The 61,579-nt window shown below is 35.6% G+C and overlaps 1 protein-coding gene and 1 long non-coding RNA gene across 6 annotated transcripts; one reads left to right on the top strand and one right to left on the bottom strand.

Annotated features, from left to right (window-relative positions):
• Positions 1–5,212: 5,212 nt before the first annotated feature.
• LOC113699178 (putative F-box/FBD/LRR-repeat protein At5g22670) lies at positions 5,213–50,819 on the bottom strand. Of its 5 annotated transcripts, none has more exons than XM_072051417.1 (4): positions 50,619–50,636; positions 6,256–7,302; positions 6,006–6,152; positions 5,213–5,882 (listed from the first exon to the last, which is right to left on the bottom strand). In XM_072051417.1, exons 2-4 carry the CDS (start codon positions 7,267–7,269, stop codon positions 5,520–5,522), a joined length of 1,524 nt encoding a protein of 507 aa, XP_071907518.1. In that variant the 5' UTR covers positions 7,270–7,302; positions 50,619–50,636; the 3' UTR covers positions 5,213–5,519. The 5 variants fall into 5 exon arrangements, with proteins under 5 accessions (XP_071907518.1, XP_027075143.1, XP_071907511.1 ...); XM_027219342.2 differs by lacking the exon at positions 50,619–50,636 and adding an exon at positions 7,804–8,453 and having other exon boundaries at positions 6,256–7,298; XM_072051410.1 differs by lacking the exon at positions 50,619–50,636 and adding an exon at positions 7,800–8,449 and having other exon boundaries at positions 6,256–7,298.
• On the top strand, positions 32,199–32,794 carry LOC140021083 (uncharacterized). The gene is made up of 2 exons (XR_011825059.1): positions 32,199–32,397; positions 32,482–32,794. It is a non-coding gene; the product is annotated as an uncharacterized lncRNA (long non-coding RNA).
• Positions 50,820–61,579: the final 10,760 nt, after the last annotated feature.

Below are 61,579 nucleotides of genomic sequence, written 5' to 3'. Positions count from 1 at the left end.
TTGTGCTTGTGCGCCGCCGCCACCGCCGCCTGCGCAGGCGACGCAGCGCGCGACGCCCGCGCGCGCGCCCGCAGCCAGCCCTCATCACCAGGCGCGCGCGACAGCCACCGCCCACCTGCGCGCAACCCTCCACCGCACGCCAGGCGCACCAGCGCGCGCCAGACCCCAACGCGCGCAGACTTCTAACCGCGCGCCCCAGCTAGACCGGATCTGCGCGCGGCCTTTTTCCCCTCGCAGCTCAGCAGCAGCGTGTGACCAGCCCGCTGCGCATCCACAGCCGGTCGCATCCCAGCGTCCGCGCGCACCCACTCCGCCACTTTCTTCTTCAGCCGGGACAAAGGACAGAGTGGTACCCCTACTTTTCTTGTTGAGCTGGTGACTTCGATTGGGAGTTTTAATTGCCAATTTTTGCCTCCTTTTGGGTTGCTATATTTGTTGGTATTGTCGGGGGACCAGTGGTTTGATTATCTGAAGAGAAACACCTTATATCTGCTTCCCTGTGAATATATACTTGAGATATCTGTGGGCTTTAGTGAATTTGTTATTTGGAACACGTGGTTGGTAGCCCTCTGAGTGCTGCTTTTTATTGACTAATATCTTGATTTGAGGGGAGTTGGCTCGGTCTTCTTAATTGTTGTCGGTTAATTGCCAGCAGTGGGGAATTGGTTGGTGTATGTTGTCTAGTTGTCGGTTGGTGGGGTAACTGTGTCCCTTGTTATGGTTGAGCTGCTGAGTATTTAATAATTTCGTTGACTGGTCCCATATCTGTTTTTGGTGGTTGGTTTGCTGTTTCTGATCTGATATACTTTGTCGGTGGCCCCTAAATGCCTCCAAAGAAGGCGACAACTGCTGGGTCGTCTGGGTCCCAACCTCGCAAGAGGCGAGCCCCGGTTCAACCCACCTTTCGGTCTCGTCTGGGCCTGAATAAAAGCACTATGTCTCCTGGAGGAGGGGGGGAAACGGTCACTAATCTTACACAGGCACAAGTGGAGCGGTTTAATAACTTGGCGAACCGTCCTTTTACTCCCTGTAGGTGCTTTCATGCCCCGACATTGGACCATTTGCGAATTGCACGGGAGGTTGAACAGCTATTCTCAGCCATAGGTTGGCAACAATATCTACTCATTAACTATCCTACGTTTGAGGAGCTGTGTTGTGAATTCTTTTCCACATTCGAGTTCAACAGAAATGAATTTATCACTTTGGATGAGCCGGAGGTCATTAATTTCAGATTGGGAGGTACTCAGTTTGGTATGTCAATTAATGAGTTTAACCTGACTTTGGGGTTTGCTAGTGAGGACACCATTGCCTCTGGGGCATATATAAACAGTGCGTGTGACTTCACCCGACCGTTCTCAGTTGACTACATTGACATTTGGAGGGAGTGGTCCACGGATCGTCAAGTCTACAATCCGAGTCAGTCGAAGGCTTCCCATCTGAAGGACCCGGTCTTGAAGGTTGTCCATAGGTTCTTAGCTCACAATTTCTCGGGGCGAAAGGATACCTCCGGCACGCTTACCAAAGTGGAATTCTATTTTCTTTGGTGCATGCGCAACAAGGTTCGGGTTAACTTTGGATGTTGGGTGGCCACCCAGATGGAAACGGTCATGCAAAAGCGTAATAAGCCGGTGATACTGGGATCACTCATTACTCATTTGGCCATTCGAGTGGGAGTGCTTGATCTAGACAAGGAGTACAACTACACTCTAGCTCGAGAAAATGAACCCCTGGATTTGCGCAGCTTGGAGCGAATGGGGGTTATTTTCAAAGTGAGCGATGTTTATCAGTTTACGCCTCCCGGTGAGGGCGGGCCGCGGCCCCGGGTGCCTACCACTGCACCCTCCACTGACTCGCCACCCCATCCGGACCAGGCGGGTCCGTCCTCCTCTCATCCTCCTCCTGCTGGGGATCCCCGCTACCCGGACCTCCAAATGGGTCTTCATGACCTCAACACCCAACTGGCAAGGATAGATGGCCGGCTTATGGCGCTCCAGGTTTTCGCCCGCATTCAGGCGGAGAATCAAGCAGCTTACTATGCTCATATTGGCTTCCAGCCGCCGCATCCGCCGCCTCTTTAGGCTCCGGGCGCACCTTTTCATTAGTCAGGGAAGTTTTCACTCCCTCTGCCCTTGCAATTTATTTTTCTAGGTTACATTGAGGACAATGTAGGTTTTAGGTGTGGGGGGAATGGTTTCCATTACTTTCTTTTTCATTAGTTCTTTCTTTTTGTTTTAAAAAAAAAAAAAAAAGACAGAAGAAATGGAAAAAATGAAAAAATATTGTAGTTAGTCGTCTTTTTGGTTATTTTTATGCTTGTTAGTGTTGGGGCATATTGCTGTGATGAATGACATAATCAAAGTGAGTGGGTATGTGGTCATATATGCTAGCCGTGCATTTTGTTTCCCTTGGCAATGTCATCGAATGTTGAGTATACTGGAATTCACCCGTTTTTGTAACTCTTGGGGAGCTTTTGAGCCTTACTTTAGCATATTATTCTTGTTTGCTCTATTTTGTTTGATTGAGTGGGTATCGCACATGATATGAACATTCTAGAACTTGCTATTTTGTACATGTCAAGACCACATTTTGATGAACTTGGTGCATTTGAAATGATAAGGGCATTTAGGATTCAACCCTCTCCAGCTATCTAAAAAAAAAAAAAAAAGAATCAAGCCCTCATTTTATATCCCAATAGTGAACCAACTTGAGTTTCTGTCCTTCGTTTCTGGTTGATATCCGTGTTTGTTAACCCAAGACCCCTTTAAACTTTCTCGTTGATCCCTGTGTTGTCAAGGGATGTCTGAAATCCATCATTTGTGCAAAGCAACGATTTTGGGGTTGAAAGTGCTGATAGATTAGGAGCTATATGATGCTATCTTTGTGTAAAGGAGGGGAAATTGAAAAAAAAAGGGGCCACTGACCAGAGAACTTTGGTTTACAAGGCGTGCCCGCGCCTTACAGGACTGCTTCAAAAAAAAAAAAAAGAGAAAAAAAAAAAAAAAAAACCATGAGGAGACCTTGTGACCAGAAGACTATGGGCTACAAGGCGTGCCCACGCCTTGCGAGCCGACCAAAAAAAAAAAATAAAAAATAAAATTTTGGGGCACTTGTACAGGGTGTACACCTGGAAATGGCCCTATTGTGAAACTCCTCCGGTAAAACACTGTGGTTAATGGTGGGGTTCGGACATTCTCTTGACACTTTACCCCCTATCTATACCTTCTTAACCCGCCTTTCACCTGAGCCCCATTACAACCCTATTAAAGTCCCTTTGATTTATGTGTTTGATTCACTTTTAAGTGGTGGAGATGTGATAAATGTGCAAGCCTATGGTAATGGCATTCCGTGATGTTGAATTGAGCGTTCCTAGTCTTCATCTATATTCATTGAATTACAACATGTCCGGTGTGTTCTGCCTTTGGTGATATTGTCAAGGACCCTAGATGCCTGTGTTAGTATAGACTACTACATGACCTCTGCTCTCTTTGTTGTACTTCTGAGCTTTGAAATGCTTGAATGCTTGAGGGCAAGCATTGTCTAGGTGTGGGGGGATTTGATAGAGCAGTTATTTGGTACATTTTGCTGTGTTATTTTGGTCTAATTTCGACTATTTACTGTGCTAAGTACTGAGGTTTAACTCATATCTCACGTTCGTATGAATTATAGGTGATCAGCATTAAAAATGATCTCGCGGGGTAAATTTCCAGAAGACTTGTCGTCCCAGGACGTGGCCACGCCTTGAAAGGTGGACGAAACCGAAAGACGGACCGTGGTCCATGTGGACCAGGCGCATCGGATCAAAGCTCCAAAAGGAAAATAGCTTTTACGTTGCTTTGAAGAGAGAATTTTCCGGCGGCGGCTATAAGAGAGAAAGAAAAGCAAGATTCAAAAAAAACTACTTTTTAGCCTAGGCTCTCTTTTTCTACTTTCGGGAAAAAGACTTGTCAGACACTTTGGTTTTCTCTTTTGTTTTCTTCGGCGGCTCTGGGTCAGACGTTGGAGACTTTCTCCGTTGCTGTAGCTTTTGCTTTTGGCTTCTGTACAATTTTTCCTATTCGACTTTTGCTTCTACTTTCGCTCCAGGGGTACGAACACGAAACCCAACAAAGGGAAGTGAAGTTTTTTCAACAGTTCCTACGTTAATTCATCTTTTTCAATTCTTCGGCAATTAATTGAATGAATTCAATTAAGTCACGCGGGATTGATACGATGAGAAGCGGCTAATTTTCCCCTCTACCCAAAGGTTGACGCGAAGGCGCGGTCCATAATATCTGTGAGATCTAACCGAATCTTCATTATTTCCTCCAATTAATTGCTATTCGTGCGTTTCCTGAATTAATTGTTCATGGGTATTTGATTAATTGAATATCAACGGCCGGGTATTTGATTTAATTTAATAGCCTACTGCCACGTTAATTAAATAGAATCCGTAATTGTTCATTTAGTTAGCGCCCCGTGGTAACCACCATAATTGGTTTTATGTTGGGGAAACGCAAGATCTAATTTAAATAAACCCTCTTAGCGTGTTTATTGGTTAGGGTTGGGTTCTTCTAGTTTTATTGCAATTGGGTAATTAAATTCCTACGGTCGTACCTAGGGTTGTTATCTGGTTAGAGAAGCAGTCAATGGTCGTACCTTGACTGTCGAAAAAGTAAGGAAGAGCTGGTTGTCAGAGCTTATTGATGGCTATAACCAACCTAGTGATAAATGGATGAAATATCTTTGCATCGATGAGCATTTAATTGGACCGTGCCTGAGCAGTTGATCCTTTGGGTAGAACTTTTGTTAATTGCTATTTTCAGTGAATTGTGCTTTGTGAGTTAGTTTTGAATTTTGTTTGTTTTATTTTATTTTATTTGCGCGCCTCCCATTGAAAATCCCCCAATTCTGTTCTACTGATTTGGAAAGAAATAATTTCCTACCTGCTCCCTGTGGATTCGACTCTACTCACCGCTATATACAAAATTTGTAATTTTCTTGAGTAGGTATTTATTATTGCACAGGTTCGGCACCTGTCAATTTTGCTGAATATGTATAAAATCTTCTAGTTTCTATAGTTTCTTCAAACAGACCATGTGGTAGTTCTTAGAATTTCACCTAAAATAGTCGAGGGGGAGATTTATGTATTAATTTGTATTAACAGAAGACAATACTAATTTGCGAAAATCAACGACTGTTATATAGAGAAACACTAAATCAGAAGAGGGTAAAGTGACCCAAAAATAAGAGTTCATCTATAGAAAAGTACTTAAAATCACGACATGTTTATCGCGATGGATACAAATATAAGAATTCTTAAAATTAAGAAAGTAAGCCATTATTTAGTTTGTACCCATCGTGCGTGTCATATGTCATGAAGGATTTTCTTAAAAGTAACTCATGCGAATGACACTGAAAAAATTCGAGTACTGTAAGTAAGTACATATTTACGTGCAGATTCTTCACTTTCTTCCTAATGCACAAGAAACAAGCCCGGATGTGTACAATACAATACCAACATTCTGTTGCAAGTTCAGAGCTCAGAGCTGTAGTTCAGGCATTTGTATGTCAAGTTGACAAGCAGCAGATCCCCTAGTGCAGTTCATCAATTTGTCAGTGAAAGATAAACGATCCTGCACCCGACGAGCAGTTGGATAATTAGTAGTATCCATCGGTCCACCGGAAACATAATATTCTTCGTACCAAATCGTCATCTTCTCTAGAACCATTGCATTTCCCAGAAGATATATCAACAGCTCCACCTCTTCCTCAACTCTCCCAGTAATTCGCAAAATTTCCACATTTTTCAGGCTAAATAGCAGGCATTCAGGTACGTCTTGCGGAGGCTTAACTTGATTCTCCTCAGGGTTAAACCACCCGATTACATTTGGACTGGTAATCCCCTGAAATCCAAGAAATAGGGAAAAAAAATTACAAACAAATCAACTTTTGGTCAAAAGAATACAGGAGTGCTCAACGCTCACCATATTTCTCTCAAAATTGTGCAAGTCTCTTATCTAATGTACCTGAGGCAAGATAAGGCTTTCCAGTTTAGGAAAGATTTTGAGCAAATTTGGCAGCAGTATAGCGCCGTTCGCTACATAAAAACTGATCTCCAGGTGGACCAAGTTCTGAAACACTGGCAGTCTGCTATCAAGAGATTCACCCAAAGACTGCAAATGTATGAAGACAGCTATAAGTTGTGACCAAGAAAGCAATTGATGGTATAACAATTAGAAAGCAATAAGCAGGATTGGAATTTGAGTCATGGCTTACATTCATGGTAAAATCGCCTATTGTTAGGTGCTTGACATTTGGGATGCTTCGAAATATTTCACGCACATTGCTTTCATAATTACTTGTTTGTTCCGCTGTCCGATGATGACATGTTAAGATTTTGTAAACAGAAAGGCGTGATTCAGTTACTCTGGTCATGGAACTGACCTGAATTGAATCTGACATATAATCAATCAGGTTTAGATACTCCAAATTTGGTGCAGTAATTATCAGTTTGTACTCAACACCATCTTCGTAATCATCGTCATCATATAAGTCCATCTCATGTGTACTGAAGTCCAAAGTCAACCTTTTCAATGAAGGGACTGCAATCACAAAATTCCTAACGTTATCCTGCTCCCTCCTAGATATCTGCAAATCCTCAAGCACTGGGCAAGAAGAAAGTAACTTTTCAACTGATGCGCCGCCCACATATGTGACTGAATGAAGATGAAGAACCTTAAGAAGTGGAAAAGAAACAAAAGATGGGATGTTGAGCAAAACATTGCAACTCAGTTTCAAGATTTCCAGCGAGTTATTTGTGAAGGGACTCCAAGGGAACTCCCCGAGCTCCCACATATCGAGGTCAAGTTCTTGAACATTATGCAAAGCAGACAACCAATTATTGAGGCATCTAGAGTCAACCTGATGATCACACACCAATCTGAACTTTTTAATACCTGAAGTGTCACGAATTGCGAAAAGTCGATCCAGAAAATTTGTAAAACTCTCAATTTTAGGCTTTGCAAAGCTATCAAAGACACTCCATTCACCCACATAATTTGCCCGTAGATTGATCTGAAATTCAAGAGCAGGTATTGAAAGCCAAACTTTCTTCCATCGTTTAGACAAAATACCAGTTTGTGCTGCTAATTTAGTCGGAAGAAGGGAGAGGATGTGACACAGAATTGCATCAGGTAATTGGCTTATTCGGTCTTGTGCTTCGTTAGTGGTCTCTTCTCTTACAAACATTTTTTTCGTCTCTGAAGATGTCCCCGGAGAATTCAAGCCCATGACAGTATATTACAGTCGTACGCTAGAAACTACCTAGTGAAATTGTGAATAAAACAAAAGAATCAGTCAACAAAAACCACAATTGTAGCCACAATCATCTCATACAATCTGCATACAGACAAGCATTTCTATCTGTCGTACAACAAATATACGTTCTCCAAGTGTAAAAATCCAACTAATTAACCTTTTAATCCTAGCTCTGCATCCCATCCCAGCATCAAGCTATCAATTTTAACGGATACCACCTCACAAGAACTGGATATTCTGCAGTTATGGGAAGTTCATGGCCTTTTCTGCTTGTCATAAATCGTCTCTAACCATTTTTAGTAGACAATAGAATAAGAATCAAGTATTTTTTACATCTACTCAGAAACTTGCGAAGTGCACAGTGTTGTATGCCCAAAAATTAAAACTTAAGTTAGAGGTAATTGAAATTCAAAATCAGCTCAAATTTAAAAGACATAGAAAGCGACCGGAAGAGATCGGGAAGAAATTAAAACCATGCAACTCTGTTAAATTCGTAAGACGACTTGCCTGATTAAGTTGCAGAAGACCAACTTGGTAAAACTCAGTAGCCACCATTCTTCGCCAGTCTTGATTTATACTATGCATCCTCTAATCACATGGTAGTCTTGATCAGTAGCAGGGAGGAATAGCATAATTATTAACTCTTTAAATCCGTCAACGGGAGAAGATTTCTTAAATATTCCGAGAAATCTCGGGTAGCTGTTTCATTTTTGAAAAAATTTAATGAAGTGGACTTTGTCTCCTTGAATTTGAGGACCCAATAATTATTCATCTTGAGCGTGATCTGAAAGAAATGAACATTTGACTCATATTTACCAGTACCTGATTTTCTCAACTTGGCCAATAATTAATGGCCAACCAACATTTTCTTTTTCTTTTCTTTTTGAACGTAGTCAACATCTTGCAGCTCCCGAACAAGACTGCAAGTGCAAGACTAGTTTGCAAGGACCCATTCAAAAAATATAAACTACACAAAGTGCTTACCTGTATGATACAGTATTGACTGACTATAGGCTTTGTGCTGATATCACTTTAAAAATGAAAAGCAAAAGAGACCTCTTTCTTGATTTTACTGATCAAGTTAAGAGGGTCCCATTCTTCTAATATTGATGGCCAAAACATATCAGTACAAGTTGACAGAGTACTCCCTGAAGAGTGCTAAAGTTCTTCAAAGACTGGAAATTGGATTTAAGGCATCCTGGAAGTAGCAGAAGAATTATTTGGAAAATTATGTGGGCTGCCCATTCCTTCAAGATGTACCAAATTGTCTGGCAAATTAAATAAGGTCGCTGGGAGAGGATAACAACATAAAAAATTAGCAGGTGGTGGAGAGACTAAGAGGGACTGTTGAATATATTCACACATAATAAACTAGGATTTAGACTCAGGTATGCCACATTTGCAAAAGAAGCCCAAAAAGAATTCTCATATATACAGTATCATGGCTATATCTAAGCAATTTATACAGTTTATAAGTCTCAAAGAAAATAGCAAAGTGAATTTAGGATAAAAAGCCACTAAAATCAGTGGTTACGTATATTGTCCAAGACTAATGATTTCATTGTTGATCTCTACACATAAATGCCTGGGCTCCTCATGTGCATTAAGTTCAACAACTGCATTCGTTCTAGATTCCGGAATGGAAATTATATATCAACTGAATTTTATCAAGTCATACCTTTGTACTAAAAAAGCTATAGAGAGACAGTATGAAATTAGTATTATCGGTGATCCATTTGGATGGGTTCCTAAACAAAAATTTTTATTCCGACACATGCATGACTAATTTTACTATAATAGCATTAAATTCATGAGGGTTTGTTTTGGTGTGATTATGAAAAAAAATTCAGTAGGTCTGAATGTTAGAACCAACTCATTTGCATGCCTAGAATCCATGTTAACTTCAAAATAACAAGGAGATATGTAAATCATCTCAAACTTCCCAAGCAATTGCATGCAATCCAAAATTTAAAGGGTATTTCTTTTGGGTGTTCTGTGGCCTGCATAAATCATACAAAGTAACATATTGACTTATTGTTTGAGTGCATTCCGCCGACTAAGTGTAAAATCTTCTGATTTCTATAGTTTCTTCAAACAGCATGTGGCAATTATTGTTAGGCTTTCACCCAAAATAGTCGAGGAGATTTATGTATTAATTTGTTTTAACTGAAGAACACTAAATCACAACAGGATAAAATGAACTAAAAATAATAATTCACCAACAGAAATATAATCAAAATCATGACATGTTTAAGTGAGGGATACAAACATGAGAATTTCTAAAATTAAGGAAGTAAACCATTATTTAGTTTGTGTTTATCATATAAGTTGTATGTCGTTTGATATAGGATCTTCTTAAAAGTAAATCATTCTAATGGTGCTGATAAAATTGGAGTACCATAAGTAATATACTGCTTTACGTGCAGATTCACCACTTTCTTTGTGATACACAAGAAACAAGCATAGTCGTGTACAATACAATACCAACATTCTATTGGAAGTTCAGAGTGGTACTTCAGGCATTTGTATGTCAAGCTGTGTACAATTTAATACCAACATTCTGTTGCAAGTTCAGAGTTCAGAGTGGTAGTTCACGCATTTGTATGTCAAGTTGAGAAGTAGCAGATCCCCTAGTGCAGTTCATCAATTTGTCTGTGAAGGAAAAACGATCCTCAAGCGACATGTGCAACTTTGGATGTATGGCACATGATAAGTGTGTATTTTACATGTTTTTAGTGTGTTTTATTAGTTAGTTTTGATGTGTTTTAATTATTTTTATAACTAATGAACTAAGTTTTCAGTGAAAATATGCATTTTGTAATTTAAGTATTAAAAATTGTATTTTTATGAATTTTAATAGTGAAAACTTCATGTTTTTGTAGGTTTAAAAATTCAATCATCAAATAGAGCGGGTTGAAAAGATAATTGGATGATTGATGATTGTTTGAAGTGATAAAAAGAGAATATGAAGTGCAAGAGATGAAATGCAACTTAGTATACAAGAAAGAAGTTTCACAGCTTTGATACCCTGTGGTATTTTGCCTATATCTTGAGCTATAAGTATCATATTGAGGTGATTCTTGTACCATTTTGAAACTAAGAGATAAATTTCCATTTGCTATGAGACATAGAAGTCCAGTTTAGTCATTTTCCTAGTCAAAATATTGAAATATAGAGGTACATTTTCATGGCCGAAAGCTAAAACAGAGCTCTGACCAGTCGAGGGTATTTTGGTCATTTCTCGGTCCACAGAGTTCCAAATTGGATGATTCTTGAGGCATTGAAAAGCTAACTCACTTTCATGTTTTGAAAAGAGCTAGTTCAGCCTCCATCATTGAGAAAATAATATTTAGGCTCTTGTCAGTGACAAACAATACACAGAATAATTGACGAAAAGCATAAATCCAATCATTATTTTACTAAGTGTGCACAATGACAAAAAATGTACACATAATCCAAATAATAAATTGCAACACTTAATGGCCACGATTCAACACAATTCACAACCAAACGAAATGTCTAATAAGGGACCAGTTCACACATAAACCAGCATGGAATAGTGCTTAAAATTGCTTCTTAAAACAAAGTATCTGTTAAGAGAAAAGAGTTTTCGGGGAAATATTTTCTCTATTTCATACAAATGATACGATGGTGTTAGACCTATATATAGGCTTATAATATAATAGGCTAAGATTCAATAAATCTGGATAAATATGTAAAATGGTGATTACCTATTTAATCCATATCTAACACCTGGTTGATATATAATTTAAATTCAAAAAATTAGATAATTATAATTAGCTCACTCCAACAGTACCCCTCAAGTTGGTGCATAGATATCCCTCATGTCCATCTTGCCGGATGAGTTGCAGAAATTCTTAATCCGCACAGTTTTGATAAGTATATTAGCCAGTTGATTTTTAGATTTTACAAACGATTAAAAGGGATTATGATTTATAGTAAAAACAAGTTTGTAAATATCACTTATTCTCAGCAACAAAAGCTAAATATATTATATAATTAGAAAGTTAAACAAGTTAAGACTCTTATATTGTTGAGATAGTCAAGTATATCATCTCAAATATATAAATATTTGATGAAAGATGATTATATATTCCTCTATTATTTTTAGTTTTAATGGACAAAATTATAAGTATATCCTTGCATATGAATTGGGTCGGGTATCTGCGATTTTCAAAGTTTTTGAATTGCGACAGGACGTCTTTCTTTGTTAATTTGATTTGCTGCTACCCGAACTACACATATTAAAACCGATTCGAATATCCTAAATTTGCGGTTCAGATCGAATCAATATTTACGATTTTTTGGGTTGGACGCATGATACATGTACGCATAAGTAGAATTTGAAAATTGAGTAAACACTGTGTAAATTTTTTTTTACCTAAATGTGTAAAGAAGATTAATCTATAAGTTTCTAGGCATCGTCTAACTGTGCTTAATTAGTACCAGTTTAAGAGGAATTCAAAGTAGTATCTTGAACAAGTGAAGTTAAACAATGGCACTCTGTCTTTTGTTTCTTTTTCAGCAAAGAGAAGAGCACTGACTTAAGTGCACATGGTGTCAACAATATATCATATATGTGCACTGTATGCCAAATATATCATATATGTGCATTGAACAGCCGCGCCAAACTGCTTTGCTTTTATTCTAATAATATAAAATAAAACACATTCCCCTAATTCATGTAGGATTTTTACGTTGGTTTCTAAACTTTAAAGTGAGACATTTTAGTCCTTAAAATAAAAATTTTGTCCCACTTAGGTAAAATTAATACCGAAAGTGACATAGATTTTATATTTAAGTGGGACAAATATTGTTCGTTAGGGATTAAAGTGGAATAAATTTTATAATTTAAAAATTAAAATAGGATAGATTTTGTACATTAATTAAAAGACCAGAGTGAGACAAATATTATACTTTGCTGTTACAATTGTAGAATATATGAATGAGCTGTTCCTTTAGTTCTCATGACATCAAGATGAACCACAGTCAAAGACATCCATTTCTTCAACCCCCATCACCAGGTTAACCTTCTTCCCGAGCTGCTTCAGGACACCATCACCCAATTCAGCTATTATCTTTGGAACAAACAATTCGGCCGTTGCAACGATAGAATACTACTAATATGATTTGGAATGGATATTTGGCTGCAAATAGAAGGTTGATACAAAGGCGGACAACCAGATTGGTTACTTAGGACCACTCCTACTACATTATATACTAGTACTACTTTTCTAGCTACAGCTGGTCTTGACGACTTACTTGGTCTTCCCAGTCAACTTTTATTTAAGGGATAATTGCAGAAACCTCCCTTGAGGTTTCTAGTAGTTGCACTCACCTTTACTGAGGTTTTAAAAATAGCACTAACTTCCCTTGAACTTAAAGTTTTAATAGCAGATTCAGCCTATGTCAAAGAAAATGTCATTAAAAAAAAAATCTTTTGACAAGTGAGATAATAATGTTATTCCATTTATACCCTTTTTGTTTCTTGTGAGGTTGTATTAGTAAAAGAATGAAAAACATTAAAAGGTGGAACCAGTTAGTGAAACCGAAGAGGATATAAGGGTAAATAAAACAAGTACAGTAGCAACAACTAGAAGAAGCAACGAACATACGTTCAGAAATCTGAGATTCTAAAACGTATAAAAGTGTACATCCAACTCCAAAAACTCTCCTTTACTAAAGAAACTTTTTGTATTAATTTGAAATGATAAAAGATTGCTTACCTATTATTTTTTGATTGCCACAAATTTTTAACAAAAAAATCCTTAGATTTTGCCTTGATTTCTGCTTTCTTTCTCCTTCCATTTCATGAATGCTTAAGATAGAGTGAGGTCAACCAAAACCACTAGAACTTATTCTCTTATGGAGTATTGTCTAGAGGTTTCTTTCTCTTATATTTTTCTTGCTTCTACTTCTCTTCTATACAAATAATATACAATTTGGATTGCCCTTTCAAGTGCTGTCAATCACAAAATAGCGTCACATTGGAGCATCAATTGGTGTCATTTTGTGACTGTATTTTGTAAGGGCACTTAGAGTGTTTAATTAGGTAAGAAATAATCATTAATCCTATTTAATTAGTTATCCTGAACTTATTTATTGCCATTTTTTAATTACGTACCATAACTAGAACAGACAGTAAAACAGATACGAATACCTGTGGGTTATATAAAAAAAACAATAATACACCTTTTTCGAGAGATGGAAATCCATGTGCATGTGGTGGAAGCTGCTCGAATTTTCATGGGAATTCAACTAGCACACAATAATATACTATCATTTTTTGTGAGATGGACATGGGCATGTGGTGGAGTTTGGTAAGACTTTTGTTGTTACAATTGTAGAATATTTTGAAAAAACTGTTGCATTAGTTCTCGTAACATCAGGATGAACCACAGTCAAGTTGCCTGGCATATCTTTTTTTTTTGGCAAGGTTTAAATCTTTCACTTTCCAATGCCATCGAGACTTGAGTGCTTGACAATGAACCCCAGGCCAAAGTGCCAGTGGCGGGTTGCCTGGCATATCACCAAAGGAAGTTTGTAAATATATATGTCATACTTTGTACCTCGAAATTGTGTATGGACATTAAATGTTCTTTATCATTCCCAACAACCAAGATTAATGATGGATACATCCAATACACCCTGAAAACAAAGTGGTTTTTTTAAACTCAGCAGAAATCTCCCAAAGCAAAAAAGGATTCAACTTTTGTCACACAAGCATAAAAATTAGAAAAACACTAAGGAATAACTTAAACAGACAGTACCTGCTGAAATCTATATTTACTTCTACTTCAAAAATTACCAACCAAAATATGATGATAGTTGAGGACATAGTTATCGAAACAACTATATACTACTTTACCATGATTGGACAGTCAGTACTGACAAATCAAAGTTTGTTCAAAATTAAATACCAATATTTAGACGTGTAAACCAAGACCTATGAGCATTTATATCAATGATCTTGACGTCCATATAGCAAATAAAACCCATTCGTCACACACATAAAACCATAGCAATGAATGTACATTCAACCATTTACTCATTTTCTTTGGGACAAGGGGACTGGTTTGTCAGAAACCCACCTGACCATAATAAAAGCGGACGCAGGGCTGGAGCGGTTGTCAGAACAATCGCTCCGGAAAGTGTTACACCATTTGTACATGGTGTAATACCATCCGTACAAGGTGTAATAATAAAACAACAGCAAGTAACATTAGAACGACATTTTTGTGGGTCCTACACGACGTGAAAATCGAATTACAAGATGTGATCTGAGCCACACAAATTTTTGAGGTCTCATCCAGACCGTGAACTGTCTGGGATGGACCGTCCAGGCCCCTCGTTCAATAAAAGCATGGTGCTAACCTGAATTTGTCAATTTTTCATAGAACAGTTCACTTTATGGTCATTAAAACTGACCAGTAAATTTCAATGGCTTGCAAACATTCCCCATATGCATAATTTCACTTTATGAATTAGTTTTGCCTTTTCAAAATTTAAAGAGCCATGGGACTGGTTAACCCGTGTCTACTGGTACTGGGCAGCAGTCAGACAAAGTCGTACTAAACATTTAATAATTGTTTTACCTTTTTAATTTATTTTTGTCCTTTTTTTCCCCCTAAAGAGGATTATAGATTGATTACCCAAGCAACGATTTTGATAAATTTTGATGAGCAAAACACAAACTTAGTCCCTAAACTATTTTGCTAAATTCAAATAGTCCCTAAATTTTATCATGAGATAGTTTAGTCCCTCAACTATTTTAAGAAAGCCGAAATAGTCCTTAAAATTTATTATAAGCCAATTAAGTCCTCACCTATTTTACTTAAACTGGATAGTCCCTCAACTGTATTTATGTGGCCTATTTAGTCCTTATTTAGCTAGTATTAAGTTTGTCACCTCTTGGTGCAAAATTTGGTCTCGTTATTTCTTGATTGTTATGCTAAACATAAGTCCAAATTCACCGAGGACTAGATTTTAACCTCTGCATTAATGTGCAGAAACGCAATATATTCGATAAATATTAAATAATTAGTTGTATTTCCATATTATGTCATTTGCTTCAAAAAATAATTGTCTAAGTTGAACCAGTTATGCAGCTTAGTTGGTTTGGTGGTCACCGTTTAAGTACACCCTTTGCCAAGATCTTGAAATTAAACTCACGACCTTGGCAAGCACATTATATTCTTATCATAAAAAATATTTAACTTATATTTGTTGGATTATCCATTATGAAGAGACGTCCTATAGAAAAGCAGATTTAAAAAAAAATTGAGTTGAACAAAAAGTTTGATGAATATACATTATCCGACCGTATAAATAATTATCACATGCACCAAGATGTCGATTGTAAAATATAATAAGCTTTGTTACTTTATATGGTCCGGAGATGATCCTGGTGAGAGTTTTGTTTAGTTTTTATTTTTTTGTTATTTATTTTCTCAGATCTAAGAATTTCTTCAGATCTATATGTTAGATCTAAAATTTTTTGGATCTTCTCTTCAGATCTCAACATCAGTTTTGAGGTTGAAAGAGCTGGATAGCAGATTTGAGGGAATAGACATACACAAATATCTATGGAGTGATTCGTTCAGTTGGTCAGATTTGATATTTTGTGATTTACAGTGTAATCTTTAATATTTTGTAAATCTATTAAATATTATGATTTTTCAGATCAAACATATCTTTGACATGTTCCATGTATTTTTTGTCATTAGTGTAGATTATTTTTATCAAACAAATCGTGCTGGACGATTTCCAACTAGATTATTAATAATATTGGCTTATGTTTTATCAAAAAAAAAAAATTAAATTCTAACCTCCAATCATATGTATAGGAGGCCTACACATGATCAGGATCGTTTCGTTGCGGATTTAAAGAGTTATTTGGGGGCAAACTCCTTATAAATTTTAGTAGTGGGAGCCTTTCCGTATTGTTCTAATATTCAATTTTGTACATTTGTGATCAATTTAATATCAGATTTTATAGCATATTGGCTGTTGCTCCAAATATATAGTATAAGGATTAGCAGAGCATTATTTATATTTTTCATAAGAAGTAACAATCAAAATTTCCTTTAAAGAACAAAAAAAGCGAAGCAGACTTCCTGTCTCCATATAAAAATACTTTTTTTTTTTTTCAATTTGTTGTAATCAAGTTGCTTACTAACTTGCTATTAGTATCAAATATATTACAAAATAAACAAGAAGTTATACACAACAATCATTGCGCACAAAGGATCGATTATAGCGTAATTCCCAGCAACTTGGGGGGTCTTTTGTTTTGTTAGGTGTAGTCCACTGGGTGCACGCGAACTTCGTGGGAAATTAGTTGGCAAGCTGTCCGGTTTACATAAAAGTTGGGATTTTACCATGGAATATGTTGTCTGTTTCTATTTTCGACCGTACTCAAATAGGGTACCATTTTGACCAAAAAAAAAAAAAGGACAAATTAATAGAGGGGTCCTTTTCCATTTGTACTAGGAGTTTTTTTAGGGATAATTTCAGAAACCTCACCTCAACCTCCACTGAGGTTTCTGACAATTTCATTTGTCACCTTCAAACTTTAAAAAATCTCACTTATCTTCTTTACTTGAAACTTTTTATATCATTTACAATTCATTTTAAATTGTAGTAATATTAAAGAATTCATTTTGGGAGAGTAAATATACTCTCATTCCAAATTTGCTTTATTGCTGTCTTTCCTTTTATTACCAAAACAGTAAGCATATTATTAACAAAAAAAAACAAAAAAAAATGAATGAATGTTTATTTTGATTGGACAAAATATATTGTATTTTTTGAACACCAAAAGTTAATATTTTAAAGTTTATTTGAAACTTTTGCAAGTTATAATGATAATATTTTTTTATTGTGAAGTGTTTTAAGTTAATTTAAGAAGTTTTGAAAATCTTTTACATATTTTTGATTTTTTTAATTTTTTTCCAAGTCAATGGTTTGAAAAGTAAAAGTGTACAACATCATAAAATTATACATAAACTTGTTTGTATTTTTTCTAAGCTGGTGCACAAATGTATTCTCGTAGTTGTAAATTATTACTAGTTGTTTTTAAGAATATTGTAAATCATTTATAAATTTAAGTAATTAGCATTTCTTGTTCGAATCAATGACACAAAAACATTAAAGAGTTTTTCAATCTTACAGTCAACTTTTGTTAAAGAACTATATCGATCAATTTACAAAAATTAAGAGCTAAATTTGATGTGTTATGGTAATTAAGAAATCACATGAAAAGGGTAAATTTGGAACGAAATTGGATTCTCTTTCCCAAAATGAGTTTTTTAATATCAAATGTTACAAAAAGTTTAAAGCATAGAAATTAAGCGAGATTTTTCAAAATTTAAGAACACCAAGTGAAAATGTTAGACGCCTCAGGGGAGGTCTCTGAAATGAGGTCTCTGAAATTATAAGAATACTTTTTTTTATTCAAGACTTCACCATAGGTTTTCACGAGCAATGAGCCAGCATGCATGCAGTAAGTGGGTGGCACATTTTGATTGAAGTAGTACAGAAATTCTGCAGTCGTAGTGCTATTGCGATGTAAAACAGTAAAAGTAATAGTATATTGGTGTGGTTCGGTGGTGATTCAGTTCCTTTCGAATTACTTTAGACCTCTTCAGATCCTCTCCCTCCCCGTATAGAAAGCTATAATATCGACAAAAAAAAAAAAAATACAGTCTCATTTAGTGGTAGACCAACTTTTCCTATACATTTGTTCATATCTTTCTCATCAGTACGTGACATCACATTGAAAACAACTAATGGGTAAAGGCCAACTAAACATTGTCCCTTCCGTTCAGTGAACTGAGTGTGGCAGTCCAAATTCACTAACTCCGGCTTAACACAACAGCAGCAGCAAACCAAGCATCTCCTCTCAAGATAATGTAATAATCACATGGACAATGTTACAAACACATGGTATACCCACGGCGCAACTATGGTGCTTCTAACCAGAGCTGAGCATATAACAATCACAAAACTGTTTGCCAGAGCTAGAGGTGGCAAAATGGGCGGGATGGGCGGGATTTGCTTGGATTTGAGATGGAACCGAGTCATATGGGTTTGGGCCCAACCTTACCCATATGTGTTTTGGGACTAACTTGGGCGGGATCATTTTGGGATGGGTTTAGATTGATCCCGCCCAATACCCAAATCCATTTTCTACATATTTTTTTTCCTTTAATTCATTTTTTATTTTTATATAATTTTATATTTTTGATTTATTAAATTTCTTTTAGTTTTATTAAATAAACATGCAAGTGCTTTATACTCAAGATTCCCACCAAAAATTGGATTAACAAATAAAGGAAAAGATAGATATACAGCCATATTCCAACATATATCAAGATGGCCAAGGTTCTTAGGATGTTGAATATTTATCCTTATCATTGTCCAAGGATGACAGGTCTAAACTAACTGAAATGCTGGAAATTCTTGTGGATAATGACTAGGAAGACTACTAGATTATATTCGCTGGTATGACTATAAAAATTGTTAAAGATAATTTTTGAATCTAAGATTCCGTTTGGATTGACTTTTTTTTCAAAAAATAAGTTTTTCAAATACAATGTTACAGTAATATACAATAACTCAAGAAACATCCCATCTATATTAATATATCAAATATTTCAAAAAAATTTTATAGTAAAAATTTTTCATATACACTGCTACAATAAAATATTTCAAAAACACCTACCAAAAACAGCTAATCCAAACGGAGCCCTTGCCATTTGAGCCCAATGGGTACCCAAGTATTTCCCATCCTTTCCCATTCATTAATGGGTATAGTTGGGATGTGTCCCAACTTAAACCCAATACCAAATTATAATACCCATCCCGCCCAAAGTTCCTTTGGGCATGGGTAGCCCATTGGGACTTGGGACAAATTGCCAGCTCTAGCCAGAGCACACCTACGGTTCCAACCAGTATACTAAGGAAGACAAAAGAATCGGCAAAAAAAAAAAAAACTTAGCTTTGAAGAAGTTACCTACCTAGCACACGGGTCCAACCAGCACACTGGGGAAAGACAAGAAATCAATAATAAAAAGCTGCAGCAAAGAAGATACCTAGCTGTTCATGTGATTTTGTCGCGAAACTCGTTACCAAGAACGTACGTGCTGCATTCATTAACCCAGTCTGCAGGAATGCATGCATGCATGCATCAAAATCAGTCGGCAACAGGGCCCCTCCACTAACTGCATCGGACGACCACCACCTACCGTTTCAACTCTAGCACCTAACGTTCCTAAATGATGATCAGCTGTCAAATTTTGAATTGGAACCAATCCAAGGGTGCACAGATGGCTGGACCAGTCTTCTTGAAGTTCACGCGTAGCTAACAGAACAGAAGACCACCAAGTTGCTGGGAATTATGCTATAACCAGTCCACATTCACTGTTCATAAGGCAACTCACACTTTCAGCATAATGATTTTTTTTTTCAACAGCCTGAATTAGACTTTTTGTTGAATTGTAAGCCTAATCCCAGAACAATACTCAAAAACCGGCAACTCTTGAGCATGTCCCGGGACTTATAACCCAACCAAACCCCAACCCCAACCCCAACCCCGATGTGGGATAAGCTACCTAAGAGGGGAACCTAAGCGAATAGCTATTATTATACTACCACCCAAACTCCCTTTTACTCACGAGGCAACTTGTCTTTTTTCAACAGCCAACTTGTCTTTTTTCAGCATAATGATAGATAGACTGGTTTTGCAGCGCAGACTTCATGCATCAGATAGTTGAGATTCCTTATTTTACTATCGTGTTATGTTTGTGCCTGTTTTTTCCTCACTGCACGGAGAAATAAGACCTTTGAAATCCAACATTGGACTTTCTCTATCTCTGTTTGGACCCAGCCCATATATGATTTTTTTTTTTTTTTTAATCTTTTTGGTTAATCCCAGATGGGGTAGTTTACTATAATGTAGGAGGGGCAAAAACCTGACCTCCAGTCGTATGTATATGAGGCCTACGCATGATTAAGATCATCATTATATTCGTTGTGGATGTAGAGAGTAATTTGGGGCAAACTTATTAGTATAAACTTTAGTAGTGGGAGCCTTTTTGGCATTGTTCTAAAATTCCTATGAATTTTGCACCTTGTGATTAGAGGTGGCAAATTAACCCATTTAATTAAATTTACCCATACCCGCCCATGAATAGATGGGTATGGGTATCTTAAATTTTTGTATATAGGTATAAATGAGTTACCCAATAATACTCATTTATTAAATGGGTATTATTGGGTAACCCATCAAACCCAATTAACCCATTTAAAATTCTCTTCCCCCCAAGTCTTGTTAGGGGTTCAAAATTTTTGGATTAAGTTTTTATATTAATTTTTATAGTGCTTAGTTCAAATTTTTATATTCTTATTATTCAATTATTAAATAATAGGTAATTTTGTGACATAGAGTATAAATGAAAAAAATTGGTAATTAAGTTTATTGAACATTATAAATAAATATTTAAAACTAATGATGGGTACAAAGAGTGGTATAAATTGATAACTTAGTTCGCAAAAATGAATTTAAATGAGTTTACAAAAAGTTAAAATAAATGGGTTATAAATGGGTAATTGGGTTACCCAATTCATTTTTTGACTTATCCATTTATACCCATCTAATTAAATGAGTATAAATGAGTTGACTCACTTATACCCATTACCCATTTTACCCAACCCAAACCCGCTCAAGTCACCCATTTTGACACCTCTACTTGTGATCAATTTAATATCAGATTTTATATCATATTGGCTGTTGCTCCAAAATATATAGTAGGAGGATCAGTAGCGCATTAATATTTTTCATAAGAAGTAACAATCAAAATTCCCTAAAAAAAAAAAAAAAGCGAAGCAGAATGCCTTTCTCCATATAAAAGTACTTTTTTTTAATAAAAAATTGTGGTAATCAAGTTGCTTACTAACTTGCTATTGATATCAAATGTATTACCAAATAAACAAGAAGTTGTAAACAATCATTGTGCACAATGGATCGATTATAGCGTAATTTCCAACAACATGGGAAATTGGTGGCGTTCAATTAGTTAACCTTTGCAAGTTGGCAAGCTGTCCTGTTTACATAAAGGTTGCAAGTTTAGCTGACAATCTCGTTTGTCACCTTCAAACTTTAAAAAATCCCACTCATCTCCTTTATTTTAAGCTTTTTATATCGTTTACAACTCGTTTTAAAATGTAATATTAAGGAATTCATTTTGGCAGAGTAAATATACCCTCATTCCAAATTTGATTTTTTTGTTGTCTTTCTTTTTATTCCCAAAACAGTAAGTATATTATTAACAAATAAAAACAAAAACAAAATGTATGACTGCTTATTTTGATTGGACAAAATATATTGTATTTTTTGAATACCAAAAGTTAATATTTTAAAGTTTATTTGAAATTTTTGCAAGTTATAAAGATAATGTTTTTTTACTGTAAGTGTTTTGAGTTAATTTAAGAAGTTTTGTAAATCTTTTGCATATTTTTTATTTTTCTAATTTTTTTCCAAGTCGATGGTTTGAAAGTAAAAGATACAACACCATAAAAATTATATATAAATTTGTTTGTGCCTTACTTTAAGCTGGTGCAAAAGGTATTCTTATAGTTGTAAATTGTTGCTAGTTATCTCTAAGTGTATTATAAATCATTCATAAATTTAAGTAATTAGTATTTCTTGTTCGAACCAATGAGACAAAAACATTAAAGAGTTTTTCAATCTTACAATCAACTTTTAAATTTTTATTAAAGAACTACATTGATCAATTTACAAAAATTAAGAGATAAAATTGATGTGCTATGATAATTAAAAAATCACATCAAAAGGGTAAATTTGGAACGAAATTGTATTCTCTTTCCCAAAATGAGTTTTTTAATATTATATTTTGAAACGGGTTTCAAATGTTACAAAAAAGTTTAAAGCAGGGAAATCAAGCGAGATTTTTCAAAATTTAAGGGCACCAAGTGAAAATGTTATACACCTCAGGGAAGTTTCTGAAAGTATACCTTTTTTCATTCAAGACTTCGGAATACGCTCTCATGAGCAATGAGCCAGCATGCAGTAAGTGGGTGGCACATTTTGATCGAAGTAGTACAGAAATTCTGCAGTCGTGACAAAAAAAAAATAGTACAGAAATTCTGCAGTCGCAGTGTTATTGGATGTAAAACAGTAAAATTAGTAGCTATACACTCATTTAGTTAGTGTGGCTTTGTTTAAAAAATTCAAATGGATGTACAATACATTTATTTGATCCGATAATGGTTCAGTTCTTTCTAGGTTACCCTTGGATCTCTTCAAGCCCTTCCATTCTTATAGCGTGAGAAGATATCGTATCGAAAAAAAAAAAAATACACTTATTTAGTGGTAGACCAACTTGTCCTGTACATTTGTTCATATCTTTCTCATCAGTACGTGACATCACATTGAAAACAACTAATGGGTAAAGGCCAACTATGCATTGTCCCTTCACCGTTCAGTGAACTGAACGGGGCAGTCCAAATTCACTAACTCCGGCTTAACACAGCAGCAGCAGCAAACCGAACATCTCAAGATAAAATAACAATCACATGGACAATATTACAAACACATGGTACACCCAGGGCGCAACTATGATATAAAGCTAAATCACAAACGAACGGTTCTAACCAGTACATTAAGGAAGACAAGAAATCAGTAGGGAAGAAAAAAAGAAACTTACCTTTGAAGACGATCCCCTCCTAGGAGGACACGGGTCCAACCAGTATACTGAGGAAAACAAGAAATCAATAAAAAGCTATACTCATTACCAAGAACGTACGTGCTGCCTTCATTAACCCAGTCTGAAGGAATGCATGCATGCATCAAAATCAGTCGGCAGCAAGGTCCCCCCACTTTAACTTCTTCGTGATGCATCAAAATCAGTCGGTAGGCAGCAAGGTCCCCCCACTAGAACTTCTTCGTACGACCACCATCCACCGTTTCAACTCTAGCACCTAACGTTCCTAAATGATGATCGATGGTCAAATTTTGAATTGGAAGCAATCCAAGGGTGCACAGATGGCTGGACCAATTTCCAAGAAGTTCACGCGTAGCTAACAGAACAAAGGACCACCAAGTTGCTGGAAATTATGCCATAACCAGTAGGGGTGGCAATCGGGTCGGGTTCGGGTTGGCGGGTCGGGTTGAGGCTTAAGTATAACAAAGAATCTGCTGACCCGAACCCGACCCGCCAATCCGAAACGGGTCAGGGTACCTGACACGAACCCGAAAATTTCGGGTTGGCGGGTCGACCCGAAATGACCCGAAACTTAATTTTAATTTATTAATTTATCACTATAATTTCTAATAAAATCAATTTTTCACAAAATTAATTACATCATCAAGTAATAAAAATTTAAATAAATAATTTCAAACCAAATCTAAAATAAATTAAACACCATAAAAGTGTTTTATCCCAAACCAAATATAAAATAAATTAAAACAGCATAAAAGTAAAAAATAACATAATATATTATTTGTCCAAATATAATAATTTTAACTTCACACAAGTTAAATAAATTCATTTAGGATTAAGTAATTAATGCCTTTGGAAAAAAAGAATCATTTAGTTCAGTTAGATAAAATAATTTTTATGTTTATTAAATTAGTTTTAATTCGTAAACGGGTCACATCGGGTCATATCAGGTCACTACGGGTTGACCCGAAATTGACCTGTTTTCTTTTCGGGTTCATCGGGTTCGACCCGATTCTGACCCGAACTCCCGAAACCTCAACCCAAACCCATTAATTTCATGTTAGGTTCGTGTCGTGTTTTCGGGTCGTGTCAGGAATTGCCACCCCTAATAACCAGTCCACATTCACTGTTCATAAGGCAACTCACTTTCTTTCAGCATAATGATAGATAGACTAGTTTTGCCTGCCCGGACGCCATGCGTCTGGTACCTCGATTCGTTATTTTGCTGCTGTGTTATGTTTGTGTGTGTGTTTTTTCCTCACTGTACGGAGAAACAAGACCTTTGAAATCAGGTTATCTAACATTCTTAATATAGCATTAATTATTGCTTCTTTAAGCCAACGTTGAACTTAGATTGTTAAATAAGATTAAATTCAATTAAAATGATCAATCATACTTTGAACTTTAATGTATCTAATAGGATGTGGTTCTTTATTTAAGGGTAATTTATATTTCTATGATGGGTTGAAATAGGAATCTAAAAAATAATAGGAAAGTTATCTATAAATAGAATTATAATCCTCGAGTCACACGTATTCCTAAATAGGGTTATGTTTAGTGGATTTTTTTTTTTTTTTTTTGCATTAGTAGGTTTGGATGCATGACACATAATTTTTATTCAAAATACAAATTCCTCTTTTGTATACGTAGCATAAAATAGTTTCTATGAAATAGAAAAGATTAAATTTATAAAACTTGAAAAAAAAGTCATAAAAATTGAGATATTTGACGCTCGCTAGGCACTAAAACCAACTTTTGTACCAAGAAAAACCAACCCCAAACGCAAAGCTAAATCACAAACGGAGGCAATAGAATCAAGTCATCAAGATGTGCAAACATGGCTATAGATTTTTTTTTTTTGGGACATGCAAGACCTTCGAGCAATTTTAGCTGTCCCAATCAAACAAATTTTTTTGGACATACAAGACCTTTGAGCATTTCCTTACTTGTGGTTTGGAAAAACACTCATGTTGTTTATATTAATTTCAAAACTTGAGATCGACATCCTAAAGGTGTAAGGGCGAATCTTTTTGCCTTTTATATTCTGGACAAGTTGCAAATATGAAGCAAAAGATTTAGGTGGGAAGAAAAAAAAAGGTATGAAGGAGATGATTATGTAACGATTTGACATTAAAAAAATGCAGGCATCTTCATACTGTGAGAAATGAGTAACTTTAGATTGAAAAGAAAATTAGAAAAAAGATTATGTAGCGATTTTATGTATACACATGCCCACCGCTCCACATGGGCATCACCGATCTCCAAAGAAGCCCAACCCAGGCAACACCAAAAGACTCCAACTGCAACTGTTCATTACTGTTTATATATTCATTCCCACTTTTACATTGGTAAGGTAAGCTTTATAATTTTTTGGCATATATGTGTGTGTGTGTAGAATAAGCTTATCACGGAGGTAGGATTTGAGCATTCAAATCCAACTTAAAATATTTGCTTTGAGCTAACAAGGACGGAGTCTAAATAGTTGGATTTGGCTACTGAGATTCTGGTCTTGGTGTGATATTATGGCATTAGAGCGAATCTCACGTGACCTCTGTACGAAATGAGATTGGGTTAGAGGACGCAAAGCCTAAAAAAGAGGGATAAATGTAATATCCCATCTCACGTCGAATAAGTTAGTGCGATAAACTAATGCAATACACAAATAGAGTGTGAGCATTCGAATCTAATTTAAAATATCCATTTTGGACCGGTGAGAACGAAAACCAAATAGTTGAACTTGTTTGCTGAAATTCAGGTCGCATCTTGGGCCTAAGGGCTTAGGGCGTGACAGGACTCAGGCTGATATTAGCATCAAAGAATGGTTAAGGCCCCTAGCGAATGAAAAACCTCATGACTTAAGTCTGGATATGAAAAACGGTTATCTACAGTACTGCAACCTCTTTTATACCAACTGAAGCACATACGGTTGAAATCTAAACGGCAAGACACTTAATTTGGGCGGAGAAATCATGTCCATGTTGTTGTCCAGGAAAATTGGTCATTTTCTTGAAAAAAGTAGCAATCTGAAGCAAGTTTAGATTACAAGAATCCTCCATTAATAGGAAGTGTAGCGGTAGAGAATAATTTCCCATCAAAAAGCTATGTACATTTTCCCTCGAATATTTTCCCTATAGCTACGGAGCCAGAAAAGCTAGCATTCCATTCCTGGAAAACTAGCTTCGACCCTTCGACGCATTGACAAAGATTACCAAGAAAAGGGAAACAAGGGAAAAGTTCCAAAGGGAAAGAGGAAAAAAACTTTTCATTAATCAGTTAGCTCAACAAAAAACTTCGTAACATGTGCAAGATAATTAAATTACTGAATTAGTTATCGGAATGTTAGAATATAGTCTAGAATTTATTTGCTCAAGATTGAGACTTTTTCGGTCTTAATTCGTTGTTTTCATTCGGGTACGTAGTATCTTCTCCCCTATAATTAACCTTAATTTACCTACATTTTGATAAACTTAAATAATACATCCCCTCTTTCAAAATGTATAATTGGAATCAGTTTACAACACAATGGTTGTGTGACATAGACATTACCCTCTCTACAACCTCCAATATCTAAATTCAAATACAGTGCATGGATATAAGCATATTCAGTATGGTAGACTTATTCTCAAGTTGTCAAAATCCAACGCGAAAATTTAATGAGAACTCAGCAGCTGGATAAATTGAAGTTTTAGATTCCAAAACCAGTAGAATTTTATAACAAGCAAAAACTGTATAGCTCTACAATCCCCGACCTACTATCCTTTCAGCTGTATCAACCTTCCTCTTTCTCAAACTCCCTGTCTTAGTAAGCTAGTCTTACTTTTTAATGAAAGTGACATATTCAGGATTGAAGAGCATCCAAAAGTTGCCAGTTCCAATCTAGGAAGTTGGACACGAATCCTCTTTGAAACCACGAATACTTGAGAACTTAGCAAACAGGCAGTTAACCATGTCATTAATGACTAAACCCCCAAAACTTTCTAAGATTTTCGATTATGCTCTTAAAAGTAGGTGATTCTCTGTTATCCATTAAGTTGATGACCTTAAAGGCTTCCTAGCCCAAAGAGCTTATCAAAGTACTTGAAAACAGAGCGCCAATATAAAATTTTCATTTGCTTCCCAAAACCTTATATTACTAGCAAAACCATACCGAGAAAAAGCAGATCCATACTAAAAGACATCTACCATCAGTCAAAAAAAACCTACACCCTAAAACTAAAGTCTGAAATCAAATGAATATTCACACATGACATGTTTTCACATGTCAACACATTGTGACAATTAGCCAAATCCTGAGAATATTGAATGGCACCATAATCACTCCACAATCTAGGTTTTCATCTTTTAAGTAGCAAATCTATATATCACTCTCACTCAAAATTCCTTTTACAATTCATATGGAAATCTTGCCTATGGAATCAAAATTAAGTCAATCCACAACATAGGCCGACTGCTTCCGAGTATGGATAGAGTTCATTTTAGAATTCAGTAGAATGTAATGTCCAACTTCCCAAAAATCAATAAGAATATCATTCCTAGTGTTAAACTTCCATATTTTTAGGGTCAATCCCAGTTTTGAGCCATCTAATGATAACTAGGTGTTCTATATAAGATGCAATAGATTTAGTAGAATGCAGGCTTGTAAAATATAGATGATTCTTGTTGTATGGTATCCAACTTGAGTTTGTCAAAGAGAAATGACCTAAGGCACTGTTTTGACTTCCATGTGCTTTTCTTTTGAGTTGTGAAGCATTTTTTTGATTATTTTTTTATTTTGGAGATTGTCTTCTTTTGTGTGTAAAGGTGGTGGCTTGCTTCAATGAAATTGTCACAAAGCCACTGTTGGAGGGAGCTTTGGACACTTTCAAAAAGTATTCGGTCAAAGAAGAAGATATCGATGTAAGTGATTTTGAGCTAGTATTTGTTTTCTTGCCTTTTTTCTTGCACCCTCATTACTTGTGACTTCATTATACAGTTTGACTTCTACATTTTGGATCTTGCTTCCCTTGATTGGACTTTTCATGTATCACTTAAATCTACATACTCATTTGGTGCCTATCTTGGTATGTTTTTCTTTAGGGTTAATCGCACTTTATCCCCTTTAAGTATAGGCCGTTTCTCACTTTACCCCCCAACGTTTGTTTTTCCTCAGTCTACCCCAAAAACTAACAGTCAACTCTAATGGACATAAACGAAATATTGAAAAGACAATAATATCCTTATGAAAACATTGAACAACCCAAAATACCCATATACGCTGGTTTATGAAATGCAAGTTTCCAAAATTACCCTGAAATAATGGAGGGAAATTTCCCTCCATCTGGCATGGGACAGAAAAAGAAAAAGAAATTAGGGAACAGAACAGACAAAGGTCCCCTTTTGACTATGTCGGGTCACTTTCTCTTCCTTTTTTTCTTTGTCGGGTTACTTTCTCTTCACTGGTGCCCGAAGCCTTAGCAAAACGTCCACTAACAAAATTGAAAATTCTGGTGCAATCTTGAATGAAAAAATGGGTAATCGATGTGGTTGTTAACAGACGGCAGAATTGAATTTGAAGATTGTGAAAGGAGATTATGAGAGCTTGGGCAGATCTATGAGGTTCGATTTTGCAATTTTTTCTCGATTTTAGAAATTTCTAATTGTTAATCAATTTTATTGCACAGAAACAATGGTATGGGTTTTTTTAATGACTGCATGGGCTTTAATATGTAGACAATTATTTGTTTGAAATCTGTTAGTGTGGTCCCTTAAAGTTCATAACAAGTCATTGTCGGGTTAGGATGGAAAACGATGGGTTTGTCTTTTTTAATTATTAATTTGCTGGATTTTTTGTTTATTTGGATGGTTATATGTTGGCTGTTAGATAGACAAACTAGGATTTTTTATTTTTGTGGGACAATAAAAGATACTTGCTCTGTATTACCTGTTCATGCACTAAAAACAATTACCTTTGTGTGATTACAGAAGAATGGACTTCAAAACCTATGTTTTAGAGGTTCACTACGAAGGCCATTTTGCCTATGTCCCAAATTTACAGTATGTGGGGGGAGAAGTTGCTAATTTTGATGATGTTGACCCTGATTTGATGTCAATTTTTGAGTTAAGAGATGCTTTTAAAGATGCTGGAATATCACATGAAACAGAGGTGTACTATAGGGTTAGGAATCTTGACTTTAAGGTTGGTCTTAAACTGTTAAACAGTGACCAGATTGTTATAGAAATGTTTGAGGTAAATAGAACTCAAAACATCATACAACTTTATGTTGGTGAGATCCCTGAAGAAGATTTGCATGCTGATAGAACTGTTGCAGAGGATAATATTGAGGTTAATGGTAAACAAAATCTAAATCCTAATGCTGATCAACCCCAAAATGATGAGGCCGAAAGTGATGCTTCAGATGCTTCACAGGAAGGTGATAGGGATGGTTGTAGGGAAGTTGAATATGACTCTGACTTTGATTTTTTCCTAGATGGGGATGATTTAAATGACGCATGTGACCCTATAGATGATGTAGAGAGGGATGGTGGTGAAGTAGATTGTCACCTAAAACAGACTGATTATGCTAAGTATGTGGCACTGATTAGTGAAGAATATAATGCATACCTTAACTCCAAAGGTCATGGAAAACTGGTCGATGATGAAGATGTTAGTGATGATGAAATACTTAAACCAGTTTATGATTCAAATGATGAAGGCATGGAGCATGAATTTCCTAAGTTTAACATGGAAAGGGATCTAAAAAATCCTGAATTGACTGTAGGCAGAATTTTTAGCAATATTTATGATTTTAGAGCTGCAGTTAGAATGTATTCAATTTTGAATGGGTTTGAAGTTACCTTCACTAAGAATGACAAAGATAAAGCTGTGGTTATATGTTCAAATAAATGTGGATGGAGAATATATGCTAGTGGCTATAATGGAAGCAAAGTTACACTTCAAGTGAAGTCCATTAAAGGCGTACCTCATAGATGTCCATGGTCTTTCAAGAACAAGAGTGCAAATTCTAGGTGGCTGTCTAGGATGTTTATGGAGGAGATTGCTGACCATCCGGATATGAAAGTAAAAGGGTTCAAGAAGAGCATAAAAAGGAAGTATAACCTGAACTGTACAAACTCTCAAATGTATAGAGCAAGAGAGAAAGCAGAGGAAGCAGTGAAAGGGTCATGTGCAAAGCAGTATGCAAGATTAAGAGACTATTGTGCTACACTTTTACAAAGAAATCCAGGTTCAGTGGCATTTATTGTAACTGAAAAGTCCAATATTTGTAAAAGTCCAATCTTCAAGAGAATGTTTGTGATGTTTACTGCACAAAAAGAAGGTTTTGTAAATGCATGTAGGCCTGTAATAGGACTGGATGCATGTCACCTTAAGGGAATCATGGGAGGACAGCTTATGTCTGCAATTGGTAGGGATGCTAATAACCAGATGTTCCCAATTGCTATGGCACTTGTTGAATCTGAATGCAAAGATAGTTGGGGGTGGTTTTTGGACAGCCTTACTGATGCCATTGGCACTCCAATTGAAAGGGGTTGGGTGTTTCTATCAGATAGACAAAAGGTCAGCACCACTACAATCTGATTTACTTTCCTTTATTCCTCACTCACTCCTTTCACTAATTCTGTTATTTATGTTTTTATGTCAGGGATTAATTGATTGCATTGAGAATAAGTATCCTGGAGTGGAGCATCGATTCTGTGTTAGACACATGTATGCTAATTTCAAACTGAAATTCAAGGATAAGCACCTAAGAGATTTAATGTGGGGGGCAGCCAGGGCTTATTTACCCTGTCATTATGAAAGCAAAATGAGAGAGTTACATTTAGTAGCCCCAGAAGCACATGCATGGCTTAGTTCCATACCAGCTAACCTATGGGCCAGACACACCTTTTCTCCAAGGACAAAATGTGACCTTTTAAGTAATAATATATGTGAGAGCTTCAATCAATACATTAAGGATGCTAGGGAAGAGCCTATTTTGACTATGTTTGAGGCCATTCGAAGACAGATTATGTGCAGATTTCAAGAAAAAAGAGACTGGATTCAGAAGGTGAAGTCTCATATTTGTCCGAGGATCTGTCAGAAAATTGAAGAGAGGAAAAAACAGGTAGCTCAGTTTGATGCACTTGTGTCTACAAGAGAGGTGTATGAGGTGACTGGTATAGTAAGAACTTTTGCTGTTAATGCAGTTCAAAGGTCTTGCACATGTAATGAGTGGGATATGACAGGAATTCCATGTGTCCATGCATGTGCTGGACTTGTGCAAGACAACAAAGATCCATATGCATATGTTGATAATTGCTACTCAGTAGAAACATATGTAAAGGCATATGCTGGTGTTGTTATGCCTATGCCAGACCAAACAAATTGGGTGAATGCTAGCAGTGATACATTACTCCCATCTCGTAGGAAGATAGCTCCAGGCAGGCCTAAGAAAGTTAGAAAAAAGGCTCCATTGGAGGACTTACATGTTGGAAAACTATCTAAAGTAGGGCTGCCAATTCACTGCAGTCATTGTGGTCATACTGACCACAATGCCAGAAGTTGCAAGGTCACTGGTTGTTCATTTGTGAGGCAAAGAAGATCAGTGACTGCACAGGTAACTTCAATCAATATATGTTGCTTGGCTTTTTTCTATCTACATCTGACTGTCATTTTTTGATGTATTGCAAGATGCAAGGGCCTACTAAACGAGGGAGAGGAGCTGGTAGAGGCCACTCTACAAATGCTGATGCTGTTGTTGAGAGAAATACTGATGCTGATGTTGTGCAAAATGCTGATGTGACTAAATCTACAACTGCAAGAGGCCCAACTAGAGCTAAAATGAGAGGTAGAGGTAGGGGCAGGGGTAAGGGTAGGGGTTCAGACCATAACAATGGGCCACTATGTGGCATTGGACTTTGGAATGGTCAAGGGATATCAACAAGTAAAACATATATTCCATTTGAGTCTAGCATGGTGAGTTCCTTTTGTATTTGTATGTAACTAATTTAATTTTAGACACTTGCAATGATTAAAAACTACCTTTATTATGCAGATTCCAAGTACTTCAAAGACTGGCCAGCCCCCTCCAACCCAACTGGTAAGCCTACATTTTAAAACTCTGCATGCATGGCCATTTTATACGTGCTCACTTATTGTTTCCTATTGATGATACAGTGGACAAGAACACCTACATCTGGTGCCAATTTGAGTTCAACTACTGTTGTTGCTCCCACCAGCGTACCATGTACAAGTTCAAAAGCAACCACTTCAGTAACAACTAAAAGACCAAGAACCAAGTTGGGTGATGCTAAAACTGGAAGTTCTAAAACCAATTCAGGTGCTACTAAAACTGGAATGGTGAGTTCAAGTCTTTTGGCTATGTTTACATGCTACCACCCCTAGTAGTAGTTTGATGCACTAAGATGCCCCTCATCCATGTAGGTTCAAACCAAGAGTATTAGATTTGGAGATGCTGTGTTTTCTACCCAAGGATCTTCAACTGCTGCAACTGGACGTTCAACAGTTATGCGCACACCTGAATGTGTTTTGATGTGAAATGGTGTTGCTGTTGCTATTTTTGTCATTACTAGTATTTGAAGTTACCTTTGCAGCAATGTTAGAAATGCTGATGTTGTTTTTCTTTTCCCATTATTTGGACATGTTCTAGAATCATGTTTTGGCTGGGTTCTACTAAAATGGCCTTTGTTTGGGTGGCCATGCAGACACATGCTAAGATGTAATCTGATGTGTAAAATACTTTTTACTTAATATAATTTTCTTTCATACATATTTGCTTACAACTATGGTAGATAAAGCAGATTTTTGTTACTTTTTGGTTCTGAAATAGAGTACATATACAAAATGCTAGCAATCAGAAATGTAATGGCTAGTGTTTTTCTCCATGATGAAAATCGAGCAGCTTTGACCATCATGTATTGTTGCTGTAGCTGTTGGTTTTCAACTTGTAAGACGCAGACTTCTGTTTTTAAGGCTTCATATCTGCTTTTCAATTTCTCATGCTCATTTGCCAATTTTTCATGCTTCCTTTGCAAGTACATTAGTTTCTCCTTTTGCTCCAGCAATCGAGATTGCAGCACTGCACTTACTTCTTTTGTTTGGCTACATACTTCAGGATCTACCCATTCAAAGTGCCCACATGCGTGTCGGTTCTAAATTAAAAAAATAATTAGTTGTTTAAACTCTTTCTAACTAATTCAGGTATAGAGCAAAATTAAAGACAATATTAACAAATTATTAATGAAAAATTCTTACATTGTAATTTGAGCAGCCGTAAAATCTTCTTCCCGGATTTTCAAGTGTCCAAGACGTGCACAATGGTGCCTCTTTACCACATCTACACATTTTTTGGGGTGATCTTCCAACATCATTTGAAGCACTTTGTGACATTTTATGATGCTTTTGGTTGACAAAGAGAAATTTTAGGAACTTTGGAGAGAAATTTTAGAAACTTTGGAACCTTTGAGAATGTATGAGAAAAATTGGGTGCAAAATACCTCCTTTTATAAAACCCAACCAACGGCTAAAACCAACCAACCAACGGCTCTTTGAGGGAAAAGGTAGGCTAAAAGCATCAGACACCATTGAGGGGCATTGTTGTCTGCTAAAACCAACGGCCCTTTTCGTACGGTAAATTCGAAATCTTAAAGTTTTTAACGGTGCAATTGCTGACGGAAGGGGTAAACTGAGGAAAAACAAACGTTGGGGGGTAAAGTGAGAAACGGCCTATACTTAAATGGGATAAAGTGCGATTAACCCTTTTCTTTATGAAATTTGCTGTCAAGCCAGTTGCCTTGTCATTTCGCAACTCTAATCATTCTTGTTTTACATTATAATATTTAACCTAGAATTTTGGTCGTAAACTGATGATGCCTTATTATGCTGGTTTCTTTCTTGCAAATGTATCAACTTGTATTTTTTTTCAACACAATTTCATTTTCCCTATTACTAGAAGTACTAGCACATTTTTCTTGGTAGCTTTCTGGGATATGGTTTGCTTACTGATTCATTTTTTCAACATGATTAAATGACATTTGGGTTCAATATGGTATCAAACCACATTATACATGTTATCTTGGGGGAGCTTTTAACGAAGTTAAGAAATGGTTCGTGTATTGGAAGTAACACAGTTTACAATTGGGCTTTGTTAAATATGCAAGAAAATAAATTGGCCAAATGTATTATGTACATCACTCAAATATACCCTTTTAACATCTCTTAATGGGTTACATATGAATCCTTATGATCATTTTGCATCAGGTTGTGCCGGGTAGTTTTGAAATTAGTCTGGTCGCGGGGAAACTTGGGAAGTCAAGAAAGTACCAAGCCATCTATGTATTGGAGCTGTGGTAAGCCCTCATCAACTATTTCCTGTTTGATAATGCTTGGTGAGTAGATTTGATTCCCTCATTTAGTTGTTTATGTTCCACTTATACTCTTTTCCCATTCAATTGAAGCATTAGTTATGGTGAATTTTTTTTAGCATTCTTTGGCTTGCTTATAAGTTGCATCAGGCTATTAAATGGTATTCTCTTTCACAAAACAAAGTATGATTGCTACTGTTTCACTCTTGTATTTGTAGCTTAATTGTAACTGACATTGGCTAGAATCCATTAAATGGTGTTCTCAGCTTTAACGGCCCTTAAAATGGTTACTCCAATATCATAGATCAACTGTGACATTATTAGTTATTCCTATGGACATCCTTGATGTTTAAATCAACCTGCTCATAGCTGTGAACCAGTCAAGTGTTCCATATGATGACACGGAACTGTCACTGCCAGTGAAACATTATACTTATTTGGGCTTTACTCGTCTTCACTTGCTGTGAAGGCTGGAGTCTTTATGGATATTAGTTTTCCTGGGTTGTTCATAAAATTTGAAACTTGTTATGCTGTTAGACTGGAAAGTGTTGTCTTCAGCTTATGAAGATTAAACCTCCCACAAATGCACACATTTGCAAGAGTTTATGCTATGTTTTTCTATCTTTCTGTTTGGGGGATGAATCATTGCTTAATGTTGGACTGATCTATTGGACCATTTATGGATGGATTTTTTTTGGGGTGGGGAGGGGGGGGGTTGGTGGTGGTGGATGGGGAGGTGCATTTGCCCTCCCTCCCCCAAGTTTAGATAATTATGTTTTTCTCTCCTTAAAATTTTAAAAAATACCTATGTATTTTAAAACATTTGCTGCTCCAAAATTTTAACAAAATGTTTGGACTACATAGTGGTTAATATGGCGTTACTAATTTTTCAAATTTGTTCTTCTATCTTTGTGCAGCCCAAGGTCCCCAAAGCAATCCCGCAAAAGCACACCTTTATTCACCATAACTAATCAAGTTTTTTATCCTTGAATTTTTAAATTTCTAATACGATAAGACGAATATAGCTATACATTGAAAAAAAAAAAAGTACTAGAAGTTATAAAATTTGAACTTGTGCAATTATTTTAGTTTAAAAAATGGTTTCTTCAAAAAAAAAAGAAAAAAGAAAATTATTTGGCAATTTTGGAATTCATAGATAAACTAGAGCTCAATTTTAATTTTAGAAAAGTGAAATAGCTAAATAATAATTCTATACAAAAATAGGGCTAGCTTTGAATCTTTAAAATAACTTTAATTTTCATTTGAAACATAAAGATTGCTCTAAAAGAAGCAATTTTGAGTTTATGCAAAAAGTGTTTTAATAGTCAAAAGCTCTACCTCTTTAATTCAAGAATTTATGCTCACCAAATAATTTAAAAGTGCTTTTATCCTCCAAAAACACATTTTCTGAGCAAAAGTATGGCAGCTCCAAATGAGCCTAAGAAATTCTTAGGCTCATTTGGAAAAAAGTGTTTAAAAACACTTTAGACACCTTAGTCTCAAAATATGAGAAAAAGTGTTTGCCGTACTTAATTGGTAACAATAACTAAGGCGATACTTTTGACTTTAAAAAAAAAAAAGTACAATATGTTGATATTTCTTGTCCAATTAATTTTTAATAACACTTTCGAGACCTAACAGACCAGATTGTCTCAATCGAACTCAGTTATCCTATACATCTAAATTTTTTTTTTCAAACAACAAAAACAAAAACAAAACTGTAAGCTCATAAGCCTAATAAAAATCGTGTGTGCCCATAGTATTTTGAACACAAAACATGTCTTTTTTCTATTAAACAAGACATGTACAACTACTAAAACGAGTTTCCAAAAAATTAGCAAACTTAAAAATGAATAATAAAGTTCGACAATGTTCAAGTTTAACCAAGTAAACAAAGGAAAACAAACTGCTATGATTTTTGACAATATACCATTCTTATCATCTCTTGCATATTTGCGTGCACAACTTGCTCAATCTCAACACACCAATTGCCTTAAGATCAAAACATAATTTGGATTCTCAAAACATTCAATACGAACAAAAGCTAACCTCCTAAGGGTACATATGTTAAGAAAGACATAAACTGGGGTTCAACCTCCCCAAAATTTATTTAGAATTCACAACCACCCAAAATATCAACTGGGGTTCACAACCTCCTCAAAAACATTAGTTGAAGTTTGATAAAAAAAACAGAGAAATGATGAATTCTGCTCAAAAAGTGCAAACTTGCAAAAGGTAATACGTGGGATACAATAGGTCGCGTATTCTAGGTTTCTGTTGCAACTTGCTTTGCATTCACACAACCTTTTCGATTCATCTACAACTCAGAATTTTGACTATATCTAACCAAGAAGAGTGTGGAAACTTGGAGAATAACTCTTGGTGAATTCAAAAGCCAACTTTGCCAATCAAGAAACAACTTAATTTGAACTTGAATTCTCTATAAATAGCAGCCTTTGGAGACCATTATAAAAACTTTAGAAGGCTAGAGAAACTCATCAAAAATGTAGTTTTCATTAGAATTTCCATAATTCATTAGTTAGGTTAGTACAGTATAGAATACTTTAGCTAGTTATGTGTGTTATCCACTCTTGTGTATTGGCTAGATTAGAATGAAGATGGAGATGAAGAAAGAGGGGTTGAAACTCATGTGACAAGTGTTATCTTTTCTCCAACTCTTTATCTTTTGTATTGGATTCTTAAGTATGGTTAATATACATGTTTTGGATTTGTGTTTCATTATGTGTTTCTAAAGTTTATGCCTAGAGTATGGATGAACTTGTTATATCTTATTAGTAATATTTACTTGGCTATTTGGTGATTTTATTTTAAACAAGTTATTTATCACTTTGTTTAACTAATCATGATTAACTGGCCATTAATTGGCATAATCTTAAGATGTTAATTTTACAATGAGAATTGAAATTTAACACTAGTTCAAGGAAGTGATAAATCTAGAGAGTTCACTCATGAGAGTAGAGGAACACCTATGTGACTTTGGTGACTTGTTTCTTGTAATTTCATAGAAAAAATGAGTTTGTAGTTAATTTCATAACCATGAGAGTAGGTATGGCTTAATTACAAGTATAGTTGATTCACTACGAGAGTAGGTTTCGCATACATTAGGAAATTATGCCATAATTAGCTAAGATAATAGCATTCACTTAATCGGTAATGTCATTTGCAAGAGTAGTACGGAATTCCATACCTCTAGGAGATTTCTATTGTATTTTGTTACTTTTATAGTGTAGATTTAATTTCTTGTACTTGTGATAGTTTAAATAATAAAGGAGTTCGAAAATCACTGATAATTGAAACTTTTCCCTGTGGGATCGACACCTAATACCCCTATGCTCAATAAACAACCCGTATATTTGCGAAAAATCACGTGTGGCATATTTAAGATTTTATAAATGTAAAACTTGACTGTGGATGGGTTAATTGTTATATGTATACCTCGCATTCATCAAGTTTTTGGCGTCGTTGTTGGGGTGGATTTGCTCAATATTTTTACTTGTTTTTCATGTTTTTGTTGTGTCTAGTGTCTTGTTTGTTATGTTTAGTGTCTAGTTGAGTCTTTATTTGAATATTTTATATATGTTGAGTCATCTATTCTTCTTGACTAAATATGTTTTTGAGTTACTTTGAAAACATGTTTAGGAACTCTAGAAGAGTAGGAATTATGGGCGAACAATGCTTGAGAAGTGGAAGATCGACAATAAATTGTTACCACGGGCAAAGTTCATTGAATAGAGGTAATCAAGAAATTACCGAAGGTATATCATTTGAAAACGGTTTAAAAAGTATAAAGGCTAAACTTGATGTTATTACATTAAAAATTCAATTGGACACTATAACAAACATGCTTGAACAAAAGAGAAATGACAATGCTTTCAATTCTTATCATGTGATTTATGACTTGTGTAGAGGGTATCATACTACTTATGAATGTATGCAAGTATAAAATGTGGATTATTATGATGAATTTGGGCATTATAATTTTTGTTTTGATCAAAACAACTCTAGTTGGGGCAATTCTTATGCATATGGTTAGGATAATCATAGTGTTAATATTGCTTCTCCATGTTCTTATGATTACCAACCTGAATGTGTCCAATATGAATCTAAACCATCTTGGGAATTGGCAGTAGAAATGTTATCTAATGCATCTTTATCTTGGGAATTAGAAAATGAACCATTAGCTAATGATTCTAAACCATCTTAGGAGCTAACCATAGAAAAATTCTCTAATCACTTTGATTTAGCTATAGAAAAGTTAGCTAATGCAACCTTTGATTGTTTTGCTAGAATTAAAGAAAGGTTAGATAAATTAGTTTCTCATTTTGGTAGATTACATGAACAATTGCATGCGTTATGTGAAGTTATTTCTTCTGATGATATGCAAAATGACCCTAGCATGAATGGTAGGAATGTTGTATGTGAAAATGGATTATATTTTGATGAAAATGATGAATCTCAATTGTGTTTCAATAAGAAAATATCCATTTCACATGATAGTACCTTTGGAGCAAATCTTAAACCTCAAGAGGTGAGACTTAACGACTCATTTTTCACCCCTCTTGAGGAATGTATTGAGAGTATAGATTTTAAAGGTATTATTCCCCAAGAAAGCCATGCGGACGTTCCTTTGGTGAGTTCTTAAGTGATACACATTCAAGGTAATATATATGAATCACTTGAGATAGGTAAATCACTTTCATCTCTCTTATCATTTGATTATGTTGCTTTTGTCATAAAGTCACATTTTAATGATCCACCACGACCTAAAATGATGGATTATTCATTAACCAAACCTTCTTGAAAAATGAGGTTCAATAGTCGAACCAACGACTATAACCAAAAGCGCTAATTGGGAGGCAACCCAATATTTTGGTAATTTAGGTTAATTTGGTGTGATTTTATGTTTAAATCATGTGTTTAAATTGTTTTTGTTGTTTTTATTTGTAAGTTTGGGAAATAGAAGCAAATGTGACCCTTTGAGGTGAAAAAGGCGAAGTTTGATCAAGAAACTCCACCCCTCAATTTGAGCAAATGCTGTTTTTGATTCGTTATGAAGGGGTAGAATACATGTTTTTGATCATTTTACATGTGCGTGTATTGATTATTTTGGCAAAAAAATGATCTAGGATGCATTTTGAGTAATTGGGATAAAAGCATAATTTTTGAAAAGTTCAGAAATTTTTGCAGCAACACTATAGAATGAAGAAAACGTGAGCTCATAAATATGTGATCTCAAGTCGCGTATTCCATTCTGCAAAAATAAAGAAGAAAATGCAAGCTTCAAAATGCGACTTAAAGTCGCGTTTTCAGAAGTCACGTATTTGGTCTAGCAAAATTACATCAGAAAACACGAATCGTAAAAACGCGACTTCAAGGCTGCATTTTATGAACTCGCGTTTTTAGCTTTTTTAAAGAAAAACGCAGGTTCCTTGTTCATGCTCTTCTTTTTCTTCTCCTCATATTTTCTCACACACATTTCACCAATTTCCTCTTATACACCATTTTCTTGCAAGAAATCATCCAACAAACATCATTTGACCTTCATAGAGTCATTTTAACCGATTAGAATTCAAGAAAAATATCTCAAAAATCGATTGAAGGTTAGGATTCATAATTTCTATTTCAAGCAATTGGAGGTTAATTGGGGTGAATTTCATAGGATTTTTGCATTATTTACATCACCAAACATCACTCTACCAACTTGAGGTAAATTTCTTGAACTTAATTTCGTATGTTAATATTTACCATTTACATATCTTGTAGAGTTTTATTGATACACTTTGAATGGTGAATTGGTGATGTTATTTGTTGATGCATATAAGCTCCCTTATGCTTATGTAACATCTCTAAGCATGTTTAGATGATCAAATGTGGGAATGTGATGATTTATGCAATATTTCACTTTATGTACTTTCCTATTTTATGATCAATGAGGTACTTGGTCTTGAAATGTTGTTAAACATAATTGGATGGTTGAAATTGCTAAAATGTGACGTGTTTATGATGCTTACATGTACACATTCATTATACGGTGACATTTTAGACTATTTAATTGCTTAATCTTCATATAGAGTATGATTGGATAATGAATTTTAAATATGTGAAGAATTTAGCAATTTTGGTGATAATTTAAGGGTAAAATTGAACATGTGCATAATGTATGTTCTTAGATTGAGTTTTGCTCCTAATTTCGTTATTATATGGTGATGTTATAATTACCTAGAGAAGAAAATGTGCTAAATATTCTTGATAATTGTGCTAAATGTTTAAAGAGTTTGGGAAATGTGGTGTGATGATGTGAGAGACTTTGGCAAAGAGTTATTTGCAAAATTTTCTTCATGCCTTTGTCACCTTTTTGCATCATTGACCCTTACCTAGTTTATTTGCTATTTTACATTTTAGGTTGTATTACTAATGGATTCCAATGGAACTCATGAAACTTTGAAGAAACACGGACAATGGATTGTGAAGATTCAATGTTACACATTTCAATCACAACTATATGGGAGTATTCTTTTTTTTTTTTTTATCTTGGTTTCCCTTTTTACACATTGCGGACAATGTGTATTTTAAGTGTTGCGGGGGAGGAGGGAGAATTGATATTATATATGTTGGTTGTGATTGACTTGTGATGGAAATGATTTAGATTTGCCTTGGAAATATTTCTTGTTTTTTAATTTGTTCAAAATTGGATTTGTTGGTAGGGAGTTTCGTCCAGTTTTAAGGGGAAACTCTGCCAAATTTTTTCCAAAATTACAAATTTGCCTCAAAAGATTTCAAATTTTTTTCAATTTTATCCAAGGGGTAACAAGTTTCATACCATCAGTAATTCAAATTCTTTTTACTTTTGAGATAAATATATGTGACTTGAAAACTTCTTTTCTTATTTAACTTGAAAATAATTATTATTTGACTATAATTTATGTATTTATAGGAAAGTATATCTTGCAAAGTAGAGATAATTATGCCTAAATTTTGCAAATTTGATGAAATTTCTTCTCTTTACTTGATTTTACATAGTTAAGTGATTAATTTAGTCAATAAGTGTAACACTCTTCTCATGATTATTCTTTTGAGGGAATGATTATTATCTTTACTTTGAAAAAAAAGGAGAAGAAAAAAAAAAGAAAAACGAGAATAAAAGTTGTTCTACTCCAATGGTTCTTGTACTTAGTAACTGAGAGTTTTCTTCTACAAATGTCGACTTTTGCGTAAAATGGTACTTGAATTAACAGTATGCAACACAACTTCAGTATGTAAAATGTTGAGTAACCGGCAATTTTCATCTAAAAATATCGATTTTCTCGTAAAAAGGCACTTTCATAACTTGAGTAATATTTAGCTATGTTATATGAATAAATCCCTCTTTAAGTTTGAATAAAAAGATGATCATGGGTTTAGAAAATATTTTATTGACCATATGAGTTACTTGCTTGTGGAATTGGATAAGGATGAGAAATTGACGTGAACTAGTTACAATTATGGTATAATTGGCTCTTCTTTACTTGATATTATGAGTACTTGAGCTTAATGGAGTGATTGTATAATGGTTATTTACCTTATTTTTAGGAAATGAAGTTGAATTGTGCACATATGTTTATTTTCAAAATGTTGGATCATTGTCGGTTTGTAATTTTTATTGCTTGAGAATAAGTAATGGTTTAAATATGGGAGAGTTTTATAAGTGTGTATTTTATATGTTTTTAGTGTGTTTTATTAATTAGTTTTGGTATGTTTTAATTACTTTTATAGCTACTGAACTAAGTTGTCAGTGAAAATATGCATTTTGTGATTTAAGTGTTAAAAATTATATTTTTATGGATTTTAATAGTGAAAACTTCTTATTTTTGTAGGTTTAAAAATTCAATCATCAAATGGAGTGAGTTGAAAAGATAATTGGATGATTGATGATGGTTTGAAATGATAAAAAGAGAATATGAAGTGCAAGAGATGAAATGCAACTTAGTATACAAGAAGGAAGTTTCACAGCTTTGATACCCTGTGGTGTTTTGGCTATATCTTGAGTTACAAGTATCAGATTGAGGTAATTCATACACCATTTTGAAATTAAGAGATAGAACTCCATTTTCTATGAAGATATCAAAGTCCAGTTTGGTCATTGTCTTAGTCAAAATATCAAAATACCAAAGTACATTTTCATGGTCGAAAGCTGAAACAGAGTTCTAACCATTCGAGGCTATTTTGGTCATTTATCGGTCCACAGAGCTCCAAATTGGATAATTCTTAAGGCATTGGAAAGCTAACTCAAGTCCTACAACTTTTATGTTCGTACAAGAGTTAGTTCGACTTTCATCATTGAGAAAATATCAGTTGAAATTGGACAAAAAACAGAGCAAAGATGAATTCTGCCCAAAAAGCGCAAACCTACAAAAGGCAATATGTGAGATGCAATACGCAACGTAAGGTAGCGTATTTGAGGTTGCGTATTCTAGTTTTTCTGCTGCAACTTGCTCTACAACTTGTTTTGCATTTACACAACTTTTCTGACTCATCTACAACTCAGAATTCGGCTGTATCTGACCAAGAAGAGTGTGAAAATTTAGAGAACAACTCTTGGTGAGTTCAAAAGCCAACTTTGCCAACCAAGAAACAACTCACCTTGAGTTGAATTCTCTATAAATAGCAGCCTTTGGAGACCATTTTAAAACTTTGAAAGGCTAGAGAAACTTACCAAAAATGTAGTCTTCATTAGAATTTCCTTAGTTCATTAGTTAGGTTAGTATAGTATAGAATAGTTTAGATAGTTATGTGTATTACCCACTCTTGTGTATTGACTAGATTAGGATGAAAAAGGAGGGGTTGAAACTCATGTGACAAGAGTTATCTCTTTTCCAACTCTTTATCTTTTGTATTGGATTTTTAAGTATGGTTAATATGTAAGTTTTGGATTTGTGTTTCTAAAGTTTCTGTCTAGAGTGTGGATGAACTTGCTATATCTTGTTAGTGATGTTTATTTGGTTATTTGGTGCTATTATTTTGAACAAGTTATTTATCACTTTTGTTTAGCTACTCATGATTAACCAGTCATTAATTGTGACAATCTTAAGGTGTTAAGTTTGCAATGAGAATTAGAATTTAACATTAGTTCAAGAAAGTGATAAACCTAGGGAGTTTACTCACGAGAGTAGAGGAGCACCAATGTGGTTTTGGTGACTTGTTTCATGTAATTTCATGAAAGAAATGAATTTGTAGTTAATTTCATAACCAAGAGAGTATGTATGATTTAATTACAAGTAAGTTAATTCACTACAAGAGTCGGTTTCACATATATTAGAAAATTGCTCTAGGAGCTTTCACATATATTAGAAAATTACTCTAGGAGCATTCACTTAACCAGTAATGTGATTTGCAAGAGTAGTAAGAAATTTCATACCTCTAGGAGCTTTCTATTGTATTTTTGTTAATTTTATAGTGTAAATTTAATTTCTTGTGCTTGTGATAGTCTAAATAATAAAGGAATTCAAAAATCACCGGTAATTGAAATTCTTCCCTATGGGATCGACACCTAATACCCTTATACTCAATAAACGACTCGTATACTTGTGAAAAATCACTTGTGGGGTATTTAAAATATTATAAATGTAAAACTTGATGGTGGATGAGTTAATTGTTATATGTATATCCCGCGCTCGTTAGCACATGCGCATGATTTGAATTTCAAATTTGAACTCAAGTTATGTGGTATGTTATAACGTTACTAGTGTAAAAACAATTATACATTGACAATGTATAAAATGGTTACCCTTATTTTAATTTGCATATTCAACCCTTGAAAATGGTATACTAGTGTTTTTTATTTAGCCCCAATTTAAGTACTTTTGATTTCTCATCCCCTCTGTTGTATCTAGTGCAATAACATGTTTCTCTTCACCTGTACTACCACAATATTACTAGTACTCTAGTAGCTATTGACCCCTTTGTTGGATCATTTTGGTTGTTTTTTACCCTCTTTTTTGGTGGTTATGAAAATATTTTACTGAAATTAATGAATTATGTTGTACCGTTATTGAATGTTCATCAAGTTTGATTTAGTTACTTCAATAAACGAATCTGTAATGTGAGTGCAAAATGCAAGTTATGCAAATTGAAAGAGTGAGAATGGTTTTTGCATTTTCTTCCATAATTTTTCAACATTATTAGTAGTCTCCTTTTGGAAGGGAAAATGGAAAATATATATCACTTGAATTTTATCATTCCTTTGTACTAAAAATGCCATTGAGAGAAAATATGGTATAGCAAATTTAAAGAGAGGCCGAAGATTGGCTTGGAAATAGGAGTGGAAGGTTTTAAAACTTCCTCCAACTCTCCCATGGGAGAGAGATCAGATTTTTCTGATCTTTCCCCATAAGAGGAATCCTCTATATTGTTTCTTTTTGTTTGTCTAAATAAAATCTCTTCTAGGATTTTTTAGTGAGAGTTTCTTCTTTTGTAGTGTTATTTAGTGAGAGTTTTCTTCTCTCTTTTTCTAGTGAGAGTTTTATTTTTTGCTTGAAATTTCTAGTGAGAATTTTACATAGTTTTTTCCCCCTTTTCTTTATTAAATCTGAGTTTTTTTCATATTCTAATTATTAGATATCGAATTCTTGGGTCTATTTGATGAATTTCACTATAATATCTAGATTTGAAATAGTTAGTAGATCTGGTAATTGAAAGCAAGCACAAATATTCGTGGGATTACAACTATTTTATCTTATTTTTAAAATATTTTTTAGAGCTGTATAGTGTAGTTTTTATTTTCTGTAGATCTAGAGTATCCATTCTTCAGATTTGTCCCTTTTTTTTAGCAAGAATTTTCACAAACTACACCTAAACTAACCCCACAAGTACAACCAAAAGGCAATTGCTGACTTCTGGTTGCACCCATGGAATTTAAGTGGAACTCACGCACACTCTAACTATTCGACGTGGGACTCAGGGCAAGGGAGCAGGGAACCTCTACTAAGTTCTAAATAACACTCATTCACTCTAGTCTTTAAACCTCACAAACAGGTCAATTTTTTCTTTTTAGCAAGAATTTTCACAAGCTACACCTAAGCTAACCCCACAAGTACAACCAAATTCAGATTTGTCCTTTGATATCTTTTGATGATGTAATTTCTGCCATTAGTAAAAGAGAGACAAAATATGGTATGAGTAGTATGGATGACCATTTGGATGGCTTTACACATATCCAAACTATCACTTATTTTTTTTAGTTTAGCCCCAAAAAAGTCCAAGGAGCCTTATGTTTATTAGGGTTGAGTAAAGTTTGGGCCTAAATAATATGCCCAAAATAAATGTGAGTCAAGTTTGGATTTTATTAGACTCAATCCTGATTATGGTCCGGCTAGTGCATATGTGTGTCTATATTATGAACTCGAACGCTTGAAAGCCCTATTTATTTTTTGAACTAAGCTTGTATTTGTCAATGTCCAACTCATAGAACCCGATTAACACCCCTAATTATTTTAAACTAGTTTTCAAATTCATAAAGTTTGTGTAGACGTGGTTATGAAAAAAATTTAATAGGTCTAAAATCTAGATCTAACAATACAGATCCATCCAGACCCAACCCATTAATATATCTAATCCCATGTTAAATTCAAGGTAACCAGAAGATATATAGATCTCCTTAAATTGCTCAAACAATTTAATGCAATCCAAAATTTAAATATTTCATTTCTTATTTCGTGTTTCCAAGCTTGTATAAATCATAAAAAGTAGCAACTTGTTGTTCGAGTGCATTCCATTGAATAAGTATAAAATCTTTCGATTTCTCTAGTTTCTTCTAATGTTTTCAGACTCAGACCAGGTATTGACTTAGCCAAACTCAGGGGTCAGGGGTCAATGGATTCGATCGGGTCCAACTAGGAGTTGAATTGGATGACGTTATAAATACGTCATAAATATATATTAATGATACATAATTAAAATAATACATAAAAGTTCCTCTTAAATAATTTAGGGGTTTACAACTTTACATAGTTGTTTTATGAGTTTAGATTTAGTCTAAAAGGGCTCTACTTAAATAGTTTTAAAAGCCATAAGTAATAAAGTAATTTGGAAAATGTGATAGGTTAATTTTACATTTTAATAAAACTATAAAAGTCTGAAACACAATTATTAGAAAGTTTTAGGGCATTCAAAACAAATAAATGTTAAACCTAATACTTGTTGTTTCCTTTGTTGGGCCGTCACTTACTTGGTATGATCTATCCTTCAATTTCTTGTTCTTCCAAGGAAGCCTTGTTCTCTTGAGTCCCGATAAAGCCTTTTGGTTTTTATAAGTTAATTTTGATTCATGGCTTCTGAGAAGGAAACTCACGTGAAGGAACAGCCAAGGAATAAGGAGGAGCAACCGTCACTTGCTCTCTATTATTATTATTATTATTATTTTGTCTTCTTCTTCTTCCTCTAGACTACACCATAACTCTCTCTTTTCTTTTATCACATTCCCATTTTTGTTGTTTTTTTTTTTTTAAGATTAGTTCTTAGCCCCTAGCCAATGCTCTGTAGGTTTTGATTAATTGTTGCTTTCTGGGCTGATTTTTCTGGGTTTTGACTTTCTTGTAGATCTGTTGGAATTGGAGGGTTGTCCAATAGATTGGGTATAGGTTCTGGTAATCTCAAGGATCTCTGATGATTAGGTTCTTTGAAAGAAATTTTGCGTAGATTTTGTTTGAAACAGTTAAAAAGAAAGGTGTCACTTTTGCCTACAAATGAATCAGTTCAAATTCGGGAGCTATAGAATGATAATCTTGAAGAAGTGTTTGCATATATCCGAGAAATTGTGGATGACTATCCTTATGTAGCTATGGATACTGAGTTTTCTGGTATTGTTCTTAGGCCTGTGGGAAATTTCAAAAGCAATAGTGATTTTCATTATCAAACTTTAAACGGCAATGTAGACTTACTGAAGTTAATCCAATTAGGCCTCTGATACGAAAAGGTTAACCCATCTATACAAGGTCCAGAAATTCCATAACAGCCTCACATTTTCGGATGACGAGGGAAATCTACCCGTGGAGTGGATAATTAGTATTGCATCTGGCAGTTCAATTTCTTCTCTTCCCATTTTTGCTCTTTTCTCTTTTTAGATTAGTTTTTAGCCTCTAGCCAAAGATCAAAGGAAGGGAAGGGGAAAAAATCATCAAAATATATGAAAATGGAAAAACCAGGTTTCGGTTTCACTAGTGCCTGGTCAAACCTGATCTTTGAATGATTTTGACTGAACTTTTGAAAATGCTGTTATTTAAGTTGACTCGGACCAGATGCCCGGCCGATTTTTTATTTGACCGATTGGACCACCCGGTCCGATATGAGTTTAAAAACATGGGGGTTCTTCAAACAGCATGCGGCAGTTCTTAGACCTTCACTTTAAAGTAGTTGGGGAGGAGATTTATGTATTAATTTGTTTTAATAGAAGACAATACTAACAGGAAAAAAAAGGGCTAAGAGTGTTATATAGAGAAAAATTAAAATATCAAGAGGATAAAGTGATCCAAAAATAAGAGCTCACTTGCAAAAAGATATTAAAAAATACATGTTTGAGTGATGGATATAAATATGGGAATTTCTAAAGTTAGATAGGTGAGTGATTATTTAGTTTGTATCTATTGTATAAGTCGAATGTCATTTAGAGTAGGATAATCTTAAAAATAAATCTGATACCTATAAAATTCGAATACTATAAGTATTTATTTACGCACAGATTCTTCACTTTCTTCCTAATGCACAAGAAACAAGCGCGGATGTGTACAATACAATGCCAACATTCTGTTGCAAGTTCAGAGCTCAGAGTTGTAGTTCAGGCATTTGTATGTCAAGTTGACAAGCAGCAGATCCCCTAGTGCAGTTCATCAATTCGTCTGTGAAGGATAAACGATCCTCCATCCGGCGAACAGTTGGATAATTAGTAGTATCCATCGGTCCACCGGAAACATAATATTCTTCATACCAAATGGTTATCTTCTCTAGAACCCTTGCATTTTCCAAAAGATATATCAACAGCTGCACTTCTTCTTCTACTCTGCCAGTAATATGCCGAATTTCCACATTTTTCAGGCTAAGTAACAGGCATTCAGGTACATCTTGTGGAGGCTTAAATTGATTCTCCTCAGAAATAAAACTAAACAGAATTTGACTGATAATCCCCTGAAATTGAAGATATATATATATAAAAGAAACCAACTTTTGGTTAGAAGAAATCAGGATTCAGGATTGCTCATCACTCACTATATTTCTATCAAAATTGTGCAAGTCTCTCATGTAAAGTACCCGAGGTAAGATTAGGCTTTCCAGTTTAGGAGAGATTTTGAGCAATTTTGGCAGTAGTATAGCGCCATTCACATGTTGAAAACTGATCTCCAGGTGGACCAAGTTCTGAAACACTGGCAGTCTGCTATCAAGAGATTCACTCAAAGACTGCAAATGTATGAAGACAAGTCATAAGTTGTGACCAAGAAAGCAATTGATGGTATAACAATTACAAAGCAATAACAGGATTGGAATTTTAGTCAAGGCTTACATTCGTGGTAAAATCGCCTATTGTTAAGTGCTTGACATTTGGGATGCTTCGAAATATTTCACGCACATTGCTTTCATAATTACTTGTTTGTTCCACTGTCCGATTATCACATTCTAAGATTTTGCAGACAGAAAGGTGTGATTCGGTTACTCTGGCCATGGAATTGACCTGAATTGAATCTGACATATAATCAATCAGGCTTAGATACTCCAAATTTGGTGCAGTAATTATCAGTTTGTACTCAACACCATCTTCATAATGATCGTCATCATATAAGTTCGTCTCATGTGTAGTAAAGTCCAGAGTCAACCTTTTCAATGAAGGGACTGTAATCACAAAATTGCTTACGTTATCCCACTCCCACCTTGATATCTGCAAATCCTCAAGGACTGGACAAGAAGAAAGTAACTTTTCAACCGATGCATCATCCACATACGTGGCTGAATGAAGATGAAGAACCTTAAGACGTGGAAAAAAAACAGAAGATGGGATGTTGGGCAAACTAATGCAACTCAGTTTCAAGATTTCCAGCAATTTATCCGCCAAAGGACTCCAGGGGAATTCCCTTTGCACCAATAATTCGAGATCAAGTTCTTGAATATTATGCAAAGCAGACAACCAATTATTGAGGCATCTAGAATCAACCGGATGATCAAACACCAATCTGAACTTTTTAATGGATGAAGTGTCACGAATAGCAAAAAGCCGATCCAGAAAATTCACAAAACTCTCAATTTTAGGCCTTGCAAAGCTATCAAACGCACTCATATCACCCTCATAATTTGACCGTAGATGCATCTGAAATTCAAGAGCAGGTATTGAAAGCCAAACGTCCTTCCATCGTTTAGATAGAATCCCAGTTTGTGCTGCTAATTTAGTCGGAAGAAGGGAGAGCATGTGACACAGAATTGCATCAGGTAATTGGCTTATTCGGTCTTGTGCTTCCATAGTGGTTTCTTCTCTTTCAAACATCTTTTTCTTCTCTGAAGAAGTCCCCGGAGAATTCAAGCCCATGACTTCAATGACAGTATATTACAGTCGTACGCTAGAAACAACCTACAGAAATTGTGAATAAAACAAAAGAATCAGTCAACAAAAACCACTATTGTAGCCACAATCATCTCATACAATCTACATACAGACAAGCATTGCCATTTGTCGCACAACAAATATACATTCTCCAAGTGTAAAAATTCAACTAATTAACCCTTTAATCCTCCCCCGTTGAGCCTCCCCGTAGATAGAGTAGGAGTAGGAGTAGGGATGACAATTGACAAAAAAAAAAAAAAACCCTTTAATCCTAGCTCTGCATCCCATCGCAGCATCAAGCTATCAATTTTAACGGATACCACCTCACAAGAACTGGATATTCTGCAATTATGGGTTGTCCATGGCCTTTTCTGCTTGTCATAAATCGTCTCAAACCATTTTTAGTAGCAACATACAATAGAATAAGAATCAAGTAGTATTTACATCTACTCAAAAACTTGCGAAGTGCACAAAGTGTTGTATGCCCAAAAATTGAAACTTAAGTTAGAGGTAATTGAAAATCAAAATCAGCTCAAATTTAAACGACATAAAAAGAGACCGGAAGAGATTGGGAAGAAACTAAAACCTTGCAACTCTGTTGAATTCGTAAGACGACTTACCTGATTAAGTTGCAGAAGTCCCAACTTCGTAAAACTCAGTAACCACCATTCTTCACCTGTCTTGTTTTATACTAATATGGCAATCTTGATCAGTAGCAGCGAGGAATAGCATAATTGTTAACTCTTTAAATCAGTCAACGGGAGAAAATTTCTTGAATATACCCAGAAATCTCGTGTAGATGTTTCCTTTTCAAAAAATTATGGAAGTGATCTTTGTTTCGTTGAATTTGAACAGTAGTTATTCATCTTTTGCGTGTCCTAAAAGACACGAACATTTGACTCATTTTTACCAGGACCTGATTTTCTCAATTTGGCTAATAATTAATGGCCACCCAACCATTTATTTTTCTTTTCTTTTTGAATGGCCACTCAGCATCTTGCAGCTCCCGAACAAGACTGCAAATGCAAGACTAGTTTGCAAGGACCCATTCAAAAAATATAAACTACAAAAAGTGCTTACCTGTATGATATAGTATTGACTGACTATGGGCTTTGTGTTGATATCACTTTAAAAATGAAAAGCAAAAGAGATCTCTTTCTTGATTTTACTGATGAAGTTAAGAGAGCCCCATTCTTCAAATACTGATGGCCAAAACATATCAAAACAAGTTGACGGAGTACTTCCCGTAGAGTGCTGAAGTTCTTCAAAGATTGGGAATTGGATTTAAGGCATCCTGGAAGTAGCGGAAGAATTATCTGGAGAATCATGGGTGACCCATTTGGATGGCTTCCTAGACATACTTTCAAATAAATTTTTATTTTCACATGAATGACTAATTTTATTAAACTAACATTCAAATTCATGACACACTTTTAAATGAATTTTTATTCTGACATGCATGACTAATTTTATTAAACTAACATTCATATTCATGAGGGTTTTTTAGGTGTGATAATGGAAAAAAATATTTGTATGTCTAAATTTCAGATTCAGCTCTTTAACATGCCTAGTTCCATGTTAACTTTAAGACAACAAGAAGATAAGTAAATCTTCTCAAACTTGCTCAAGAAATTGCATGCAATCCAAAATTTAAAGAGTACTCTTTAATTTCTTTTTTGGGGTGTTTTGAGCACTGCATAAATCATGCAAAGGAGCAAAAGACTTATTGTTTGAGTGCATTCCGCTGAATAAGTATAAAATCTTCTGGTTTCTGTAGTTTCTTCAAACAGCATGTGGAAGTTCTTAGACTTTCACCTAAAATAGTCAAGGAGGAGATTCATGTATTTATTTGTTTCAGCAGAAGACAATTTTAAAGAAACTTTAGGAGTTAGGAGTTAGGACTACCAAATAAACAAATAAATAATACCAAGGCTATACACATTTTTATAAGAGCAAATCTGTGATCCTAGTCCTGCTATTTGATGGACCATTAGTAGTAAATATCACTGTTATAGCTAAATTATGGCATAATCAAATGTGTTTTGAAAAAAAATATGCAATGATTGGCCAGGGCTCTCAGTTTTACAGTTCCCCTAAGAGCACCTTCAAGAAGTAGGTGATACCATGGAACACTATCAAAATCAATCACCTTTCCAACCAAAGCGAATATTGCTGCCTCATTTATATAAAAACAGAGGGAATACTTGATAACTAGCAGCAATGATCTAGTCCTCCTGGATTAGCAAAGACAAAACCATCAATTCCAGCTCTGCAATCAAAGGATGTAGAAGTACTATATTAATCAGTGCACCTGAAAACAAGCATCAAATCTGTATAGTTCTTATCACAAGTTCAAGGACCTTCCAGATCTACTAAAGGAATTGCTTGAAGGATTAATGTGGTCTTCACCAAGACCTAAGTTAATAATTCAGTCGGAGAAAACAAAAACATCCATAAGATTAAGTTTTTCCTGGAAGCATGTCATGAGTAGAAGTCACACAAGCTCAATAAATTATCCAAGAAATCACAATTCCAAATTAAAATCTCAGTAAACCAAGATTTCCTTATATGGAACCCAACAATCAGTTGCCTTGACTTTCTTTTTCTCATTATGATGCCTGTTACAAGGAGATCATAATCGTTTTAGGGAAAAATGTAATTTTATTCCCGGATGTTTGACCTGTATGCGAAATTGGTCCCTAATGCTTTGGCCAAATTTTCAAAATTTGTAATCTTAGGTAGATTTAGGACAATTAACGAAATAGAATAATAACTAACAGTCAACATCAAATTACTGTTAATCAACAACTTTGATTTTACGCTTTCGATCCCCAATGTTTTGACTTTGAATCATTATATTTCTCTAAATTTTAAATAATGATATTAAAGGTTTGAGCATGAATTCAGATACAAATTAGAATGAAATAGTTTTATATGGATAATCAAAATTAATTATGATAATTAAACTTCTTTTTCTTCTTTCTTATTTTTTTTCCAAAAATAGCTTTTATTGAATTCACTAGAAGTGTACAATAAGCTCTGCATCTATTACATCATAGCTTTCTTTCCTGTGTCTGTCAGCACTGTATACTCCAATGCCTCTATCTCTATAGTAACTAAGTATTTAGTTTATGACTCATATATACCTATAACACCTATCTAGTTCATCAAACACTTATCAAGTCCCCATTCGAGCATTAGTTCCAAATTTTCCTTTGTTCTTGGAGCACTCTCCCAAGATACACATGTTGATTGGACAAAATTTACAATTGCTGCAACAAGTTGAAATTAGTTTTGCTGGTTTGCTTAAAGATCCTGCTGTTCCTCTCTTGCCATAAGTGCCAAACAGTCGTAGAGAGAATAGCCTTCTAAGTTGAGTTGCAAAGGATTCACCCTTCAAGAAAACACTCCACCAATGCACCTCCATCTGCCAGCACATCTCCTCTATATAAAAGACACATTTTTTTTGGGTACTTTTTGCCAAACTGACTTAGCAAAAGTACACGCAAAAAACAAGTGGTCTACTGACTCAATTCCCCCACAGAGTACACATGTTAAATCAACATTCTGCATTCCCCATTTTCTCAGTCTATCTTTTGTCATCAGCTTTCCTTGTACAGCCAACCATAAAGTAAAAGAAAGCTTCGGAATGCAACCCTTTCCCCACACCATTTTATGCCACTTCACAATTTCACCACTAGGGAATATCCTCATTGCAGATTTGATAGAGAACATACCTGTTGATGAGCCTAGCCACCTCACATGGTCCTCTCTATGTGCGTTTTGCAATAGAGATGTAGGAGTTGCATCCTTCAAATCCTAAACAAGAGAGTTAAGTCTTCTTCCACGAGGCCATTTCCGGCATGAATAAAATCAGCCACCTCAGATCTTGTATTTAGTCCCAAGTTCTTGAGCAAGGGTATGGGGTATATCTTGTAGAGTGGTCCGGACGGATGCCAAGAATCATACCAAAATGACGTTTGGGCTCCATTGCCTATAGAAGTGCATATAAATGGCTGAGCTAGAACTCTACATTTCATTATTTTTCTCCAAATCCAAAAACAGCCAGCAGTTGTAGCTCCCAAAATCTTCTCCCATTCAGTATTACTGAATGTATCCACGTCACCCCTAAATTGGCTTTTTTACTACAAATGTTCCACACTAGCTTTAAGATAAAGAACACATTCCATTGTGCAATGTTTTTTTTTTTTAATTCCCAAACCACCTTCTTATTTTATTTATTCATGCTAATAATATATTATATGTTTCTCTTCTTTTGCATAGTTAATCTCAAATTTGATATAATATATGTATATTACTGTTTTTCACTATTAATAATTAATTGATAATGAGTTTTATTATTTTTATATATAATGCTTCTCACCATTCTCTCATTGAGCATCTAATTCCCCATTGGGCAATCGTTAGAGTTTACTTCAAATGTTAGACTTTTAGAAATGCAAGTTTATTTAGGAAAAGTGCATAAATGTAAGGGAAGTAAGAATTTTTAGTATGTGTATATATATAGTAGTTTAGATGGAATTTATGTGCATTAATGAGTGCCCAATAGGTACTCATCAGAAAGATCCTTTTTCTAAAAGCATATGTGATATTTAACTGATGAGAAATAGGGAAGTTTCCTTAAAAAAATTGGTAGTGGTGAAAGTTTACTTAATTTAGTGTTTAAATTATATAATTATGTATAATGCCATTAATTTGGTATTCAAATTATTGTCTTGTTTACAATTGTTAGTAAAATTGATTAATTCTAAACATTACCAAATTATTGTATTGTTTACAATTGTTAGGGAACTTAATTAATTCTAAACATTTTCCCTTAATTTGGTATTATAGTTAATAGATAGTTGTGCTTATTTCTGTTATGGTTAATAAGTAAAACTAAGGAAATTGATGGTGGTTTCATTTATTACGACGTTTATAACGTTTGATTGTTCGCTATAAGTTTGGTAAAACTATTTATGCTCTTATTTTATTTTGTAAAATCACAGGCAACTATGTGGCATGCCATGTTTGAAAGTGTCTACTTTCAAACTTTTTTTTTAAAGCTGTATTAGGTAAGGTTAGGACATTTAAATATACTATCATATGATACGTGGAAACTTTCTAATATTAAGTAATGTATTTACGTTAGTATCTATTCCATATGTTTAAAAGTAATTATAATGATTAAAATTAATCAAATTTCTTAAAAAAGAGAATGAAGAATTAGATGCTTAATGAGAGAATTGACCTGAAAATCCCTCGTACAATATATACATACATACATATTATTGAGTTTGACTCATAGTGATCATTTATCAAAGAATGACTCTGGTTATTAATTGATTGAACAACCTGGAGCAATTTACTTACGATACTTAGTTGACATTCATAAAAAGTATCTAATGAATTATAGGTAGATATTGAATCCTGGGTAAAAATCAATACTAAGAGGTGTCAAAATACTAAGATTTATATATGTGGATAATTTCAAAAACTTCCCCTGATGTTTTTGACAATTACACATAAAGGGGCCAAGCGGGGAACATAGAGGGAAGACGTAGTCGCGGACATGGTCGTGGTCGTGGAGCCAAGCGGGGCCAAGAGTCAAGAAAAAGGGGAAACAACCACTGAACAAAACCAGGGACCGAGAGAGTCATTGGTATTTAGGAATTTATTATGACCCATTGTTTTGGCCAGCAGGCTACTATCGAAGGTCCAGCAACTCCGTGAGATGGCACATTGGGTCGAGATGTATAAGGAAATCGCAGTTCTTCGAGACGAAATAGAGGTCCAAAGGAGACTAGCCGCATACTAGGAAGGGCGATGGAAGCACGAGTATTCAGAAAAGATTGAGCTCTTGCACCAGAACTTGGAGCTAAAAAGGAAATACGAAGGGATTTCTGAGGAGGCCTTAACAATGGCACAAAACACTACTGCTATGGGGTTTCCAGAGGAAGCTCAAAGGACAGGAATTGCAAGGCCACAAGTAAATATCTTCCATGCAAAGAAAAGAGGTAAAAGGCCAGAACAGTGTAAGCGAGGTAGGCCAGTCGCTAAGAAGGGTCGTGGAGTAAGGGGTGTGAGGTCCCGCGCATTACCGATTGAACGCACCAATTGACCACCACTTACTTGCCATGCAAGTTTACCACTAATAGAGCAAAATATCTTCCCCCCCTCTTAGCTTCTTATTGGCCGAAAATTAGTGGTTCAAAATGCAACAAGAGAGAGAAAATTGTGTGGTTGTGATTCAACCAAGTGTTAACCAAACTTGTGGCTAGAATTAATTCTTATTTTTTCCAACCTTCTTATAAGACAAATGAAGCTTAATCTTCCTCATTCTTTTCTCTCTCTTGGCCGAAATTCTCTCCAAAGGAAGAAAGAAAAATCTCTCTCAATTCCTTGTCCTAATCTTGCTCAATCTCATAAACTAACCGGTTAATCTTGAATTCCTTCCATAAAACCTCTTCATTTGGTATTAGTAAGTTGATTGGTGAAGTGTTTGTGGAAGCTAAGGTGACAAGCAACTCCCTCTCTCTTGTTTTACTAGGTGAGTAATGAATGAACTCTCTCCTTCACCTAATGAAGCTTAATTCATGCTTAGTGGTGTTAAGAGATGAAAAATTATGGTTTATATCTTGATTTGTGGATGATTTAGTGAAGTTTTATATTTATTGGGATTTTTCCTGTTTTAATATAAGCATGATTGTGTGGCTATATATGATGGTTGGAAATGGTATGTAATGATGCTAGATGGTGGAAAAAGTGGAAGATTGCAAGTGATTTCTGTTTTGAATGAAATCTGGAAAATTGGGGTTTCTTGGTTCTTCATTCTGTCCGAATATTTTGGTCCTAGATAGAGGCCGAATTGGCCTTGGCTTAAAACATGAAAGTTGTAGGAAATGACATTTTATAGGTGCCTGTAAAATTTCAGGTCAATCGGAGTAGCGTAGAGTGAGAAAAGTCGAAAATACCCTTGCTGTTCTGGTTTTGTCCGAATGTAAGAACTGCACTTGTAATTGGTGATTTTGGATAGGATTACTTCAGAATTGGTTGTTCTAGTCTTCTGATGAAATGTAGCCCTGTTTCTAAGCTTTCGTATGCCTTTGAAATTTCTGAATTTGGACTTAAGTAGGCTGAGTTATGCTGTTTGCACCAGGTTGCGGTTTGTTCACCTGTTTTACGATTCTGGTTTAGTATCTTACAGTTTTGACCTAGTTACACTCGAAACTGGGTTAAGTGGCCTTCTTCAACGTTGTAGCCTTTTAAGTTCTGAATCTACCTGTAAAATTGCAGGTCAAACGGATTAATGTATTCCGAGTTATAGACAAAACCCTCAGACCTGTTTTAGACGTCCGTTTGTGTACGTTTTGCATTTCAGTTTCTGCCGTGCATTTTTCCGTTCTGATTCCATACGATCTGGGTGTCGACTCTTTCATAAGAAATTTAGATCTTGGTCTCAGCTTCGAAACGGTATAAAATACGTCGAAAACCGAGTTCCGTAGCTCCTGTTATGATCAAAACAATAACGCTCGTCAGAACTGCCTTGTATTTGGACAGTTCTGACGGGTACGTTGACACTCGATTTTCGTTCTGTTCTGAGTGGATTCAGGTCTTGGCCAAAACATCAAAGTTTTAGCCTTATGTCTCAGCTTTCTAACGCCTTTGGAATTTCTTGATTTCGATTTCTGAGCCGTGAGTTACGGCCTTGTAAACAGGGCATGTTTGGTAACTTGCCATGAAACAGCTGGCACAATTTCGTGCCTTTTTGACCTATACCTATTGAGATCTGGGTTGAGATGTCTTCATGAGAATTGTATCCCTTCCTCTTAGCTTCGAAACGGTATCTCGCTCACCTTGATCCGACACTCCTAGCCTAACTTTCGACCAAAACGGTTTAAGATGGCCGATTTGGCCGTCCCGTTTGCCGTTCCGCGCGTGCGCGTGTGCCCCTTTTTGCCGTTTTCGCACTTGCGCGTGCCAATTTTGCCGTTTTGCTTGTTTTACGTGTGTGAGTAGCTATTTGTGATATATTGTGACACAATCTTCGATTTCAGACGGTGGTGAACTAGGCGGAGCCGGTGGGGCCCACTACTAGCCAACCAACGAAGTGATTTCCGCTTTTGTACTACTTTTGTATTTGGAGTAAGTATTCAGGCCGCTTTTGTATGTTAGTTGCTTATGTGTTTCGATATGTATGAAGAGGGTACTTAGACGAGGGTGTACTTTATCGCACTCGCTCTAAACCCTAATTTGCACACATATTTGAACATGGCTTATGTATATAAGCAATTTTGGAACTAAAACCCAGCCGGTTAGGGCTTGGTCGAAGTCAGTCCAACTTGGTTTGAGGTCACCAAGTTTGTGAACCCGGTTCGCTGAGTATGTGAACCAATTTTGTGACCCGAGCTTGTGACTCAAGCTCAAGTTTGTGATTTCGTTCGCCTGGGCAAGTTTGTGAGGTGACTGGCCAGTGAGGGTGATAAGGTGTTCGGTGGGTGTACAAGTGGAGTTCTACGGACCTTATGTATGGTCGACGGAGTGTCGACAGGAGGTCACGCATGGCAACGACTTGGCTTTGGAGCCACCTGTATCCTTATTATGTGATGTTACTTTTCTGCTTTTGCTTTACTCTTATTGAGTAACTGTGGTTACGTGACATTTACGCTTTTGCCCCTGTTTACTTACTAAGCATATAGCTTACCCCGTTCCTTTTGTTTTCCTTAGCAGGGGCCGACGCGGGGACTTATGGGCACTTACACTAGTATTGGTTTGTCATAGTTGGACAATTAGGATGTTTGTTTTTATTGTGGTGGTTTGTATAAGGACCCTCCTTAGGGTCTACCTTTTAGTTTTGGTTGTAATTATAAGGGTGTAATAGTTTGAACAGGTACTTTTGGAGAATGTAATTATAACCTTTTTGGGATTTGTATATAGTATGTAAGGTACTCTTTTGGATTTTCTGGTTTTTATCGCTTTAAGTTTTGAGTCCTGGCGCGAGCTAGGCAGGCGGCCCGCCGATACCCTTGGGTTCGCCCTTGGGAGAAGTGGGGTCGTCACAGTTGGTATCAGAGGTTAGGCTTCAGATCTCTGTAGTGTATCCTAGGCTTGAAGTTTAGGATGCCGGACTGTGGGATTTGATTTGATATGAAAGTTAAGTAATTGAGGGATAAAATATATAGCTGCTTCGCGTGGTCTCTGCGCGGAGTGAGCCTGGACTAAGTGGTGAATAAATATGAAGGACTAAGTGCTCGTTCGAGCATAAGCTGTGAATTGCAAATGTTATGGGCCTTTAATCTTTTCCGTGGTATTTGAGGATCATAAATAGGTACGTCGGGTAGGAATTTCGATTGTAGATAGTTTACTCTTGGGACTGGCCAGCTCGAGATGTGAATTATCTTATTTCGGATTCTCGTGCCCGAGTACTCTAAAGTTGAGGCAGCGTTAAGTACTTGAAATTTCATTTTGGAAACATGAACAGGCTTTGTCTGACTAGAATGAGCACAAGAGGTCAATGGACGTCTAGTTTGGATAGAAAGTAACGTGATAGATCGGACGGGGTTATTTATTTGAGACTGGGACGATTTCACCTTTTCTTTTGACTCGCCCGTATATAGTTACTACATGATGTTAGTATGTGTGTGTGTGTGTACATGGTTATCTGTCCAATTTGATATGTATTTGTGTAATTGATTATCTGTCTCCTTAATATGGCGTGTTATGTGCGTATAAGTTTATTTGCGTATTTCATTTATTAAAGTACCCTTTGGAAGAAAAAAAAAACATAGAGGGAAGACGTAGTCGCGGACATGGTCGTGGTCGTGGAGCCAAGCGGGGCCAAGAGTCAAGAAAAAGGGGAAACAACCACTGAACAAAACCAGGGACCGAGAGAGTCATTGGTATTTAGGAATTTATTATGACCCATTGTTTTGGCCAGCAGGCTACTATCGAAGGTCCAGCAACTCCGTGAGATGGCACATTGGGTCGAGATGTATAAGGAAATCGCAGTTCTTCGAGACGAAATAGAGGTCCAAAGGAGACTAGCCGCATACTAGGAAGGGCGATGGAAGCACGAGTATTCAGAAAAGATTGAGCTCTTGCACCAGAACTTGGAGCTAAAAAGGAAATACGAAGGGATTTCTGAGGAGGCCTTAACAATGGCACAAAACACTACTGCTATGGGGTTTCCAGAGGAAGCTCAAAGGACAGGAATTGCAAGGCCACAAGTAAATATCTTCCATGCAAAGAAAAGAGGTAAAAGGCCAGAACAGTGTAAGCGAGGTAGGCCAGTCGCTAAGAAGGGTCGTGGAGTAAGGGGTGTGAAAATTTTGGAGACACTTAAGGAGGATACTCCGGGAGGAAACCCAAGTGGAGAAGGACCACTGCATGATGTCTCACAAGAGGATCAGACCCCAATCGCTCTCTCATTTTGTGGCTACTGTAGAAAATCCAACCATATGGAGGTGGATTGCTGGAAAAAGGATGGAAGGTGTCTGCGTTGCGGGAGCACCGAGCATCGGATTGCTAATTGCCCTAGTTTATTGCGTGAAAAGAAAGGAACCCAGTAGCCAACCCAGACCGACCCTGGACCGTCAAATAGAGAAGGGACTGGAATGAAAAGCCTCGTTTCTTCTGAGGATGAAGAAGGTACAGGCCACTGGTTACTTTAGATTCGATAGGTTCCGTTCATAGAAAAATTTCGAGGACGAAATTGTTCTAAGTGGGGGAGATTGTGAGGCCCCAGTCCGTTCTACGTTGATATATTCATTAGCTGGGCGGTAACGTTTGGTTTTAGGAGTATTTCGAAAACCCTATGTAGGGATTAAGATTTAAAGCCCTACTATCCAATTATTCCATAATAAGTGCAAGTGAGCCTAGAAAGTAGGGTTTCACTCTTCGGTTTTAGCATTGGAGCAAAATTAGGGTTTTTGTGATTTTCGCCGGATGAAATTTTGGTACGGAAAAAGGATCAAATTTGGTGATTAAAAGTGACTTTTAAGTGAGAAATAATATGTAATTAGGAGCAATAAGATAAGATTAGTGAATAGGAAGTAAAAACCCTAGTACGTGTGTTTTAAGAAAAAACGGCGCGAACCGGCGGGTCCCGCGCATTACCGATTGAACGCACCAATTGACCACCACTTACTTGCCATGCAAGTTTACCACTAATAGAGCAAAATATCTTCCCCCCCTCTTAGCTTCTTATTGGCCGAAAATTAGTGGTTCAAAATGCAACAAGAGAGAGAAAATTGTGTGGTTGTGATTCAACCAAGTGTTAACCAAACTTGTGGCTAGAATTAATTCTTATTTTTTCCAACCTTCTTATAAGACAAATGAAGCTTAATCTTCCTCATTCTTTTCTCTCTCTTGGCCGAAATTCTCTCCAAAGGAAGAAAGAAAAATCTCTCTCAATTCCTTGTCCTAATCTTGCTCAATCTCATAAACTAACCGGTTAATCTTGAATTCCTTCCATAAAACCTCTTCATTTGGTATTAGTAAGTTGATTGGTGAAGTGTTTGTGGAAGCTAAGGTGACAAGCAACTCCCTCTCTCTTGTTTTACTAGGTGAGTAATGAATGAAC

This window comes from Coffea arabica, chromosome 1e (genome assembly GCF_036785885.1).
Source record: "Coffea arabica cultivar ET-39 chromosome 1e, Coffea Arabica ET-39 HiFi, whole genome shotgun sequence".
NCBI lineage: Eukaryota > Viridiplantae > Streptophyta > Magnoliopsida > Gentianales > Rubiaceae > Coffea > Coffea arabica.
Note: the sequence above shows the minus strand (reverse complement) of the source record. Positions and strands in the feature narration are given on the sequence as shown.

What these genes read in the sequence shown, in the direction of transcription:
- LOC113699178 (XM_072051417.1), bottom strand. Translation starts at nt 7,269, where the DNA reads ATGGGCTTGAATTCTCCGGGGACATCTTCAGAGACGAAAAAAATGTTT. An exon ending in TAGGCGATTTTACCATGAAT is followed by an intron (nt 6,153 to 6,255) that starts GTAAGCCATGAC and finishes ATACATTTGCAG; the next exon opens with TCTTTGGGTGAATCTCTTGA. An exon ending in AAAGCCTTATCTTGCCTCAG is followed by an intron (nt 5,883 to 6,005) that starts GTACATTAGATA and finishes CTTGGATTTCAG; the next exon opens with GGGATTACCAGTCCAAATGT.